General features: G+C 48.3%; 1 protein-coding gene across 1 annotated transcript; it reads right to left on the minus strand.

Moving 5' to 3' along the window:
* Window positions 1-5,752: 5,752 nt before the first annotated feature.
* On the minus strand, window positions 5,753-43,400 carry FBXO41 (F-box protein 41). The gene is made up of 12 exons (XM_056855623.1): window positions 42,587-43,400; window positions 33,832-34,042; window positions 31,754-31,833; window positions 30,122-30,477; window positions 26,457-26,698; window positions 22,224-22,339; window positions 20,843-20,995; window positions 12,041-12,136; window positions 11,046-11,164; window positions 9,894-10,052; window positions 6,359-6,474; window positions 5,753-5,824 (listed from the first exon to the last, which is right to left on the minus strand). Exons 1-12 carry the CDS (start codon window positions 43,321-43,323, stop codon window positions 5,762-5,764), a joined length of 2,448 nt encoding a protein of 815 aa, XP_056711601.1. The 5' UTR covers window positions 43,324-43,400; the 3' UTR covers window positions 5,753-5,761.
* Between the last annotated feature and the right edge of the window lie 28,350 nt (window positions 43,401-71,750).

The raw sequence follows: 71,750 nt of genomic DNA on the forward strand, positions 1-71,750 counted from the left end.
GAGGGACCGATAGCCCCTCTGACATTTGCAGAAACGCAACGGTGCCAGTGGCAAGCAGCCTCCGAATCCGGCCTCTTCTGCCTTGGATGGATGAACAAAGAAACCCCGACTCCTGGTTAAAACAATCCCTTACTAGGGGCAGATAGACACATGCTGAGTAAATAGCTTTGCTTTACAAAAACCCCTCTTCTCCGGTTTTTCGTTTTCTTTTTTAACCCTTTATAGAAATAAATACTGACTTTCTTGCATTGACGGTAAGTTTGTTCAAGTGTCTGTGCTGCGTCGGAAACGACAGTTCGGCTCAGGTTCGTCGCCGCCGCCTGAAAAAAGAAGAAGCGTAGTCAAAAGTACCAAAACGGGGCATTTCGGAGGCTCTGTTCACTCCGCCCGCTTTTCTTTGTAGCATTTCCATTTTCCCTTCCTCCTGTTTTTCAACTTGTGGCTGGTGTGGAGGCATCCTTCGAGTCTTTCTCGTCCACGAACTCTTCGCCAATCTCTTCCGCGCGCTTCTCCGCTGCCGTTTTTAACGCAGAAGGTTGACCAAATGGCCATTTTCGCTGTCAACAGGAGGGTGGGACGTTTCTGGGAGGCCGAGTTTCCCAGCATACAAAATTTCAGAAAGACCATTGCCTTCTGGGGGTCTCCTATTTTCGGAACTCCTTCCGTACAGGTGAGAAGGTGTGGTCCTTTGTGCTCCCAGGGAGGGGGGGGAATACATCGCTGCGCATTGTGCAAATCTTGCAGAAGAGTTTACAAAAATATTTTAAACTAAAAGTTAACTGTGAGTTGGCTGTGAAAGGAGGCAACAGTTTGTATAGGCAGAAATGGGTTTTAGTCTCCCAAATAAAAACCTTGATCTGGATTCCATTCATGTCCTTGGTTCTGATTTTTTTTTTTGTTGGTTTCAAACCACACTGTTACAAGACTACACCCTGCTTGAGCTGGGGAGTTTTCTTGAGGTTGGGTTCATTTCACATATTACACGAGAGTAAGTTTAGGTTTACCAACAACTACACGCTCAACAGGAAACTGCAATTTCACTCTATCTTAGGGTTGCCAGATCCCTCTTTGCCACTGGCAGGAGATTTGGGGGGCGGAGCCTGAGGAGGGTGGGGTTTGGGGAGGGGAGGGCCTTCAATGCCATAGAGTCCAATTGCCAAAGTGGCCATTTTCTCCAGGTGAACTGATCTCTATCGGGTGGAGATCAGTTGTAATAGCAGGCGATCTCCAGCTAGTACCTGGAGGCTGGCAACCCTAGTTGCCACAGAGGGGTAGCATCGAGGACATGATGATATCTCTTCCAGGGAAAACCTGGAAGAGATGGCGGGTAGCTCTAGGAATCACCAGAAACTCTATGGTTTTACCATAGAACTGGCAGTTCCTAGACCTACCTGTCATCACTTCCAAGTTTTCCCTGGAAGTGACATCATGACATCCGTGACACCCCCCCATGTCCCTGCCCCCCCATAGGTTACTAGATTTGTCCTGGCAATCAGAGATGGATTCTACCTCCATGCCTCATTTAAGGCTCCAATCCACTCATCCAGTCTTTCCAAGAGAATGCCCCGCTCTCTGATCTGAATTAAGCTCTGTAGACAAAACACTAATTTGTACAGTATCTGACACAATATCAAAGCCAACCTTCTGTTGCAAACGAGACCACCACTCGAATGCTTAAACGTTTCTAGCAAATCCCTGCCTTACATTTTCTTGAAACTCCCGAAGGAGGAGATTCCAATACAAATAAATAAATTCCATTACTAAACTGTTCTGCAGTAAGTATTTCTCAGTTGTTGAACTCTGCTGAATTCGCATAAACAGCAGATGACATGGTGACCTACGTCAGGATCGCACCACCGCATGTAGGTTGCAGTTGGCTATTCACATGGCTGATTACTCCCCTACAATAAATGTATATAGAAAAACAGCCTATCAGGGAGATAGATTTTTAGCTATGGTTGCCAACTCCAGGTTGGGAAATTCCTGGAGATTTGGAGGTAGAATCTGGGGAGGGGAGGGACCTCAGCATGGTATAATGCCATAGAACCCACCCTCCAAAGCAGCCATTTTCTCCAGAGGAGCTGATCTTTGTAGTTTGGAGACCAGTTGTAACAGTGAGAGATCTCCAGGCCCTGCCTGGAGGTTGGCAATCCTAGCCGTAGCCTAGATTTCCCCTGGTGTGCTTGTTCTCCATGTACAGGAAATTAGTTTGATCCGGAGGAGCATTTGCTCATATGAGCCCTACCCGCTGTGAAGCGGTACAGTCCAGGCAGAGGTTTACCACCTCAGCTGCGGTGTGTGAGAATTAGGCCACTGTTTATAAGCACAGTTTCTCATCCTCATTCTAAAACTCTTCTTAAATATGTGAAGACCTACCCATCAGTCTTTTTTAATCTTACAAAGAATACAGCTATACTGCAAACTTATAGTTAATGCAACTGTCATGTTTCACCCCCCTGAAAGATTCCTGGGAATTTTAATTTGGCCAGGGTGCCAAGGATTTTGCTAGAACCCTTGCTTCCCTTTAAAGAATGGCAGTTTCCAGGATCCCCTGGGGAAAGGGAATGACTATTTTTTAAATTAAATTTTAATATTAATAATGCTTACCTAATAACACAGGAGCCCCGTGGCGCAGAGTGTTAAGCTGCAGTACTGCAGTCAAAAGCTCTGCTCACAACCTTAGTTCGATCCCGATGGAAGTGGGTTTCAGGTAGCCGGCTCAAGGTGGACTCAGCCTTCCATCCTTCCGAGGTTGGTGAAATGAGGACCCAGCTTGCTGGGGGTAAAGGGAAGATGACTGGGGAAGGCACTGGCAAACCACCCCGCAAACAAAGTCTGCCTTGGAAACGTCGGGATGTGACATCACCCCATGGGTCAGGAATGACCCGGTGCTTGCACACAGGGGACCTTTACCTTTACCTTAAAAACACATTGCAACCGTCTTTCTATTATAGAAATCCATGTATCAAAACAACTAGAAAACAAATAGAAAAGCATCTTTATAATGACTATTAAACCGCTTTAGGTCTATGGTTGTAGATATGCCTGAATTTAGCCACTGTTGATTTTTGATCAGCGGCGCCTGTGCATATACAACCAAATAATAACTGATAAATCTCATTTGCACAGTTCTGGCCCAGGAATGTTTGGAGTTCCTTGGGTGCAGAATTTTGATTTTTCCCTTTTGGCACAGAGTACACAAACCCTGATATACCTGTTTTTCTTTGGGAGAAAAAAACGTAACAAAATTCTAATGGCCATTTTTGGCACCATCTGCTTGCCCTTACCATCTCTTTCTGGTTGGTGTATTGGAAACTCGACATCTGCTGGATAAGAGGAAATGTTGATACGATGGTAGCCTCCTAGGGTTGCCAGCTCCAGGTTGGGAAATACCTGGAGATTTCTGGGGCAGAGCCTGAGGAGGGCGTGGTTTGGGTAGGGGAGGAACTTCAATGCCATAGAGTCCAATTGCCAAAGCAGCCATTTTCTCCAGGGGAACTGATCTCAATCGGCTGGAGATCAGTTGTAATAGCAGGAGATCTCCAGCTAGTACCTGGAGGTTGGCATCCCTATAGCCTCATTTCCTGGTAGGGCGATTGAATGCCAGGCAACAATTCAACAAATGAAGGCCTCCTCCTTGGATGTCCTACCAGTCATGTGGCTCAGGGCTCTCCAAAGTGGCGCCTGTGGACACCATAGTGTTCTCCAACACCTTTCACCGAGTTTTTCCCAGCTTGCCAAGTGGCTTTAGGAAATGTGTGGGGCCAGGTGGGGATTCTGCTCAGCAGGAGAACCGATGGTTGGCCATTGGAGAACTGCTTGGCTGAGAAGATTTTCAAAAACGTTGCTTCAATTATAGCTCCCACCGCAGGGCTGGTTTTTTTTTTTTAACTTTCACCCTCCTCTGGGTGTGCACGTGTGTGGCTGTGTCTCCCGCAGCAGCCAGTTTGTGGTTGGCTCCACCTCCCATGGCCGCCATTTTTGGCTGTTCCCACCATCCTGTGTCAGAATTAAAAAAGGGTGGGGATCTCTGACGTCGCTATTAGAAGTCCAGGACCCCTGCCAGAAAAGGGGTAGAAACCCAATCCTCTTTCAGAAATTAACCTACGATTTTCTGAGGGGGCTCAATGTAAAGGTTATTTTAAAAAGTCACTCAGGTTTGGTGGGTTGCCTGCTCTGGACGGAGAAGTTCCCGGAGATTTGGGGGTGGAGCCTGAGGAGGGTGGGGTTTGGGGAGGGGAGGGTCTTCAGTGCCATAGAGTCCAATTGCCAAAGCGTCCATTTTCTCCAGGGGAACTGATCTCTATCGGCTGGAGATCAGTTGTCATAGCAGGAGATCTCCAGCTAGTACCTGGAGGTTGGCAGCACTAGCTACTAACTTCCGATTGACCAAGCGGCTCCTTGAATTTCAGGCCTCTGCTCGCAAGTAATCAAAACAAGCCTCTTTTCCTGGCATTGCATTGGGAATGCCGACATGGCTGGTTTCTTGTTCCCGCTCACAACGTAACTCCGAAATGGCTGCAGAGTACGGGAACCGGTTCAAGGTGGCGGGCAGGGATTGGCCCGGACGGCACTTGTGGAACTGCAAACCCTTGGAGAAAACAACCTGCCGGATTTCCCTTTCCTACTTGCCTGCAAGCCAGGTAGATAGGAACAGCTGATGGAAGATGGTCAAGTGCTCATCCAAAATGCCTCCTGCGTCCTCTCCAAGTCTGTGCTAGTGCTGAGAAAGGGGGCATTGGGTGGAACCCATTCTGAAGAAAGGGGCCTTTTCGGTTCCCCGGGAAGGGTAGCAACTGATTAAGAAATGTCCTACAACACCACTGGATTGCTGGCAAAATGTTGCATTTCCTGGGAGGCAAACAGAACATGGCTTCCTTGTGGATCCAGGAGAGAAACCAGCCGTGCCCTTTATCTCCGGAGATGGGACCACAGGCTCTTTCGGTGGTCTCCAAATTAGTGAGAAGATTCAGTTCCTCAATCGAAGGCTCTTGATTTTTTCTCCACGATGGCATTGGGTCATAAGGGAAGTTCCCTTGCTCTTATTCCGTTCCGCCTGCTCTTCAAAATAATAACCAGAAAGTGTAATAAATAAGAATGCTAGAGTTCTGCTGTCGCCCAGCCAGAATTTTACCGCTTTATATATATAAATTAAATACCCAAGAGAAAAGTCAGTTGGAAAAGAGATGAAATGGCACTGTGGGAAGGAGCTTGGGAGGGCTGAACGCCTCTCGTAAAAGGAAGGAACCGACAATCGTTTTAATGAAGGAGGGAGGAGAAGCCAGAGAGTAGAGAGTCTAACTTATTTATCACCCTTGGTATTGAACCTCCCCACCTCTGGAGAAAAAACAGAGTTCTAAAGAAAAGATTGCTTTGCCACCAGAGATCCATCCGTCCCGACAGCGAGGGTTCGAGTCCACCTGTTGCCTCCGTAAGACGAGATGGGCAGGGAGAAAGGGAGAGGGCGGACGGCGCCCCCTCTGGCAGTCTTAAGGAAACCCCGCTTGTTGTTGGGGTAGCACCATCATCTCCACCACACAATCCTGCCCTCCAGTATGGAAAAGGAGAGCGTCGCTTCCGGATCCAAAGGCCCGCTTCAAAATTTGTGCGCTTTCCAAGCTGTGTTCTGGGACGCCGGTCCAGAACGGAGGTTTGCGGGAAGCTGGTGTTAGCTCCAGAATGTTTTCTAGCAACAAACCAAGAGAAGAGGCAAGTCGATGTCGCGCTTGGGTTTTGGTTTTTTTTTGTTCCTTTATAAAGGTTAACAACCTGCTTCCACCTTAATGTGTAGAATCTTTGAAAAGCCCGGCCTCTTCTTCAGGGCCTGAAAGAGAGCACAGGAAGAGAAAGGAGTCAGTGCAGGGACATCTGATCTAGGGTTGCCAACTCCACGTTGGGAAATTCCTGGAGACTTCAGGATGGAGCCTGGGGAGGACCAGATTTAGGGAGGGGAGGGACCTCATTGGGGTGTAATGCCATGGAGTCCACCTAGGGTTGCCAGGTCCTTCTTCGACACCGGCAGGAGATTTTGGTGTAGAGCCTGAGGAGGGCGGGGTTTGGGAGGGGAGGGACTTCAATGCCATAGTGTCTAATTGCCAAAGCAGCCATTTTCTCCTAGGGAACTCATCTCTATCGCCTGGAGATCAGTTGTAATATCAGGCGATCGCCAGCTCGTACCTGGGGGTTGGCAACCCTAATTTCACCCTCCGAAGCAGCCATTTTCTGCTCTGATCTCTGTGGCCCGGGCGGCCTGGTTGATTGGTGGGCAATTGCCAGGCAGTTGGCAACCCTAGCCAGCACACAAGCAGGAGGAATTGCCAGGAGGCCTTGCATTGCCAAGACACTGCAGGTCCTTTACCTGGAGTTTGTTAACCATTTCTTCAAACATCTTCCTGGCTTCGGAACTGTTTGGTTCCTTAAAGTAATCGGCTATCCCGACCTGCACCACAATGGACTTCAGGTTCCGGCAAACACCTTTAGGGACAGAGAAACACCTTTGGTTTGAAGCACAGAGAGAAACCCACTCAGTCCCTGCAAATAGACAAGGTGGCCAACTGACCAGAATGAAACTCATCTGGGCTGCCCTTGTGTTATTTAACCATGAGACGAGACGCAGACATTAGGGGATAACATTTGTCTCCATGCTGTGAAAAGCTTCCAACTATCAATCTCTACGTCAAACCAAATTAGAAGGGACTGCAACAGAAAGCAGGGAAGAAATTGGCAACTTACACCTTTTCTGCAAGGCTGTTTCCCTTGCCGTCAACCCCCTCCCATGACTTCGGGTCTTTGTTTTGATTATGTGTGCCATTTCTGACCGTCAGAGGTGGTCTCGTTCTCCTCCTGCACTTCCACGTATTTTGCCCGGGTTTTCAGGGATCTGTTTTATCACAAATTTGAAAACATGGGCAAAATGTGTGGAAATGCAAGGGGAGAGCGAGGCCACCTCTGACGGTTAGATACGGCGTGCATAACCCAAATGAAGACCTGAAGTTGTTGGAGAGGTGATAGAGAGGGAAACAGCCATGCGTAAAAGGCCTTAGTTAAAGGGAGCGGAGTGGGACAGAATGATTTGCTTTTTATTTCCTGCAACGTAGATATGGGCACTGGAACCCTATAGTAATATGGTTGTGCCTTGCAGAACAAACTCAAGTAACCCAGCTATTTCATGCTGTAGCTATAGTTGTGAATTTGAAGCAGCATGTTTCCAGTCCTCATAATTATGGGGGGGGGGGGGAACCTACAGGCGTTTACTGCACAACTAATGATTCATCAACTTGAGAAGGTGTAGAAAAGAGCAACCAAAATGATTAGGGGACTAGAGCAATTGTCCTATGGGGAGTGGTTAAGACGCTTAGGGCTGTTTAGCTTGGAAAGAAGGCGGCTAAAGGGAGACATGATAGAGGTCTATAAAATTATACATGGTTTGGAGAGAGTGGACAGGGAGACGTTTTTCTCCCTCTCCCATAATACTAGAACATGAGGTCATCTGTTGAAGCTGGAGGGTGACAGATTCAAAACAGATAAAAGGAAGTATTTTTTCACACAACGCATAGTTAAATCGTGGAACTCCCTACCCTAGGATGTGGTGATGGCTGCCAACTTGGAGGGCTTTAAGAGGGGAATGGTCATGTTCATGGAGGAAAGGGGTATTCATGGCTATTAGTTAGAATGGATACTGGTCATGCTGCATACCTATTCTCTCTAGTATCAGAGGAGCATGCCTATTATTTTGGGTGCGGTGGAACACAGGCAGGATGGTGCTGCTGCAGTCGTCTTGTTTGGGGGCTTCCTAGAAGCACCTGGTTGGCCACTGTCTGAACAGACTGCTGGACTTGATGGGCCTTGGTCTGATCCAGTAGGGCCTTTCTTATGTTCTTATGCTAACTTTATAACCTCTCTCTTTATCTCCCAAATCTGGAGAAAAAGTCTTTAAATCTATTTAGAAATGGATTGTTAGCTGGTCGGTTTGTAGATCTGATTTGATGCAGTTTTGCTAAATGGAATACTTATAGTTATCTGTGAAATGGACGAGTAATCTCTCTTTTGCAATTGGCTCGGAGAAAGACAGCGGCCTTCTGTTTTGCTGAGATGAAGTTTGCGCAAGTGGCTGAATATTTTAAGATGCTTCCTGTCCATTTCTATTTAAATAACAGGGCAGCAAACTTTAATTAGCAGCTCAACAAAGGGAGATCAATTAATAGATTAATGCATTTAAATTTTAGTTATTAATCAGCAGAGGCTAGTTTTAATCTGCAGGGATGGGAGATAAAGGACACATTTGTTTAATTGTGAGGCTCTTTTTGTTCTGGTGAATTATGGCGCTAGAGAATGAGAACAAAAACGGAAATGACAAACTTTCCCTTTAACAATGATTATACGTTCTCCTTCCTTCATTTTATAAGTGTAAATTGATGCACATCAAGGCAAAATGTCTTAACTTTGCAAAATTCTCACAGGGTCTGAACCGGCAATGAACGGCCAAGATTGAGATCTTGTGGCTGCAGAAGAGAGCAGCAATCTAACAGAATGCAGAAGCGAAGGCAAATTTGATGCAAATGATTATTTGGAAAGGGCTTGATGGCAAATGGCTGGCATTACAATGGCCCTGGCCCAGATCTGTGGAGGGACCCCATATGAACAATGGGCACCATTTTAGTTATGCCATATAAAAATTACACTTTTTTTTAAACTGGAAAGATGCAAAAAAGGGCAACCAAAATGGTCATGGGGCTGGAGCTGATTCCCTGCAGGGAAAGGCTAAGGAGTTTGGGGCTACTTATGTCTTTTATGCATGGCTGTTTTCCTCACCATCACCCCTCCGATGACTTTGGGTCTTTGTGTTGATTATGCATGCCGTTTCCAACCATCAGAGGTCGCCTCGCTCCCCCCCTGCATTTCCCCACGTTTTGTCCACGTTGTCAAATTGGAGATAAAACAGGTCTCTCAAAACATGGGCAAAACGTGGGGAAATGCAGGGGGAGAGCGAGGCAACCTCTGACAGTTGGAAACGACATGCACAATCAATACAAAGACCTGACGTTGTTGGAGGGGTGATGGAGAGTGAAATAGTCACGCATAAAAGACCTTAGATGGGTTTCAAAGGGTGTGATTCTGCTTAGGATTATGCTGTAACTGGGGATGTGATAGAAGTTTATAAATTTATGTACAGTGTGGAGAAAGTGGAAAGAGAGAACCTTATGCATGGGAATCAAATTGTCAGCATAGACAAATCTTGCAGTTCAAATCTGATCTATAAGACCCAGGTTAGGGCTCCAGGAGGATTCAAGAAAAATATAAGATATTGTTAAGCCCTAAGTAAGGGATGGTTTGAATCTCTCTACAGCTGTAACCATTACATCACAATGACTCTAAAATAAAAATAAAATTTCTGAATCTCTGTGATCAGAATGCACAAATACATTACTAGAACAAATTGCGGGGGGAGGGAAGAAGGCATAATCCAGACACCTTCTCCCCCAGAGAAGAAGAAGAAGAGTTGGTTTTTATATGCCGATTTTTTCTACTACTTAAGAAAGAATCAAACCAGCTAACAATCACCTCCCTTCCCCTCCCCACAACAGACACCCTGTGAAGTAGGCAGGGCTGAGAGAGCTCTAAGAGAGCTGTGACTAGTCCAAGGATACCCAGCTGGCTTCGTGTGTAGGAGCAGGTAAACAAATCCAGTTCACCAGATTAGACTCCACCACTCTTAACCACTGTATCACGCTGGCTCTCTTTCCTCATCTTCAAGCAAGCAGACAAATCCTCGCTCCCTTCTGTTCCCTCCTCCTGTTTCTCCTCCTCTCAGCCCCAGCGACCCTACTCAACCTGGGAACTCTCCCTGCTGCTTGCCCATTGAAACCTCTGGCCGCCGTCTGGTTCCCACTCACTGTTGAAATGCAGCAAGGCTTTGGGGGTGACCGGGGTGGATGTCAAGACCAGCATCTCCAGCCCTTTCAAGCCTTCCCGGCACACCTCTGCAGCCACCTCTTGGTTCACCTCTGCCACGTGGTCAAGCTCCAGCACCTGGAGGCGCATGCAGTTCCGGGCTGGGGAGAAAGAGAAACATTCAGGAGTGAGCCGGCCCATGAGCTCCTTCAAGGTATGTGGTCTCTTCAAGCCAGGCAAGCTCATCCATGAACATGTGAACTCATGAAGCTGCCTTATAGTGAATAAGTCCCTTGGTCCATCAGAGTCAGTATTGTCTACTCAGACTGGCAGTGGCTCTCCAGGGTCTCAGGCTGAGGTCTTTCACATCACCTACTACTTGGTCCCTTTAACTGGAGATGCCGGGGATTGAACCTGGGACCTTCTGCATGCCAAGCAGATGCTCTACCACTGAGCCACAGCCCCTCCACCTATGACCTGATCCTTAACTGGAGATACCAGGGATTAAACCTGGGACCTTCTGCATGCCAAGCAAATTGAGCCACAGCCCCTCCCTTCTTTGGCCCATACCTCCAGCAGCTGACTCTGACACAACCCCCCGTGCCAATGCCCAGGAGTTGATGCCAGTCTTAGCTTATCATAGAATCATAGAGTTGGAAGGGACGACCAGGGTCATCTAGTTTAACCCCCTGCATAATCAGGAAATTAACAACTACCCCCCAACACCCCCAGTGACCCCTACTCCATGCCCAAAAGATGGCCAAGGTGCCCTCCCTCTCATGAACTGCCCAAGGTCATAGAATCAGCATTGCTGACAGATGGCCATCTAGCCTCTGCTTAAAAACCTCCAGGGAAGGAGAGCTTACCAACTCCCAAGGAAGCCTGTTCCACTGAGGAACCGCTCCAACTGCTAGAAATTTTTTCCTAATGTCTATACAGAAACTCTTAATTTAATTACAACCCGTTGTTTCTGGACCGGCCTTCTGGGGCAACAGAAAACAACTCGGAACCATCCTTCAAGTACTTGAAGGGCTTTATCCACAGCGTGCCACCTCTTCCCATTACCCACATGCAGATATTAGCAGAGCACACCCTCTCTTTTTTTTAGTCCCATAGCAACGCATTTCACAGACAGGGGGCAAAACTGGACTTACCCAACGAAGCTAACCCCTGCACACCACAGCCTGCGCCACCGACGCCCAGCGCTCTCAAATGCGGCCAACACCGTCCAATCATCTGCAGGCAGCGGTTGCTAAATCGTGTTGGTTGCTGGCTGGAAAAGATTTTTTTTAAAAGTATACAAGAGCTGATCAGAGCATCCCAATTTACATATCATTAACAGAGGCAAATTAGGAAGGGATCATGTCATCTCCTTTGGCTTGTGGGAGTTATGTGTAGCTTGATTAGGACCGGGAAAACAGATATAATTTAACTTCTGATATGTTTTTTGTGCAACAAACTGCAGCAAAGGGCTTAAGTAGTTTAAGGAAACAGATTCATCTTTTAAACCCCCCTCCGTTGTTAATAGCAAAGGCGAAAGCCTGGTTTTGATCAGCAAAATCAAGAGGATGTTTGAAAGGTTAAACTCCATCTCCCTTCCCTGCATGGCCTCAAGTCAAATTGAGGCTGAAGGAGCCCACAGTAGGCATTTTATAGGTGGATGGAAATGCTTCATCTTCCTCACGTCAAAGATAAGTCCAACAGTTCTAGCAGTCATTTCCAATCATATAGGCAGAGCCTTTCTTTCATCCTCTTTATCCTCTGTTTCAATAATTAACCCATTTAGATTTTCTTCCAATTTCTTCAGTTCCTCATTAATAATATCAATCCTGACCAGAATTGGGTCCCTACAGTTCTGTTCAAAGGAATTTCTGGTGGGAACTCGCGGCTACGAAAAGGCAACACATCCCCTGGTCAGACATGGGAATATCGTCTCATCTAGTCTGTCCCTGAGAGTGGACTGAAGTCACCCAGCAAGCTGCTATGACAGAGTGGGGGATTTGAACCTAGTACTCTCAGTCCGACACTCTAACCACTACACCACACTGGCTCTCGTGTCCACCTCAATCATTCATCTTGTTATTGCTTTTTGCAATATGCATTTTAAAAAAAAAATCCCACAGTAGGAATGCTCTGGCACAAATCTTACCAAGGGTGCAGGGGTGCCACTTGTAAGGAGATTATGTCTCGGCAGCCTGCCCCCAACGCCCAGATGACCTCGTGGCCCACGGGATCGGTGGAACTCCTATAACAAGAAAGCAGAGGAGGGAGGAGACAGCGAGTGCCCGCTTGTTTGGGGGGAGACGCTTATCTACAGTAAGGAAGAGTTCCCCTTTTCCACTTTGTGGATTAGAAGAAGAGTTGGCCAACTTTCTCTACCACTTAAGGAAGAATCAAACCGGCTTACAATCACCTTCTCTTCCCCTCCCCACAGCAGACACCCTGTGAGGTAGATGGGGCTGAGAGAACTGTAACTAGCCCACGGTCTCCCAGCTGGCTTCGTGTGGAGGAGTGGGGAATCAAGCCCGGTTCTCTAGATCAGAGTCCACCACTCCAGACCACCGCTCTTAACCACTACACAACCCTGGTAGATAACAGGTAGATTTGTTTAGTAATATACATGTACATTTCTTCTAGCATCAGTCTTTTTTCTGCTCTTTTTTGATACTGTAAGCTGTTTTGGCCCTGACCTAGATGGCCCAGACTAGCCCAATCTTGTCAGATCTTGGAAATGAAGCAGGGTCGGCCCTGTTTAGTACTTGGATGGGAGACCACCCAAGAGGCAAGGGAAAACCACCTCTGAACGTCTTTTGCCTTGAAAAACCTCCGAGGTCACCATAAGTCAGCTGCGACTTGACGGCATTTTCCATTACCACCCAGCCAGACTGCTCTGGGTGGAGAAAAGTGGGTTAAAAGCATCTAAATACAAACAAACGATAAATAGTTCCCCCCTTTATGCAAGCGGATGACTGGCAAACGGCATCTTCTCCCTCTGTGGCCTCAACTAGAACCCCAGCTGAAAAGGAAAACCCTCACTGGCTATCCCTCCCATCTTTTCCAGACTTTTAACATGAAGGTCATTCCAGTTGTGAACCTAAATGGTCCATCTGTTGGGTTGCCAACCTCCAGGTGATGACTGGCGATCTCCTGCTATTTCAACTGACCTCCAGGTGACAGAGATCAGTTCCCCTGGAGAAAATGGCAGCTTTGGAAAGTGGATTCTATGGCATTATACCCCATTGAAGTATCTCTCCTCCCCAAACCCCACCTTCCTTCAGGCTCCACCCCCAAAATCTCCAGGTTTTTCTCAGCCTGGAGCTGGCAACCCTCATTCTAATTCTGGGAGATCTCCAGGCCCCACCTGCAGGTTGGCAACCCCAGAGGGTGTGTGGGTTTTTGGGGAGAAGGGAGGCTAAAAACAACCAAAATAAGAGTTACCAGGAGCCGCAGAAGCAAGTTCCCACTTCCCTCCCTCCCGATTTGGAATGACCCAATTCCGCGCTTCAGAGGAGCCTAAAATAATCCAGAATCGTATTATCTGGAACGCTCATCCATCTCGGGGAAAGCCGCCTGCCAAGACTCCCAGACCGGTTTGGCTCGGCCTTAATTAAAGCGCATGAGTCACGGTGACAGGTTAAGGAGCTGCGAAAGCACTCAGGTGAAGCGGAGTATTCCATGCGGATGGAGGGATGGGCGAAGACGGCTTATGCTGACTCGGCCCGTCGCCTCCTCGAAAGGGAGGCGGCTCTCCGGGGGCCTCCGGCCAAGCCGTGCAAGAGATACCTGGAAGCGAACCGTCCTTCCCATAAAGTCACCCGTTCTGCTGCCCAGCCCCTCCCAAGATCTATGCCACATCACCCAGCAAGGGACTTCTGCCCCTCCAATCAACCTTGGCACTGTATCACCACCGCCAGCTTGGTGTAGTGGTGAAGAGGGGTGGACTCTAATCTGAACAACCAGGTTTGATTCCCCACATGAGCGGCAGACTCGAATCTGGCGAACCGGGTTGGTTCCCCCACTCCTCCCCATGAAGCCAGCTGGGTGACCTTGGGCTACTCACAGTTCTCAACTACTCACAAGGTGTCTGTTGTGGGGAGTGGAAAGGAAGGTGATTGTAAGCCAGTTTGATTCTCCTTAAAAAGGGTAGAGAATATCAGCATAGAAGAAGAAGAGTTGGTTTTTATAGGCTGACTTTTTCTACCACTTAAGGAAGAACCAAACCGGCTTACAATCACATTCACTTCCCCTCCCCACAACAGACACCCTGTGAGGTAGGTGGGGATGAGAGAGCTCTATGGGAGCTGTGACTAGCCCAAGGTCACCCAGCAGCCTTCATGTGTAGGAGTGGGGAAACCAACCTGGTTCACCAGATTAGCATCTACTGCTCATGGGGAGGAGTGGGGGAATCAAACCCGGTTCTCCAGATTATAGTCCACCACTCCAAACCACCACTCTTAACCACTACACCACGCTGACTCTCAAACCAAATCTTGACGTTCTTCTTCTTCAATGGGACCCCCTTTCATGAGCCAGATGCCCCCTTATGAGCCTCCAGTTTGCATGCAGAAGGTCCCAGGTTCAATCCCCGGCATCTCCAGTTAAAACGACCAGGCATTAGGTCATGTGAAAGGCTTCCGTCTGAGACCCTGAAGAGCCGCTGTTAGTCCGAACAGACAAGACTGATCTTGATGGACTGAGGGTCTGATTCAGTACAAGGAAGCTCCATCTGTACCTTGCTTGGGGTGGCCAAATACCTTTTCGGGACCCCAACGATCAGTTCTCAGGAGCCGCTAGTTGCTCGCAAACGGACCTGGATCAGTTTACAGTTCTGCACGCTGAGAAGGCATAGAAGGGATGCAGATGCCAACACAGGGACTGCGCATCCAGCCTGTCCCACCCCCTTTTGTGCTCAAGGTGCTATGGAGAATTGTTCACAGCTGTCTGCATTCCTCAATCTGTCTCTATTTGCCCTGCATTTCTACCCACCTACACAAAATACTTGCGCCTCACTAAGGATTAAGAGAAGTCTGTTAATGACAAGCCCTGGCTAGGATTTCCTCCATCCTTCTTCATTATCTGAGCCTGCCATTTTTATTTATTATTTTTATTTATTTATTTTTATTTAAGTGAATTTGAGCAGCTACACCCATGATTCACAAGGGACACTTGGCTATTTTCCCCCCCATTGACTTCTTTTAGCAAAAGCTAAACTTGGCTGCGTCAACAATCCCACCTCGGAGCCTTCCCCCCCCCACCCCCAGATTTTCCATACTGCCTGAAATGAATCAGAAGGCAATTTAAAATGTCCCCAAGCTTTGCAAGGAGATAAAGAACCACTTACACGAGAAAGGTGCACAACCCAAGAGCTGAATGGGTGTCATAAGAACATAAGAAAGGCCCTGCTGGATCAGACCCAGGCCCATCAAGTCCAGCAGTCTGTTCATGCAGTGGCCAACCAGGGGCCTCTAGGAAGCCCACAAACAAGACGACTGCAGCAGCACCAACCTGCTTGTGTTCCAATGTACCTAATATAATAGGCATGCTCATCTGATCCTGGAGAAAATAGGCATGCATCATGACCAGTATCCATTTTAACTAATAGCCATGAATACCCCTCTCCTCCATGAACATGTCTGCTCCCCTCTTAAAGCCTTCTAAGGTGGCTAGCTACCATCACTACATCTTGGGGCAGTGATTTCCACAATTTAACTATGTGTTGTCAAGTGCACAGAGGAACATAAGATTAGCATCAAACCAAAGGTCCACTCATGCCAGCATCCTGTTTCAGACACTGGCCAGCTAGGTATCTCTGGAAGGCCTATGAGCAGGGCATGGTACTGGCAGAAAGTGCTCTTGAGTCGCAGCCGACCTATGGTGACCCTGCAGGGTTTTCAAGGCAAGAGACAGAGGTGGTCTGCAATTGCCTGCCTCTGCATAGCAACAACTTTCCTTGGCGGTCTTCCATCCAAGTGCTAACCGGCTGAGCTTCCAAGCTCTGTTGAGCTTGCGCTTGCCTGGGCCATCCAGGTCAGGGCATGGAGACCCTTGTTATGAACTGCCAGCAACTGGGATTCACAGGGCTATAAGCAAGTTCTTGAGAACATCTGACCAAAGTGACTGGGATGTCCTCTTTTTCACTCCCACACTTGGGGCTCCCGGCTTCTAGTCTGACAATCCAACCTCTTCACCATGTGGAACTGGATTATGGAAGACTAAGGCTCCAAGGTGATTTTGTACCATGAATCAGTAGTACTTCTTCCAGGTATATATGTCTTGGCCTTTTCAAAACTTTGGTTCAGGCTTTTGGCCCTAGTAAATAAGGTCCCTCTCTGGTAGGGTTGCCAGGTTGGGAAATACCTGGAGATTTTGAGGGTGGAGTGTGAGAAAGGTGAGGTTTGGGGAGGGGAGGGACTTCAATGCCACAGAGTCCAATTGCCAAAGCGGCCATTTTATCCAGGGGAACTGATCTCTGTCACCTGGAGATCAGTTGTAATAGCGGGAGATTTCTCCAGCCACTACCTGGAGGTTGGCCCTACTCTTTGGGAACTAATGTCATGATGACTTGCAGTTCAGAGAGAGAGAGAAGAGTTAAGATGGATACACGTGCAAATGAGATACACCTAGGGTTGCCAAGTGCCAGGTGGTTGGCACCTGTCACACGTTGAAGATTTAAAGCCCTGAGTGGCCTGTTGAAATATTGTAGCCCCTAGTGGCTGAACTCTTAGGTATTATATTTTTGCCTGGTGAGGCATATATGCTTTAAACGTCTTAAGCCCTGCGAGGCATATTGGTGTGATTTAACACATATTTCTCTCTTTAAGAGTTTCCTTAGTTTGTTCTTTAGTTTGTTTGATGAATGAAATATTTCTTTAAATTGGCTAAGGCTCATTTGTATTTTGAAGTTATTTTGAGCCTCGTGCTGCCCTCATCTCCAAGTGCCAGGTGGTGGCAGGTAAACTACCGCCAATCCACCGGGCTGCCTGCCAACCAGCTGAGGGCCGGTGGGCACCCCGTGCACACGTGCACGTGTGACGTGCCTACGTCAATTCAGGGTTTACCCTGAAGCGACGTGGATGCTCTAGCAAATTCAGTCGAAACTCTACGGTTTCCATAGAATTTTGGCTGAGTTTGAGAGAGCGTCCCCATCACTTCCGAGTAAACCGGAAGTGATGTAGGCGCGTTGGCACGCGGGCGCATCAAGTTAGGCACGCGCCCGCACCATGCGCCCCAGAAAACCTCCCGCCAATCGACCGACGGGACCTGGTAAGCCTAGATACACCTGCATGCCCCCCCACCTGCCCATGCATCCTTCTCCCTCTTGCAAGTCCTCCCACCATCTATGCTCAGTTCCCTGCACCACCTGCATGCCCTTTCTCCAACAGCACTGGCCAGCGTGTGCAGCTGGGGGTACCACTGTCATTGCCACTGGAGTGCCACCACTGTGCACCACTAGGGTTGCCAACCTCCGGGTACTAGCTGGCGATCTCCTGCTATTACAACTGATCTCCAACCGACAGAGATCAGCTTGCCTGGAGAAAATGGTCGCTTTGGCAATTGGACTCTATGGCACTGAAGTCCTTCCCCTCCCTGAACCCCGCCCTTCTCAGGCTCCGCCCCCAAAACCTCCCGCTGGTAGCAAAGAGGGGACTGGCAACCCTACGCACCACCCACAGGCCCTTCCTCAATGACACTGGGCAGTCGGGAGCATGGGTACAGACAGGTGGCAGGGGAGGTGCGCGGTTGGGGTCAGCGGCAGTGGGGCCCACCAGAAGTCCTGGATCCTGATGGCTGCCCCAGATTGGGGTATGCTGATGCTGGCCCTACCACAAGTAATTAACTAGTGCGGAGGGGAACAGGGCGCATTAGAATCTCTCTTCTTGATGGGCCAATATTTTTATTTGCGGAGACATTTTTATTCCTTATGAAATGCCTAGTAGTCTTATAGAGTCCAATGAAGACAACTAGGAGGAGGTTAAAGGAACAGTTCTTTATTTAGCTAAACAGAGACCCTGGGGTGAAATAACCCACAAATACGATGCAGAGTTACTCACCCCCGAGACAAAGGAAAGTCAGTATCATTTATGCATTCGCATGGGGCAAGCCCATGGCTGCTGACAAGCAGATTGATACACAAAAGCACCAGTGCACATTAAGTGTCCACCCCACTCCAACCAGCACAACCTATAGATATTGGTTGAAAGCGTAATTTAGTAAGTGCCTGATCTTGTGAGCTTGGTAAGCAGAAACCACATTCCTGAAGATGAACATAACCCAGAGCTCTCTACTGGTGCGAGGCGGTACCAGACACAGAGAGCATGATTGGTTGGTTCATGGCTCCCGGATGCCAACTTCCCAAAGCTTCCATGTGTGTGCGTATGAATACATAGTGTTCTCAACCAGCCCTTATATCTGGGCATTACACTTAAAAGCAGCACCTTTACTTGCGTCCTTCCCTGGCACAGTCCGGTAACCAGAGCCAAGCCAGAGCGCTAGACCCTTTCCCTCCCACCCCCCGCTGGCAGCCTGTTCTGAAAAGAGCCGCCCCCCCCCATGGCTTCTCACGGGTCCCAGATGTCTCTTCCCCCAAGCCAACCCCCTTATCGAAAACAGTCTCTCCCACTGACTGAGGCTGGGCTAATTACCGGGTTTCTCACGACAGCCCTGACATGCGGACAATGGTGCGCCGCCCCAGCCGGCGGCTAAACCTCTTTGCCGCAGCAACCCTGCCAAGAATAAAGCCCCAGCCGGGAACGGCGGTGGGGTGCGGAGGCGTGTCAAAAACTTCCTTCCCTCCCCCGCCCGTCTCTTCCCCAGACTAGAGGAAGACAGCGGTCATTCGCTTACACCTCCGCTGCCATGGGGCTGTCCCTGGGGAATGAGTCCTCTTCAGAGGAGGAACTCTACCAGGGGGATTCAGCCCCGCTGGACTTGCCTCCGGCCTCGCAGCCTGAAGTGGGATCAGACCCGGCACAGCCTTGAGAGGAGCTTGGCAGCCCTCAAGCTGTTGGCTCCCCAGAGCCTGCACAGGACTTCCAGCCTGAAGTCGTGGCAGAACCACCTCCGCCCCGCTTGGAGCCTGCACCCAGTGGCCAGGATTGTTCCTGGTGATTTGGATGAATCTGGGCACAGAATCAGGGCAACAGTGGTGCAGGAGGAGGTGTTGGGTGGCCCTGCAGACACAGTTGCCATCACTGGCTGGATCTGAGCTGAGCAGCCCCTGCTCCACTGGGCTTAGTTTGCTCCTGGCTACTGATACTCCTCCAGGGTAGCAGCCTCCGTATGGTTACCAGGTCCCTAGGCTTACCAGGTCCTGTCGGTCCATGGGCGGGAGGTTTTCTGGAGCAAGCGGTGTGTGCACACGCCCTGTGCGACGCACCTACATCACTTCTGGGTTTACTTGGAAGCAATGTGGACACTCTATCAATCTCGGACGAAACTCGGGCACTACATGCATGCGTGCACGTGCGAGGTGCCTATGTCACTTCAGCGTTTACCTGGAAGCGATGCGGACGGTCTAGCAACTTCGGCCGAAACTCTAGAGTCCGCAGCGCTTCCGGGTAAACCCTGAAGTGACATAGGCACGTCACACGTGCACGCATGCATGTAGTGCCCGCCGGATTGGCGAGATTTTACCCGCCACCACCGGGCACTTGGCAACCCTACAGGTACCCCTTGACAACTAGTGGAGGTATTGTCGAAGGCTTTCACGGTCAGAGTTCATTGGTTCTTGTAGGTTATCCGGGCTGTGTAACCGTGGTCTTGGAATTTTCTTTCCTGACGTTTCGCCAGCAACTGTGGCAGGCATCTTCAGAGTAGTAACACTGTCCTTCAGTGTTACTACTCTGAAGATGCCTGCCACAGTTGCTGGCGAAACGTCAGGAAAGAAAATTCCAAGACCACGGTTACACAGCCCGGATAACCTACAAGAACCAACTAGTGGAGGGTTGGGGGGAACTCATCAGCAGTAAACTTATGCCAAGGACTCCAGTGGCCGAATGTGGTGACATCATTTCCGGCATGCACAGGAAGTGACCTCATCACGGCGCCGATGACCACAGGGATGCTCTTGGTCCTTGGGCAAAATTCTATGGTAGAAGACGTTTTTACAAGTTTTGCCCAGAGGCCAGAGCATCCTCGTGATGATGTCACTTACGTTGCACGCTGGAAATGAGGTTGCTGCATCCTGACGCCAGAGGCCTTGGCCTAAGTGTACTGCTGGTGAGTTCCCCCATTGGTTGGCTGAACGGCATCAGGGGGTGGGGCACCAAAGCAAGGGATCCCCTGCGGCCAGCGGGGTCTGGCAACCTTACTCCTCCAGGATAGCAGCCCACCATGAAATTGCCTCCTTCTTAAACATCCCCAAATCTTTTACATGATTCTCCCAGCCTTCCTCCAAGAAGCTCAGGGTAATATATACAATTTTCCTCTTCTCCATTTTATCCTCACAACAACACTGCGAGGTAAGATAGGCAGAGAGAGGAGGACTCATCCAAGGTCACCCAGCGAGCCTTGCGTAGGCTTGCCAATTTCCAGATAGTAGCTGGAGATCTCCTGCTATTACAACTGATCTCCAGCCGATAGAGATCAGTTCACCTGGAGAAATGGCTGCTTTGGCCATTGGACTCTATGGCATAGAAGTCCCTCCCTTCCCCAAACCCTGCCCTCCTCAGGCTTCACCCAAAAAACCTCCCGCTGGTGGTGAAGAGGGACCTGGCAACCCTAGCCTTGTGGCTGAGAGGGGATGTAAATCTGGGTCTCCCCAGTCCACGTCTCCCCAGTCCACGCAAAAACAGCAACAGATTGTTGTCTGAAATCCTTGCCTGAACGCCTCCCGCTGGAACCATTTTTGCCAGTCTGGGCTGCCTCGGCCCAGGTTTGCCAACACGACTCTGTGGGTTTTGTTCTGAATGTCACACTTCTACCTTGGCCGAAGTCCCATCTGCCTACTTACCGGTAGGTGACGGCTTGAAGCGCCCGGCAGTAGCAGCTGGCGAGCCAGAGGGAGCGATCCGTCAAGATGTTGGGGCAGTGAGAAATGCGGAGGATCAAGAGGTTACTCCCGGTGGCTTTTAACAAGGACTCTAGGCCCGCTTCCAGGCAACCCCTAGGGAGAAGAAGCAAACGGCAGATGGAATTCAGATCTCAATGCACATCTGGATGGCCAACTCACAACCAATTTAGACTGCTTGGGTGACTTCACAGCAGCAATTGCTATGCAGTTAGTTTCTCGGCTCTTTCTCTGCCCCAGACATCTGTGCATGCATTTGCATTTATATATTTACATTCTGCTTTTCTCCCCAGTTGGGACTCACACACATGAACACACAAGAAGGTGCCCTATACTGAATCAGACCATCGGTCCATCAAAGTCAGTATTGTCTACTCTGACTGGCAGCGGCTCTCCGGAGTCTCAGGTGGGAGGTCTTTCACATCGCCTACTGCTTGGGCATTTTAACTAGAGATGCCGGGGATTGAACCTGGGAACTTCTGTATGCCAAGCAGATGTTCTACCACTGAGCCATGGCCCCTCTGCAAATGCCTTACTGAATCAGACCCTTGGTTCATCGAGTTCAGTATTGTCTACTCAGACTGTTGGCCGCTCTACACGTGTCTCAGGCAGAGGTCTTTCATGTCACCTTTTAACTGGAGATGCCAGGGACTGAACCTGGGACCTTCTGCACGCCAAGCAGAGGCTCTACCACTGAAGCAATGCACCCCCAAAACACCATAGAACATTGTTCTCCCCTCCTCCATTTTCTCACAACAGCAACCCTGAGAGGTAGGTCAGGCGGAGAGTCTGCGACAACCCCAAGGTCACCCAGTGAGCTTGCATGGTGGAAGTGAGGATTTGAACCGGGTTTCCTGGGATCCTAGTCTGACACTGTCCATTAACCCAAGCTGGCTCTCTGCAGCAACCATTGACCAGGAACTAAAACACTGCTGTTGTGTTGGATTGCTACATCAGTTAGGGCCCCTCATGCCGAAAAAGTGCTTTGGCAGCATGGTAAGGGAGGGCAATGTCTCCTAGCAAGGACCAGGCCAAATGTCTGCCTGTGGACTAGGGTCGCCAACCTCCAGGTACTAGCTGGAGATCTCCTGCTATTATAACTGACCTCCAGGCGATAGAGATCAGTTCCCTTGGAGAAAATGGCTGTTTTAGCAATTAGACTCTATGGCATTGAAGCTCCTCCCCTCCCCAAACCCTGACCTCCTCAGGCTCCACTCCAAAAACTTCCCGCCAGTTGCAAAGAGGGACCTGGCAACCCTACTGTGGACTCAGAAGCCACCATCTTCCAGTTCTGGCCTGGAGAGTTTCCCTCTCTCTCACTCACCGTGTGCTTTTCATGTAGTCCTCCCGCGTCTCCTTCTTCCCCCTCTGGCGGGGCTTGAGGTTCTGGAGGGTGAGGGAGTGCGTTTGGGTGCACCACTGCGACAGCATTACCAGGAACTGTGGGAAGAGTAAAGAGAGAGCAGCCCTGAGTGATGGAGAGGGCCCTGCCTGTGGGAACGAGAGCCTCTGGACATGGATTCCTTTTCTCTTTGTGCTAACACGTGTCCACATGAAGCTGCCTTATACTGAACCAGCTACTTGGTCCATCAGGGTCATTAATGTCTACTCAGCTCTCCAGGGTCTCAGGCAGGGGTCTTTCACATCACCTACTTGCCTAGTCCCTTTAACTGGAGATGCCGGGAACTGAACCTGGGACCTTCTGCATGCCAAACAGATGCTCTACCACTGAGCCACGGCCCTTCTCCGAGAAACAAAGGAATGCTGGAACAAAGCAAGGAAGAAAAAGAAAGAAAGAGACCCCCCCCCCAAGCTGGTACTAGCAGACATCGGATGAAATGTTGTCAGTGGGTGAAGAAAGGCCTTGCTCGAACAGAACCTACTGTACTTATGGAACTCACTGCCACATGATGTGGCAAGGGACTTCAGCTCCAGTGGCTTTAAAATCGCTTTAGACAAGTTCGACGGAGGCAGGGATAGGAATGGCCACCAGCCACAATATGTGAAGAGCCTCGGTGTACAGGGGTCGCGTCCCTCTGAGTATCAGATGCCGAGACGGCCTCAGCCTTTCATGCCCCGCTTATAGAACTATCTGGAGACATCTGAATGGCCACTATTGCTTGACTAAAGGAAGAGAAGGGGAGAAGCTGGAGTCATGGATAACGAAATTTTATTTCACTTGAAGATCCCTACATGTTTCGCACGCAGCGTAATTTTCCAACACGTTAAACAAAGTTGCCTGTGAAATGTGATCTTCAAATGATGGGATCTTCTAGAGAACTTGCAGAGCCTTTGGCCATCATCTTCAAGACCTCTTGGAGGACGGGAGATGTGCCACAAGGCTGGAGGAGAGTGAACGTTATCCCAGTTTTCAAAAAGGGAAGGAGGGATGACCCAGGAAACTACATGCCAGTCAGTCTGACCTCTGTCCCAGGGAAGATTTTAAAGGGGTCAATCTGCGAGCATCTGAAGGACAACTTGGGTGATCCAGGGACGTCAGCACAGATTTGTTCCTAACAGGTCCTGACAGACCAATCTCATTTCCTTTTTTGCTCGAGTGACAAGCTTATCAGATCGTGGGAACGCCATCAATGTTGTTAACCTGGATTTCAGTAAAGCTTTTGACTGAGTCCCCCATGATGTTCTGATAGGTAAGCTGGGGCACTGCAGAACAGACTCTGGAAGAGTTGGGTGGATAGGGAACTGTTTGGAGAACAGCACCCAAAGAGCAGTTGTCAGTGGCATTTCATCTGACTGGAGGGAGGTGTCCATTGGGGGTCCCACAGGGCTCAGTTCTGGGCCTGGTACTTTTCAATATTTTTATAAATGATTTGGTTGAGGGGGTGGAGGGACTACTCATTAAATTAGCAGATGACATCAAACTGGGAGGAGTAGTGAACACCCCGGAAAATAGAGAAGGATCCAACGAGATCTGAAAACGCTGGGAAGGGGGGTGGAAGTGAACAAGATGCAATTCAAAAAGGATAAATACATAGTTCTACATCCTGGTAACAAAACTGAGAAGTACGCATACTGGTTGGGGGATATACTTCAGGGTAACACTGTGTGCGGACAAGATCTTGGGGTATGGGTGGACTGTAAGCTAAACATGAGCAACCAGTGTGATGCAGCAGCAAAAAAGGCTAATGTGGTCTTTGGGTGTATCAATAGAGACATAACATCCAAATCTCAAGATGTTATAGTCCCGCTTTACACTGCATTGTGTGCAGTTCTGGAGGCCTCACTTCAAAAAGGATGTGGACAGAATCGAGCGGGTGCAGAGGAGAGCGAGAAGGATGGTCAGGGGCCTGGAGACCAAGCCCTACGAGGAAAGGCCGAGGGACGTGGGAATGTTTAGCCTGGAGAAGAGGAGGTTGAGGGTGGACAGGATTGCTCTCTGTGTCACTTAGAGGAGAGCAGGGAGCTGTTCCAGTTGGCAGCAGAGGATAGGAATTGCAATAATGGGTTTAAAGGTACTGGCCAAATATAACATAACCTACAAACAGTGTTTAAACCCACCAAGAAAATACAACAAATGCTACGATCAGCAAAAGACAAAAGAGACCCCCTCACCTCTGCAGGAGTATATCGTATACCTTGCAGCTGTGGAGAAGTTTACATCGGGACCACAAAACGCAGCATACAAACAAGGATAAAAGAACATGAAAGATACTGCAGACTTGGCCAACCTGAGAAATCAGCAGTGGCTGAACATGGACTGACACAAACAGGACACAGGGTCTTATTCCAAGACACTGAAAGACTGGACAATTCTGCCAACTATTTTGTCAGATTGCACAGAGAAGCCATTGAAATTCATAAACATCAGCACAACTTTAACAGAAAAGAGGAGAGTTTAAGAATGAATAAGGCTTGGCTTCCTGCCCTGAAAAACCTCCAGACAAAGACAACATTCAACAATAGCCATACAGATTAGCTTTGGATTACACACATTAACAGATCACTTCAGGATACAATGGTTCCATATTAACATACCATACCCTCATTAGCACATTATCTTGATACTTACAGGACAATACTTTTGCAGGACAATACTCAGCTCAAACCCAACCCCTTTCTGACTATATATTACTCTTCCTACACCCTTGACACTGAGAGACACTGTCCTTCAGTGTTACTACTCTGAAGATGCCTGCCACAGTTGCTGGCGAAACGTCAGGAAAGAAAATTCCAAGACCACGGTTACACAGCCCGGATAACCTACAAGAACCAATGAACTCTGACCGTGAAAGCCTTCGACAATAAATATAAGTTTGTTTTTTACACTGAGAGTAGTTCAGGGATGTGGTGAGCTCCCCCTCACTGGCAGTCTTCAAGCAGCAGCTGGACGAACACTTGTCAGGGATGCTCTAGGCTGATCTTGCATTGAGCAGGGGGTTGGACTAGAGGGCCTGTATGCCCCCTTCCATGGCACCAACTTTACTCCCTTCTCTTCTTTGATTCTGCATTGGTGGGGCGGTCTTTTCTGCATTCCACTATTACTGCATTCCACTATTTTCTGCATTCCACTATTAGCACAGGAAGGCAGGTATATATAGATATATAGATAGATAGATAGATAGATAGATAGATTGATAGATAGATAGATAGATATAGATATGTATATCGGTATGTAATTTTAGCTATGGCTTTTCACTGGCCCAGGCCTGTCTACGCCAACTGACAACCACTCTCCACAACAGCTCCATTTCCTCAGTCCTTCTGTCCTTTCAAGTGGAGGAATCAGAGATGGAGAAGGGGACCTCCTGCATGCAAAACCTACTGAACTGTGACCTTTGGGTAGCCACCAGCCCAACTAGGGCTACTGAGCCCCCGGTGGGAAAAAGGGATCCCCCAAGTCCCATCACCTGCCACAGCCCAGAGTGGCAGCAGGAGAAAAATTAAGGGGAAAAGCAGCCTTGGTCGTTTATGCATGAGAGTTTTACCTAAGGTTCTTTGCTTGCTGGACCCACACTTTCCTGTTGGGAATCTCTGCACCAGCAGTCTCCAAGCTCAAATCAAGAAGCACTGGAGTCCCCACCCCTTGAAATGCTGCTTTGTAATTGACTTACTTTGTAGAGCTTACTGTGAGAGAGAAAAAAACCCAAACCCAATTGCTGCATAAAAAAGCATTTTAAGAACAAAAAACAAAAAATGGAGCAATTTGAAAGGGGGGGGGGAATCCAAGCCTCGGTTTTAAAAAGTCTTTCTTCTGCTCAGAAAGAGCTCCGAGGAAGCATTTGAATCCCCGCCTCTTTACACGCTGCTTTGTAATTGGCTATGAGAGAAACTATGAGAGGGACTTCAATGCCATAGAGTCCAATTGCCAAAGCGGCCATTTTCTCCAGGGGAACTGATTTATATTGGCTGGAGTCAGTTGTAATAGCAGGAGATCTCCAGCTAGTACCTGGAGATTGGTAACCCTACCTGCCACAATGAAGCTCCTGCTGGTGGTGAGGGAGGACCTGGCAACCCCACCCATCCCTGCTATGAGTTTTGCTAGGCTTTACACTAATGGAGACGCTGGCGCTCCTTGGCACTTTCCCGCTTGAGATACCTTTGAGGACACCCTGGCGTTCTCCAGCAGCACCCGGGTCCAGACGGCAGGGTGCCGGGCTACGAACTTCCAGTCTTTGCAAACCTCGGCAGCCCTGAGCAACGTCTTGGTGTCGAGGTACGTGAAGATGCAAAAGAGGGCGGCTCGCATCTTGAGGATCTCGGGGCGGATGACCTCATTGGAGCGAGCTGGGCTGCCTCTCTCCGGCCGGATGGCCTTCCCGCCTCCCCCGTCAGACCGGGCTGTGGAGAGGAAGGAGGAAGCAAGGAGATGGCCAGTCACAAGGGTCCACTATTTCCCAGGTTAAAAACAGACATCTTTGGAAGCCCGAGGAGCCCCCTGAACCCCCCCCTCCAACTCAAACTAACATAAACACACATAGGCTTGGGCTGCCGGACACTTTGGCATAGATTTGTTAGAATAATTTTAAAAAGAAAAAAAACCCATACCAACATAAGACAGGCCCTGCTGGGTCAGACCAAGGCCCATCATGTGCAGCAATCTGTTCGCACAGTGGCCAACCGGGTGCCTCTAGGAAGCCCACAAGCAAGACGGCTGCAGCAGCAGCATTACCCTGCCTGTGTCCCACAGCACCTAAGAGAATAGGCATGCTCCTTGGATACTGGAGAGAATAGGGATGCATCATGACTAGTATCCATTTTGACTAGCAGCCGTGAATGCCCCTCTCCTCCATGAACATGCCCACTCCCTTCTTAAAGCCTTCCAAGTTGGCAGCCATCACCACATCCTGGGGCAGGGAGTTCCACAATTTGGGTGAAGAAAAAATGAACAATGTTAATTTGGGTTTGGATTAAGAACAAACACCGAAGTATAATGTAAGAAAGGACTTGCTCATTATGGAAGCACCAATAAGTATATCTTTTATCGACCATTTACATTTTTATTCCTGTGAGGGGTGCAGGTAGGCTGCTTTGCCCGGGGGCCTATGATGCTGTTAAGACGGCCCTGCTAACATAGGCAGATATTTTAGTAAATAGAAGTAGGAGGTTGGTAGAGCTGGGATAGGGTTACCGTGGGGACCTGGTAGCCTGTAGTGGGATTTAATGGTGGCAAGGGGGGCTCACTGGCGACATAACAATGTCACTGGCAATGCAATGATGTCACTTCCTATGCACCTAGAAGTGATGTCAGTGCAGCACCAGGTGACACCTGGGATGAGCTGACATTTGGGTAAAACTCTATGGTCAAACCAGAGTTTTGCCCAAACACTAGAGCATCCTTGCACTGATGTCACATCTGGGTACACAGGGAGTGACATCGGCATGCTCTTGGCGTTCTCCTCCCCCTCCCGTTTACTGCCAACAGATGTCCTGGCAAGCCTGAGCTGGGATCGTGGAGGGTAGGGTTGCCCCGTGCCTGGTGGTGGTGGTGGGCAAAATCCTGCCAATCCACCGGGCTGCCCGTCGACCAGCTGAGGGTCGGCGGGCAATGTGTGCACGCGCGCCTGCTTGCCGCGCCCACATCACTTCCGGGTTTACCCGGAAGCAACGTGGACGCTGCAATCTCTGCTGAAGCTCTATGAAAACCATAGGGTTTTGGCGGAGATTGCTACAGCGTCTGCATCGCTTCCGAGTAAACCCAGAAGTGACGTAGGCGTGGCGTGCAGGGGGCGTGCACGCATTGTGCCAGGTGCGTGCACGCATCGCGCACCCCAGCCAAGCCCTGAAAAGCTCCTGCATTTGCAGAAACCACTTATCTGCCTTTGCTATTCTGTTCACTTCCTCTGCAATATCCTGTCCCGTCTGAAGGAGGCTGTGTCAGAGCTGACCCTCACAGCTTCCCCTCGAAAGGAATCGGACAATGGCTCTGCTTGTACAGATCATTGAATTGCTGTGGCTCTGAGACAGTGGGCAATGCTTACAACTGGATAGGAGGTTATGCTAGGAAGGAGGAGACATGGAAGAGAAGCAGAACATGAGCACCGTGCATTCATGCGTGTGAACTCACAGGCCTGCATGTTCGAGTTCAGGGGCCTCCGCCAGACGCACTCGTGAAATTTCCCTGGTCAAGAGGGCAAAACCCTGAAATTTATGTGCATGCTGGTAATGGGGTTCAAAAGGCATTCCCAACACCTTCCCAAAAGGTTAAAATGGGCCGTGATTTCCTAGAAACGCTTGAACAAGCCCTGGTGGTTATGGAGAATTGGATAGTAGGTGAATGGCTATTCTTCAGTGGGTGTGTTAAAATGCAGATTGTCCTGCCACATTGACCAAACAAGTCAAGGGCAGGCTCCTCATATTTAATCCAATTCCTTTTAGGGCTTAAAGAGGGTGCCAAGGCTTATGTGCCTCTACGCTAGTGTTGCCAACTCCACTTTGGGAAATTCCTGGAGACTTAGGGGTAGGGTTGCCAGCTTCCTGCTAGTAGTGGGAAACCTAACCCCACCCCCAGCTCCTGTTGCTCCCTGCTTCTCAGCTCAGCAGTGAGAGGAATTTCCTGGTGAAATGGGGTGGCTTGAGCAATGATGTCACTACGAGCACAACCCAGATGTGATGTCATCACACCAGGTGACACTCTAGTATTCCTCCAAACTTGGTGGTTAAACCATACTTTTGGCCGAATGCTAGAGCATTACCCCTCAAACACACACGCAATGACATCACTTCCCGGTGGCACTGGCATCATTATGTCAGGGAAACTGCTCGAGCCTGCCACAAAGTGAGTCCCTGCCTCCCCTATCTCCTGCTGGTTGCCATAGGGATGCCAGGTCCCTCTTTGCCACCCGTGGGAGGCTTTTGGGGCGGAGCCTGAGGAGGGTGGGGTTTGGGGAGGGACTTCAATGCCATAGAGTCCAATTGCCAAAGTGGCCATTTTCTCCAGGCAAACTGATCTCTATCTTCTGGAGATCAGTTGTAATAGCAGGAGATCTCCTGCTAGTACCTGGAGGTTGGCAACCCTAGGTTGCCAGGATGTGCCTGGCAACCCTATCAAGTCGTCACTGTAGCCATTTTGATAAGCCTTATTATTAGCCTTATTATTATGATTATGATTATCATTATTCCTAGAAGCCATTTTTTGGTCTCTTTAAACATCATTGTGGTCGCCAAGCTGAGGAAGGATTGGATTCCGAAACGCGTACTTGTGATAGACCCACCTTGGACCTTTCTTCGTCTCTTCGTGATTTTTCATGGACTATAATTCTTGAGTATACATGAGCCCTTGCTAAGGCCATAGAAATAATTCTTGAATTTATGTTGTTCATGTTGTTTAAAGCAATCTGTATTATACATTTTTTGTTATTTTAGACCCTGTGAGGTTTCTGTGTGGCTTTCAACACAGTGTTTATGAATATATTTCTATTTTTCAAAAAATAGAATTATTATATTCTATAATATTGTTTTCTTTTCCAGTTGGTATATTTCATATTATTATCTTTAAAGCCACGTGCTCCCACCTGGAGGTTGGCAACCCTACACTAGGCCCAGTCCCACGCTCCAGCCAGGAAACTCCTGGTTCAAGCCCCGTCCCATCCTGTGCTGAAATCGGACTGATGGCGATTTGGTACGTCCAGCAACCGCCCTGTCCTTTCTTGTCCTGTGCACTCAAGAATATCGTTCGGAGCCAAGGACGTTTCCCTCCTTCTGCCCAAAGCGATTTCCCTCAAGCATCTCCCTGCCTGTCCCATCCTCGGGGAAGAGACTCACTTGGTAACTTGGAGCTGTTGCCAGGCTGGGCCAAGTTCACCGGCTGAACCTCGGGCGGGACCCTGGCCTCCGTCTCCCACACCTCCGCCTCCGACTCGGTGGTCCTGGACCCCACGTCAGAGATGTCTCCTTCCTCCCCTTCCGTGCTGTTGCGGTACGGCCTGCGGTGCCAGTTCTGGATCGCCTGCCTGCGCAGGCCCGGGTTGCGGATTCCCGCTGCCTTATCGAACCCGCCGTCCGAGCCTCGGTTCTGGTAATGGTTGCCGTCCGCGTTCTCGTCCCCCTGGTAGAGTTCAGGGCTGTCGCTGTCGTAGCAGCCGGAGCTTTGGGAAACGGCTTTGGCGCGGCTGGAGGCCCTGGGAGCAAAAGAGCAAAGAGTCGGAAGGAGGGCATCTGTGCCGACCCCACCAGGCTGGAGAAGACACACATTCCAGTCTCCCTCTCTTAAGCAAGTTTATTGGTTTATTATTTACAACATCTGCATCCCGACTTTCTGCCCTTACAAGGGCCACCAAGGCGGCTAACAATTCAAAACATCCAGGACAAAACCACATTTTGAAAACATTAAAATCAACCCCCCAACTACGGTTGCCAGCTCTGGGCTGGGAAATACCTGGAGATTTGGGGAGTGGTGGAACGGGCTAAGGTTGAAATAGCAAATAGAATATGAAGTTTGCCTATTAGAAACTCATATAGAGCTCAAATGTAAAGAATGAAAGGGTTGCAGGAGCCTGCCTCCCTGAACTAAAATGCTGATGTGATGCTTGTTCCTAGGAGAACGTGTCTTCCTCTGCGATAAGCACGGTGTGTAGCTCTGTATAACAAGGTCTGTCTTGTCTGGGAGCATTGCCACTCTCAAAGTCATATAAGTGAAGTGTGGAGTTGTCCCACTTCCCTGTGAAGTGAGAAGCTGGAAGTCCAACTACCCTGTGAAAGTGCTGACGGAAAACTATGATGTAATGAGGTTGCAGGAGTATCTCTCCTTAACTAAACTGTATTCTTGCCTGGAACTTTGTGAATGGCTGTGAGCCCCTCCAGCTGCAAAGGACTAGGAAACATGCATGATTTAAAGTGAAGGCTCAGATTCCCAAGACTGCACTTCTTGCCTGCAACTGCAGGGTACAGACAACCTGGGACATAACAATCCCTTTTCTTAACTGTTGGGATTGGCAACAGGCCTGTCGCTTTTCCCACTTAATTTCTTAACCAATGCTAGTTTCAGAGGGTAGCCGTGTTGGTCTGCAGCAGAACAACTAGATTCAAATCTAGCAGCAGCTTGGACACCAACAAGATTCCTTGGGTATAAGCCGTAAAGACTCAAAACTCTCTTCGAAAGAGTTGATAAAGGGAGCTTTGACTCTCGAAAGCTCATACCCTGAAAATCCTGTTGGTCTCTAAGGTAGAACCTAGACTCAAATCTAGGTCAATCAGTAGTAGAAAATGAACACACCTAGATTTGCATATATGTAAAATAAAATTATGTGCTCCAATGCGCCGCTACTGCTTTGTTTTCCCCTCTAGGATTGCACCAGGGCCCTAAACTCCAGCTGTGCTCCTGGAATTTAACAAGGAAGAAGTGAAAAGGGTGTGAGGGTAGAAAACTCAAGGCCCGTTCACAAGGAAATCTCTTACCCAGTGCTGGAAGATGATCTCTGGTTGGAAACCGCATAGGAACTGTGAGCAGTGGCCCCTGGGACGGAATGCCTGTCCCGCTGTTGAGACAGGGAGAGCAGAGACAGATAATCTTTACCATACAGTTCCACCAAAAGGTTTCTTCCCACTAGCCATGCCACATAAACCTGATGCTAAGGCAGACCTTCTGAAAGATTTGGACACTGTATGCTCGTTTATGCCTGGGAGTTTTGCCCGAGGTTCGTTGCTCGCTGGACCCACGCTTTCCAGATGGGAATCTATGCACCAGCAGTCTCCAAGCTCATATGAAGTTACCCGCCCCTTTAAATGCTGCTTTGTTATTGGCTTATTTGTAGTGCTTACTGTGAGAGAAAATCCCCCCCAACCCAACTGCTGCATAAAAAAGCATTTTAACAAGAAAAAACAAAAAACTGAGCAAACTGAAAGGGGAGGGGGGAGAAATCCAAGCCTCGATTTTGAAAAGCTTTTCTTCTGCACAGAAGGAGCTCCCAGGAAGCAAAAAGTATTTGAATCCCCGCCTCTGGACATGCTGCTTTGTAACTGGCTGAGAGAGAAACCAAGCTTGTGTGTCCCACACTTTGCCTTATGCATGGGTATTTCACCCGGGCTGAGCTCAGGGGAGAGTCGGGTTAACAGAGGAACGGGAAGACCCGGACATCGTGAGGGCTGGGCACAAGGTCATCTCTAATGGATGGAAAACTCATGCATAACTCCAAGGAACAACTGATTCAGACCGGGAGTGAACATGAGCGAAAGTACCCATGCATAAACGACCGTAGTCAGATCCTGTGAACCTGTTCAAAAAAACTACAGCGCTTTTACTCCACAGTGGGGAGATTTCCACTGGTTTTTGCATCAGAAGGAGGAAAGCACTGCAGTTAGTGGAACGAATACATGTGTTCCAGACCAGCAGGAAAGAAAAAAGGTTTTCAGTTATCTGTTTGGGAAAAGGAAATAAAAGATTTTGTAGAACTCTTGAAGAATTTACTCGTCTTGCTATACTAACCTTACTCTCTGTTTCAATTCAGGACAAGACTTAATATATACAACTGGTTTGACTTTACTAAGCATATTCCGCCCCCTCCCCTTTATGGCCCTAGGGGACCAGTGGGAAAGCCGATATTTACAGGTGGACTCACTTAAATTTATAAAGCTGCCTCACCTCGAGTGAGATTATCAATTTATCCTGCCCAGTAGTGTTTATGACAAATTAGACAAGACTTGTGGGGAACTGTGACGGGATCGCCGATGAGGTTTAGGGATGCCACATATTTCTCAGCAAGCCTATTCAGCAGTCAGAGGTACCCTGATCAGACTGTGTGAGCCAGGTCAGCAAAGCCCCCGGTCGGAGTGGGGGATCTCCCACCCCTTTTTGTCTGCCCCCATCCTGATTAGAGGCAAGCAAAACCGCCGTGGCTGTGGCATCATGTCTGGTAAAAAAAAGGAAGTAATATAGGGTAGCTCTAGGAATCGCCAGACACTTTATGGGAAAACCATAGAATTTCTGGCGATTCCCCCAGGAGGCCTTTGTTTGTAACAGGATGCTGGAGTAGATGGACCCTTGGCCTATTCCAGAGGGCTCTAAGTCACATAAGAACATAAGAAAAGACCTGCTGGATCAGACCCAGGCCCATCAAGTCCAGCAGTCTGTTCACACAGTGGCCAACCAGGTGCTTCCAGGAAGCCCCCAAACAAGACGGCTGCAGCAGCACTATCCTGCCTGTGCTCCACAGCACCTAATATAATAGGCATGCTCCTCTGATACTAGAGAGAATAGGTATGCATCATGACTAGTATCCATTTTGACTAGTAGCCATGGATAGCCCTCGCCTCCATGAACATGCCCACTCCCCGCTTAAAGCCTTCCATGTTGGCAGCCATCACCACATCTTGGGGCAGGGAGTTCCACAATTTAACTATGTGTTGTTTGAAGAAATATTGAGGGAGGGGGACAGGTGGGGGCTTGGAGCCACTGGCTACCTTCCCTGTCTGTCTCCAGGCAGACCCGCCTCTCACTTTGAGAATCGCCCACTGAGGAGAATTGCATCACTAAGTACCGGTCTTCCGGCGCTCTTGGATCCAGGCATGCTACACCTCCCCAAACTGCAATTGGGGGTGGTCCCACAGCTACTGCTGATAATCTGGAGCTGCTTTTCGGCCCGGTCGGCCCGGTCGAGAAGTTCTTCGATGAACTGCTGGAGACGCACTTTGGCGTTGGCTTCACGGGCCGCCGTCTCCTTCAAGAACTGGTCGATCTGGATCACCTCCCTGGGTGAGGAGACAGGTGCAAGACAAACCATCACCTTTCTGAGGAAAAGTTAAACGACAGCCCAGGACGCAGCCACATGCTGAGTCAGACAACTGGGCCATCTATAGCTGCATGACCTGCTCTGACTGGCAGCACCAGAAAAGGGTCTTTCACATCACCTGCTATCGGAGATCCTTTACGTGGATGTGTCAGGGATTGGGACTGTTTGCATGCAAACCCACTGATACCTTTCATGGCACCTGCCAAGTGTTTCACAAAATGGGTGGGGCTTTTGCCTGGCAGGGCTTCTGATTGGCCACTGGAGATCTGATTGGCTATGCATATTTTACAAAATTGTTTGCTCTGGCAGCAGCTGCCACCAGGATCTTCCCTATGTGACTGAAGGTCTATGCGAGACAATATTTTTACATACTATGTTCATTTTAAAAGGCACCTGTTTAGCAGAACATCTGCTTGAAACATCAAAGAGTTACTATGAAGACTAGACATAAGCTCACTCCTTGACATTTTGTGGCTGGCTCCGCCTTTTGTGGCAGCCATTTTATGGTTGAGCCCACCAACCTGTGTCAGAATTCCAAAGGTACCCACAGAAAGGTTGGGGACCCCGGTTGGGGACCCCGGTGGAGGAGGACCCCTCAGGATAGTTTCACTGGGGGGCAGTAGTGTTGAAAGTTGAGCTGGGCACCTTGCAAAACCATCCCCCAACACACGCTGAGTTCTGCAAGGATTAATTCAACAAACTCACATCCTCGATTCCTTTCCGTGGTGCAAAACCTCCTCCCATTCACACTTCCTCCCGATTTCCTTCCCTCGTTCCCCACCCGTCCCCTCGAAACACATTCACACCCAACAGCACTTGCCAAGCCTTCGGGGGACTCGGAAAAGGTCACGGTATCTATGGCACAGAATGTAGGTCAGATGCATTGTGGGACTGAGGACGGGTCAACAAGAAAGCAGGGCTTAGGGAAATGTCATGCTGCTCCGAGAGGCATCTGCAGTTAAAGGTGGTTTTGTGCGGCATAACTGGACCCTGTTCTGCTGAACAAGGACCAAAGCTCTCGGCTAGGGTTGCCAGCTCTGGGTTGGGAAATACCTGGAGATTTTGGGAGCAGAGCCTGAGGAGGGCAGGGTTTGGGGAGGGAAGGGACTTCAATGCCATAGAGTCACCTGGAGGTCAGCTCCGGGTAGGGAAATACCTGGACATCTTATGGGCAGACCCTGAGGAGGGCAGGGTTTAAGGAGGGAAGGGACTTCAATGGGGTATCATGCCATAGAGCTCACCTTCCAAAGCGGCCATTTTCTCCAGGTGATCTGATTTCTGTCGCCTGGAGATCAACTGTAATAGTGAGAGATCTCCATTCACCACCTGGAGGTTGGCAACCCTAATCAGTTGTAATCAACCCCCCCCCCAATGAGTGGTAAAGTGGCCCATCGTGATGTGGTGCTTCTGGGTGTAAACCGGAAGTGACATAATCGACTTGCACACTGCTACGCATGTGCGATCTCCACTCTTGAGCTGGCTGATGGATTGGGGGGCAATTGCCCACCAATCCTAGCGACCTGGCAACCCTAAGTATGTTTGAAGCCTACTTTACTATTCAGGTACTCGACTGGGGTCACATTTCTGTAGAAGCAGCCATTGTTGATAGCTGTGTGGCTTCAAAAAAAAAAATCAAATACCCCAAACTGTAGAGTAATATCAGAACCAATCCAAACAACCACAAACTCGAGGGCTTCCCAGAAGTCTTTGTCAAGCTGGATGTTAAATTTTAAAAAGTCTGAGTGGGGATGTCAAAGAAAACACATTTCAGAGTGTGCTGACAAGTCTGCTGTCTGTGTTTTTCCTAACGAGAAAGTCAGGGGGCATCGCAGACTTCAGTTCCTAAGTGCTGGAAATCAGATTTCCAGAAGCCCCCAGAGGTCCCTCGGGTGCAGAAGCAAAAGTCCCCGTTTCCCTTTGGTGTCAGAGCTGCACCCAGCAGCTACACGCAGTTGAGAAACCGCAGCTCCCTCTGCGCTGCAGGCCTGATTCAGATAATTTCAGGGCCAGATTACATCCGGCGTTCCAGTCCATCATCGTGTGCCACGCAGTCCTTTGGCCCTAAATAAAGAGTAGCCGGTGGCCACCTCCAGAAAACCCACCTGCTGCATCTCTGTGTGAGAGCCTGCAAGTCACCAGTTCCAGTTCAGGTGGAAACCATGGAGACCGATCCCTCGTCACTTATTTTCCAGGACTGCTGATAGAAAATGAATCGTCCTCTGCTGGGTTTCCTAATAGCTGGCTGTCCATCAGCTTAATTGGTTGTTGAACACACGGGGAGTGGGGTGATAGATATCCTTGAACTCGCCAGAGAGAGGGGATGGTGTGGTGCAGCAGAATTCAGGCGCCCTGTCCTGCAGTCAGGTCTGAATGCCAGAAACGGTTTGATCCCCATTCCTGGTAATTGTGTGTGTGAGAACAGGGGCAGAAATATCCACACCTCCCTCCTAATGTTCCTCGTCTTCACTCTGAATTAATTTTCTCACACTGTTATTTAGCCAAACCGATTGGCTGCGTCGTGTTATATCATTACATTTTTCATGTGATTCCTGAGGGTGGTGTGGAGTTGTTTTCTGTTGCCCCAGAAGGCCGGACCAGAACCAACGGGTTGAAATTGAATCAAAAGAGTTTCTGGCTAAACATTAGGAAGAATCTGCTGACAGTTACAGCGGTTCCTCAGTGGAACGGGCTCTCCTTCCCTGGAGGCTTTTAAGCAGAGGCTAGATGGCCATCTGCCAGTAATGCTGATTCTGTGAACTTAGGCAGTTCATGAGAGGGAGGGCAGGAAGGGTTTTGGCTTTCATGGCCCTTTCTTACAGGCCCAGGGTAATGCTGACTGCCACTTGGGGGTCAGGAAGCAATTTTCCTCCAGCCCAGATTGGTCAGAGATCCTGGAGGATTTTTTGGGCATTTCCTGAGCATGGAGTAGGAGTTTCTGGGGGTGCAGGGGGGAGGTAGGTGTGAATTTCCTGCACTGTGCAAGGGGTTGGACTAGATGACCCTGGTGGTCCCTTCCAACTCTATGATTCTATGACTCTATTCTATGATTGCCCGGGATCACTGAGAGCCAAACTACACATTACATTTGCCACTTGGTCACCATGGGAAGTATCAGCAGGAAGCCAGCTGCAGGTTCCCCACGGGCACTCTACTTAGAAGCACCATGGGGTCCTGATTCTGGTCAGGATAGTGGCGTGAGGTAGGAGGGGCACCTGCATTCCCTGGGCCATTTCCCTGACCTGAAACACCACCAGGTTTTTTTTTTTACCCATTTCTGGATGGGAAAATGGTGAGGGGAGGGGAACAGAAGTTTCTCCACCCCCCATTCCATGGTCACAACCAGAAGTGTGTCCCTGCGGCACTTCTAAATAAAGTTTCCCTGGGGAACTCACAGCTTGCTCTGTGGCGAACACGTATGGTTGCCAACCTCCAGGTACTAGCTGGAGATCTCCTGCTATTACAACTGATTTCCAGCCGATAGAGATCAATTCACCTGGAGAAAATGGCCGCTTTGCCATTGGACTCTATGTCATTGAAGTCTCTCCCCTCCCCAGACCCCACCCTCCTCAGTCTCCACCCCAAAAACCTCCTGCTGGTGGCAAAGAGGGACCTGGCAACCCTATGAACACGTGGCAAACTTAACGTGTAATTTGGCCCTTAGGTAGGGTTGCCAGCTCCCGGTTGGGAAATACCTTAAGATTTTGGGGGTGGAGCCTGAGAAGGGTGGGGTTTGGAGAAGAGGGGCTTCAATGCCATAAAGTTCAATTGCCAAAGCAGCCATTTTCTCCAGGTTGACTGATCTCTATCGGCTAGAGATCAGTTGTAATCCCAGGAGATCTCCAGCTACCACCTGGAGGTTGCCAAGCCTAGTAATGCGGTATAATGCCATAGAATCCACCTTCCAAAGGAGCCATTTTCTGCAGGTGAACTGATCTCTTATCGGCTGGAGATCAGTTGTAATCCCAGGAGATCTCCAGCTGCTACCTGGAGGTTGACAACTCTACCCTTAGGGCAAGAGACAGCTGGGAAGGAATGGCACCAAAGCAGCAGCAACAGAGAGGGGAAAGAAATGTGGAAAAAGCCAAAAAATATGGAAGACTTTCCCCATGCACCACTTAGACCAGGGGTGGGGAACCTTTTTTCCGCCAAGGGCCATTTGGATATTTGTAACATTATTCACTGGCCATTCACCACTTCCGCCCCCAGCCCTCTTGTAGTACAGAGGGAATACGTTTCTCCATGGCCCAGGTGGGAAAAGGTTAACACAGTTTCTTGGGTGGTCCTAGCAGTTCCATAGCTAACAACTCTTCTGCAAGGGGGGAAAAGGTTCCTTTTCTTGCCAAAACAAACTCACATCTGCCTTGAATAGAGGCTATTCCTGTCTGCGGGAGGGGGTGGATCGCCAGTCTTAAATCCTTCTGAGCTAGAGATCTGCCAGGACCCATGAAGGGCCAGACCAAATGACTTCGCGGGCCTTATACGGCCCCCGGACCTGACGTTCCCCACCCCTGACTTAGACCTTCCCACATCCACCCTGAAAAATCTCACTGGGAATATTCCCGGCAGTCCTGACCACATATTCTTCAGATGCCTACACGGCAAGCTGTACTGATCCTGCAGTATGCATTTAATTGAAACCGAGGTGCTGATTCCATCTCCATGCAAATGCCCTGTTTAAATAAAGATCAGGGAGGTGGGAATTACCAGAGGGAGCCATTTCTGGAAAGGAATATGTTTCTCGAGCAGCTACCTCGCTCTTTAATATTCAGCTTGCTTTCCCTCAAGGTTTGCTCTTCCCTGGACTGCTGAAACCGCTGTATGCACACTGTTCCTTTGCAACATTTGCATTGCAGAGGTTGGGGGGCACGAGGCGGGGGGGGAGTAACAGCTGTCTCTTGTGGGGAGAGAGACGACAGATATCTGTGATTTTTCTGATGTGGAAGTCACATGTTTGCCGGTGTGGATAAGTGACCCAAGAAAGCAGGCAGTAGAGTCGAAAATGTTTTCGTTGGAGGACCAGTGAAAACAGTCAGGGGTTTAATTGCAGGAGGAGAGAGCACCATTCAGCCAGTTGTGCGTTCCCCGCGCAACACATCGTTCCAATCGGCACGATCTTGTTCGAAAATTTGACTCTGAATGGGGAAAGGGCGTGCAATTAAGTCAATTGCGCACACGATGCACCGCTATGATTTGGAAATTGCAAAGACACCCATGGGGGGGGGGGGAGAATGAGAAATTTGCATTTCGAGAAAAAGGGATGAATACTTGCAATGCCGATGCTTGAAACAGCAGAAAAATCCACACAAATGAACAGAAAGCTGCGTAAATCTCTTCTTGTAGGTTGGGGAAAAATTCAGGCCTTTGAATACACTGGAGGGGAGCTAGAGCAAGCTCAGTGGAGTTCTGGGAAGAGAATCCCACACGGGTTGGTAAGAGGGAGTCCAGAAGGTGTCGACTAGGGTTGCCAACCTTCAGGTACTAGCTAGAGATCTCCCACTATTACAACTGATCTCCAGCCGATAGAGATCAGTTCACCTGGGGGAAATGGCCACTTTGGAAGGTGGACTCTATGCCATTGAAGTCCCTCCCCTTCCCAAACCCCACTCTCCACAGACCCCGCCCCCCAAATCTCCAGTAATTTCCCAACCCAGAGCAGGCAATCCTAGTGTCGACTCCAACTCGACCTAGTCAATACCTACAACATATATTTCCTCAATGTGTGAAACCAAATTTATATCCAGCTGCTAAGTTTGCATCTTTGGATAGTTGGATGTTTTCTGCTTTTGATGTGTCTTTGTGTTAGGGTTGCCAACCTCCAGGTAGTTGCTGGAGATCTGCTATTACAACTGATCTTCAGCCGATAGAGATCAGTTCACCTGGAGACAATGGCCGCTTTGGCAATTGGGCTCTATGTAGGGTTGTCAGGTCCCCCCTCCCAATCAGTGGGAGGTTTTAGGGGGTGGGGCTGGGGGTGGCCATGTGTGAGTGTGGGTGCACACTCCGGTTTTACTTCCGAAAGTGCCGTATCGCACAGCTGATTTAACACTCAAACACCCACATTTAACACTCAAACCCCAATACTACCCACCTAGCAACCCTAACTCTATGGCATTGAAGTCCCCCCTCCCCAAACCCTGCCCTCCTGCTCCGCCCCAAAAATCTCCAGGTATTTCCCAGCCTGGAGCTGACAACCCTACAAGGGATACACTGAGGTAGTTTGTGTTGAGATTTGGAATGTATTTACTTCGTTTCTACCCCACATTTCTCCCCAAGGAGGACCAATAGTGCCTTACATCATTCTTCTCTCCTCTGTTTTAGCCTCACAACAACCCTGCGAGGTAGGTTAGGATGAGAGTGAGCAACTAGCCCAAGGTCACCTGGTGAGCGTCCACGGGCAGAGTGCGGATTCGAACCTAGTTCTCCCAGATCCTAGTCCGACACTCTAACCACCAAGAGCACGCTGGCTCTATATAATTTTACAGCTCTATTTACATCTCTATTTGCTTTTGTTTGTCCTGGATTTTGAGATCATGCCCACTCACTTTCAAGGATGCTGTCCCTAAATTCTTTCACTATGCAAAATTCTTCGGCTTCCTTGACAGTTGCAAACCAACTCTTGCAATTCTCTGCTTTGCATTTGGGAAAACCTTGGTATTTTCCTTCACATTGCAAACCATACAACGGTTTGTCCCACTCCTTACGGTGAACCCTGAATATACTTAAAGGGTGGTGGACTGCCCAGAAATAGACCACAACGGGTAGCTGTGTTAGTCTGTCTGTAGCAGTAGCAAAGACCAAGAGTTGAGTAGCACCTTAAAGACTAACAAAATTCCTGGCAGGGTATGCACTTTTGTGAGTCGCAGCTCAATAGCTGTGACTCACGAAAGCCCATACCCTGCCAGAAATTTTGTTAGTCTTTAAGGTGCTACTCAACTCTTGGTCTTTGCTACTGAAATAGACCCTAAGAGAACAGAAACATGAAGAGAAAGAAATTAGCATCTAGGGTGGGGATGGGGTAGAGTGGAAAGGCAGTCCATGTAATCTGTTCTGATTTCAGCAAAACGACACATGAAATCTAACTTGAAAACGTAATTTCCGCCTCTGGGGATGGGCCCGCTATTTCTCAAGTGAGAAACTTGCCGACGGACCACACACAACAGCCAGGATGCCGTAAACAGGAGATGCCGGTAGAAGTCACGTCTCACCTTATTTTCATCTCTGTTTGCAAACAATGTGGAAAAGTGTGCAGATGTCAAATTGGTTAAATCTGCAGATGCCCCTGATTTGAGAAATTGGGTATTGAATTCAGCATCCTGAGAATTTCAGCTTTCATTTAATAATCCTCCCCCGCCAATTTCCAGTGCTTAAGAGACCAATGGGGCAATGCCAGGTGAAATAGAATCTCAGATGCCGGAGCAAAGACTGAGCGAAATTTCGAGGGGCCAAAGGGTGTGCTTCCCCAACAAATAGAAAAAAAACAACCATCTAAAATATGTATTTATATGTTTTTATTGAATTATTTTATATATTATTTTAAAAACTGTTTTAATGTTCAAAGGTTTTTACATTTGCCACCTTGGAACCCCTATTTATGTGGAAAGGAAGCACAAAAAGGTTTTAAATAAAATTAAAAATGTATCTGTGCAAAATTTTGACTTTTTTAATGCCAATATTTGAATTATGCCCTGACCTGGATAGCCCAGGCTAGCTTGATCTCATCAGATCTCAGAAGCTAAGCAGGGTTGACCCTGGTTAGTATTGGGATTGGAGACCACCAAGGAATACCAAGGTAGTGATGCAGAGGCAGGCAATGGCAAACCACCTTGAAAGTAGGGTTGCCAGGTCCCTCTTTGCCACCGGCAGGAGGTTTTTGGGGCACAGCCTGAGGAGGGTGGGGTTTGAGGAGGGATTTCAATGCCACAGAGTCCAGTTGCCAAAGCAGCCATTTTCTCCAGGTGAACTGATCTCTATCGGCTGGAGATCAGTTGAAATAGCAGGAGATCTCCAGCTAGTCCCTGGAGGTTGGCAACCCTACTTAAAAGTCTTACACACTAGCGGTAAGTCAGCTGTGACTTGACAGCAAAAAAAAAATGCTTTGTAGTGTGGACATTATGGCATCACACCCAGCTGATGTTCCTCTCCTCCCCAAACCCCACCCTCCCCAGGCTCCACCCCCAAATCTCCAGAAATTCCTCAAATGCAGTTGGCAACCCTAAAAGAAACATCCCCACCACTATTACCCTACTCTAGGGTTGCCAGCTCTGGGTTGGAAAATACCTGGAGATTTTTGGGGCAGAGACTGAGGAGGGTGGGGTTTGGATAGGGGAGGGACTTCAATGCCATAGAGTCCAATTGCCAAAGCGGCCATTTTCTCCAGGTGATCTGATCTCTATTGGCTGGAGATCAGTTGCAATAGTAGGAGATCTCCAGCTAGTACCTGGAGGTGGACAACCCTAAGTCCACCCCCGTCACGAACCCTGAGGCCACAGAGATTCACACTCACTGTTGTTTCCGTGCCAGCTCCTGCTCCTTCTGTACAAGATCTTGCTTGAGGGACGCCAACATCTCCACACTGACGTCCACCTGCCGGGAGAGCTCCACGGCCCGGTCTTCCAGTTCCTGCTTCTCTCGGCTCAGCCGGAGACTCTCTTGCTTGGCTTTCTCCAACTCCGAGCTCTTCCGGTCCAGTTCCACCTGAAGCCGGCCCACCTGCGAGGCAATCTTCTGCTCCACTTCTTCGGTCAGCTTCTCCAGCCGCTTGTCCACTTCCAGCTTCTCAAAAGCACGGATCTTGAGGCGGGTCAACCCTTCCTCGTAAGCCGCATCCACTGCTGCCACGGCGGCTGCGGCGGTGGCGGGCGGCGTGGTGGCCGAAGTCATGGCCTTCCGGGTGAAGATCTCGGTCAGCGGGATCTCGATCTCGTGGATGTAGCGGGACGCCGCCGGTGAGGAAGATGGCTCCAGCTCGTCGGCGGGGATGAGGTCGCAGGTGAAGCGCTGCTCCTTGCCCTGGAAGGAAGTGCTCTCGAAGATGTCTCGGCGGGTGGCTGGGGTCAGCAGGGTGGCGTCTGGCGCTAGGGGGAAGACGGTGGCATCGCAGATGCTGTTGGTCTTGGAGAGGACATAGAGGGTCTCGTAGGTGTGGTTGTACTCCAGGTGGGCCCGCAGCGACGACAAGCTCCGGAAACGCTTGTGTTCCCCGCAACGCGGACAGCGGTAGGGCAGGTCCAGCGAGGCCATCCCTCAGCCAGAGCCGCGCCCCCTGCCGTGTAGCCCTCCTCCACAGGAATCCGGCCACCGGGCCCCTCTCATGGTGCAGGCACGTGGGCAGTGTCAGGAACAGGACAGGCGGTGAAGGGAGGAAGGGGGCGCAGCGGGACAGAAGGCCGGCGCCACAAGGTCATTGCTGGGGAGGGGCTGGCAGGCAAAAGTGAGGAGGGTGCCGATCCCAGCGTCTGACCCGGAGAGGTCTGGTCAGCATCAGGTCCAGCTGGCAGTCCTGGAAGAGAAATGCAGGTCATCATTTCTGCATCACTGGTACTCTCTTTGCTCACTTTTGCAGGTCTCTCATGGAGGAGGAGGAGGAGGAGGAGGAGAGTTGGTTTTTATATGCTGACTTTCTTCACCACTTAAGGAAGAATCAAACCGGCTTACAATCTCCTTCCCTTCCCCTCCCCACAACAGACACCCTGTGAGGTAGGTGGGGCTGAGAGAGCTCTAAGAGAACTGTGACTAGCCCTAGGTTACCCAGCTGGCTTCATGTGGAGGAGTGGGGAAACCAACCCAGTTCTTCACATTAGAGTCCACCACTCCAAACCGCCACTCTTAACAACTACACCACGCTGGCTCCCTACTTAGCCATTTCTGTAGTTTTTAAACCCTGTTTTCCCCTCCAAAGAGTTCAGGGAGGAAAAGGCACTTCCCTTTCAAACTATAAACACAATCCAGTGGGAAGTTATCTTACATAATTCCAACTGAAATAAACAGACCTCTGAAAAAGTAACCGGCCACAGCAGGTGGCAGTGCTAAAGAGCGGTTTTGTATAGCAAAGCCAGTTACTGGCAGCTGGTTGGATTCAGGACCTGGGAGAGCTCCCCAAGAAAGCAGGAGTTGTTCCAATCAATTCCAGGTCAACCAGAATGTGATGATGGCAGTCAGTTTATTGTTCTTGTGTCTTCCCCTGTTCAAGCATAAAGTGCATTAGACTACTTTCATCCACATGCCCTTTATTATGTCAAACTCAGCACCCTCCTCTTTGCTTTATATGTAAACGAGGCACGCAAATGATTAAGCAAACACGAATGCACTCATCACACTGCATCTATTAGAGATCTCACATGGTATAGTGTCAGAGGATAGCTATGTTGGTCTGCAGCAGAACAGCAAGATTTGAGACCAGTAACACCTTCGAGGCCAACAAGAATTTCGGGATGATCAGCTTTCGAGAGTCAAAGCTCCTTTTGTTAGATATAAGTCTGAACTTGTATCTTCTGACTTGATCTGACTAAGGGAGCTATGACTCTCAAAAGCTTATACCCCCAAAATCTTGTTGGGCCCTACTAGAATGTGGGGTCATCTGCTGAAGTTGTAGGGTAAGAAATTCAAAACAGATAAAAGGAAGTATTTCTCCACACAATACATAGTTAAATTGTGGAACTCCCTGCCCCAGGATGTGGTGATGGCTGCCGACTAGAAAGGCATTAAGAGGGGAGTGGACATGTTCATGGAGGAGAGGGGTATTCATGGCTACTAGTCAAAATGGATACTAGTCATGATGCATACCTATTCTCTCCAGGATCAGGGGAGTATGCCTATTATATTAGGTTCTGTGGAACACAGGCAGGACAATGCTGCTGCAGTCGTCTTGCTTGTGGGCTTCCTGGAGGCACCTGGTTGGCCACTGTGTGAACAGACTGCTGGACTTTATGGGCCTTGGTCTGATCCAGCATGGTCTTTTCTTATGTTCTTATGACAATACTGGTTTTTATGGACCAAGGGTTCAGTATAAGTCAGCTTCAGATGTGTTCATGTATTCATTTCAATGGTGAGGGCTAGGAAGAATCATAGAGTTGGAAGGGACCACCAGGTCATCTAGTCCAACCCCCTGCACAATGCAGGAAATTCATAACTACCTCCCCCACACACCCCCAGTGACCCCCAGGTACAGGCTTTCATTGAAATCAATGGATTTTGGTTCTAGCAGAATGTACACTTTGCGTCTAACAGGTCTTGGATCGAATCCTCGGCATGTCCAGGGAGTAGATGCTACCAAAGAACTTTCTCCACTAGAGACCTTGGAGATCTGCAGGCAGACATAGGAGGCAACGCGGGGCTCCACAGACCATTGGGTCTGACTCAGCATAAGGCAGTTTTGCGCATGAATTCAACATTGCCCGGATGGTCCCCCTGCTCCCTCTTTAGAATTTGATAGCTGATTTTCGACATCAGTCAGTATGTTTGACGCTAAGACTTTACATTTTTGATTTATGATTCTGAGTGATGACAATTAATTCTTTGCATGACGGGGAACAAAGTCACTTTCAAGAGCGCCACATTGCAATTCCTCTTAGGTCAGCTTCGGCTGAGGGATGGGTCTGGCAGCGGATGGGAAAACATTTCTTCTGACTGTCAACGAAGTAAATTCACCCAGCCCTGCAAAGCTTATTGCAAATTTGTGAATGGAATAAACAGACTCAAAGACGGAGAAGGAAAGAGGGCTACGTCTCGCATGCCATCCGCAGAATTTACTTCATATTACCCCTGGTCGTAAGGTGCTGTCCAGCCAAGATGTCTCTGGCAGATACCATCGCTAACCACTTTCTCCCCCAAGAATATGTAGTTTGCTAAGCAAAAATAAATGCTGCTTATTAGAACCATCTATTTCTCCAGCAGAGTTCTACATTATAGTCAAATGTACAAAACTAGGACAGGCTCTCACCCAAGGCATCCTGCGATCGCAAGCGAAATTTCATTCCCCTAAACCTTAAAAGGAGCACAGACGACGTGACGATGGAGAGGCTGAAACAAGACACCTTCTGATTCAATATGCTAAATACTGGGAGGTGTGAGAGTGCCAGGGACTATATATAGCTTTCCAGAAACGTAATGACAAAGAGTTGGGAAAGCAGGCACCGAAGTCCTGTATCACCTTCTGCGGCTAGATCAGAACTCAGAGTGGCAAACGACAGATGTGAGTCTCCACGCAGAGGGTGGAAAGGGCGAGACTGCAAAATGGCTTGTGTCATATCAGACCCTAATTCAAATCCTGGTTCAGCCACAGATTTAATATGTAGGCCAGTTTGGCCAGGGATTGTGGAGGGTTTTTTTTTTTTTTTTGGCCATCTTCTGGGCATGGAGCAGGGGTTCCTGGGTGTGTGTGTGTGGGGAGTTAGTTGTGAATTTCCTGCATTGTGCTGGGGGTTGGACTAGATGACCCTGGAGGTCCCTTCCGACTCTATGATTCTATGTAGTAGTGGGCAATTCGCTCTCTCCCAGTTTTGGCTTCCAATCTGTAAAATGGGAACAAGAACAGCCAATCTTATAAAATTTAACAAAATATAATAATTGTGTTACAAATCAGACCTTGGCCACTCTGAGAACAGACTGCTGAACTGGATGGACCTTGATCTGATCCAGCATGGCTTTACATAGGTGCTCATGTTCTTATGTTGTGCAACAGATGTTTTAAAATAAATATGTTATTAGATATGAAGCTATATTGAAAATATAGAATAATGTAATTCAGAGAAGTGAACTATTAAAACATAATTTTAAAAAGTAAGCTCCATCTCAATTGTAATAATATGATTATGTTTAAATGTTTATATGTTTGTGTATAGAAAAAATACTTTAAAATTTTTTTAAAAAAGAAAAAAAAGAATGCTGTGCCCAGCGTGGGAGAGAACAGGAAGTAATCACTTAAGCTGGATGGAGAAGGAAAAGAGGGGAAATGTAAAAAAGGTTGGTAGCCCCAAGAAAATTCAGTTGTGCTTGAATTGTCCACACTGGACAGCCTGGTGCTGCAATTGCATTTGAAGTTTAATAAAACACCCCAAATCAGCTCTGAATAAAAAGGAATGGACAGCCAACACAGAAAACACCGGAATGCAACAGATTGCCAGCAGTGTAACCTGAATTTTCTAATAAAATCGAAAGAACAAGTGATGGTCATTTCCAACCAAAACAGCGAATGTGGAAGCAATCCTGGCCACATAGCTCCCAGACCAAGTGGCCACCCTGAGAAATCCTCCAGGCTTACACGAATGAGCACTGTCGGTTGTTCACAGTCTTACAGTACCCAGACGCGCATTCCCATGAGAAGTCATTTCTGTTTGCACCAAGCAATGTCCTTTGCTGTTCATGAAACAGACACACGCAAGAATGATACCACCTTCCATATTGAATCCTTTACAGCCAAAGGATATTCACACCCTTGACTGAAAACTAGGGGTTGCCAAATCTTGAGTTTCGGCTCCGGGGCTCACATTTTGGGACCTTTTCTCAGGGCAGCAGTTACACACTTCTACTACCATTAATACAATATTCAAGGTGATGTCACATTGCCTCCATGATCCACCAGGCCTAGGGTTGCCAACCTCCAAATACTAGCTGGAGATCTCCTGCTATTACAACTGATCTCCAGCCGATAGAGATTAGTTCACCTGGAGAAAATGGCCACTTTGGCCATTGGACTCTGTGGCATTGAAGTCCCTCCCCTCCCCAAACCCCACTCTCCTCAGGCTCTGCCCCAAAAACCTCCTGCCCGTGGCAAAGAGGGACCTGGCAACCCTAACCAGGCTACACCACATGAATCTCAGGGTTTGGGGGAGCTGCTCAAGAATAATGAATTGCTGGAACAGGCGTCAAAGTACAAAGCTTATGATGCAGCGAAATGCAATTGAAGCAAGCCTGGGTGAAGATTAAAGAACAAGGGTTGGATCCAGCCAGCTGTTTCCTGCAATGTCACCCAATTCCCTTCCTTACTACAGTTCCTGTCCCATATGGTTTTTGTATATTTAAGTCCCCCAGCACCCAGAATAATTCTTTTTTGGTAGCCAAAATAGGGATCTCTTTTACCTTTTTCACCAGCAATAGACCTGGTTGGATCCAACCCCAGACTTTTAAATGCCCCCCTTGATGAAACTTCATACTAGCGAGACAAAAACACAGCAACAGGCTCAAGTTTATGACGGAAGAAACACGGTCCAAAGGAACCCTGCTCAAATCTGTGCAGGACACGCCCAAAATTCAGCTCACTGGGAACAGAGTTCTACTTTGTGTAAAAGACATCGCAGAGTACACAATTCCAATAGAGCCACGTGTTGTACCACTTAACAGTTTTTCTTCATTAGATATACCTGAATTGGATAGAGAGCAAATAACCATCCTGTACTCACATGCCAAGATAGAAGTACAACGGAAGACTCGGGTTCTTTCCAGTTTGGCACCGATTTGCCCACGGTATGGGAAGATCTCAACCCCATTTCAGGACAACGTGGGTCTTTCCTCTGAGAAATGATTTGCCTTCCAAGGCCCTTTCAGAAGTAGGAGTTGGTATCTCCCAAAATAGAAACTAAACATCCCTTTCTCTGGTGGTTAGGAACACTGAATGTTGTAGACGGTTGGCTGACTTGTTTTTCTGCACGATTCCTTCCACCTCCTCTGTTTATTTGTTCTCTCCATGCTAGGCTAGCATGAGGGGGTTGATCAGACATCTGCTGAAGTCAAAAGCCTGAAAGACCCCCCCCATAACTGGAAATGCATAGGGTTGCCAACTTCCAGTTGGGACCTGGAGATATCCCGGAATCACAGCTGATATCCAGCTCACAGAGATCAGTTCCCTTGGAGAAAAAGGATGTTTTGGAAGGCGGACTCCATAAGAACATAAGACAAGCCATGTTGGATCAGACCGAGGCCCATCAAGTCCAGCAGTCTGTTCACATAGTGGCCAACCAGGTGCCTCCAGGAAGCCCACAAGCAAGACGACTGCAGCAGCATTGTCCTGCCTGCGTTCCACATCACTTCATAGAATAGGCATTATACATAATAGTATAGGCATTATCCATGGCATTATACCCCGATGAAGTCTCCTCACCCTCCTGAGGCTCCGCCCCCAAATCTCCAGGAATTTCCCAGTCCAGAGTTGGCAACCCTACTAATTGCTCTGCTCTGCCAAGTTCAAGGAGCCGTTGAAGGAAGTGGTTCTTTGGCTGCTGGCAAAAGAGCCGCTTCTGTCACAGGAAGGCGTCCAAATTGTCTGAGTGGGATGGCAAAGTACAGGCTGCTGGCTCAATCCCTCATTTTCTAAGCAGAAAAACATCTGGAGGTGGCAGGGGAAGCAGAGGGCAAGAGAAGCAGACTCTGTGGCAGAACCTGTGTGGTTAGTGTTGCCAACCTCCAGGTGGTGGCTGGAGATCTCCCGCTATTACAACAAAACTCCAGGGGATAGAAATCAGTCCCCCTTAGGGTTGCCAGGCCCCTCTTCGCCACCGGCAGGAGGTTTTGGGGGTGGAGCCTGAAGAGAGCAGGGTTTGGGGAGGGGAGGGACTTCAGTGCCAATTGCCAAAGCAGCCATTTTCTCCAGGTGAACTGATCTTTATCATCTGGAGATCAGTTGTAACAGCAGGAGATCTCCAGCTAGTACCTGGAGGTTGGTAACCCTAGTTTCACTGGAGAAAATGGTCACTTTGGCAATTGGACTCTATGGCATTGAAGTCCCTCCCCTATCCAAACTCTGCCTTCCTCAAGCGCCACCCCCAAAATCTCCAGGTATTTCCCAACCCAGAGCTGGCAACCCTATGTGTGGTGTAGTAGTTAGGGTCTTGGACTAGGATCTGGGACACCCAGGTTGGAATCCCTGCTCTGTCATGGAAGCTGGCTGGGTGATCTTACACCAGATGCATATTCTCAGCCTGACCTACCTCACAGGGCTGTCATGAGGATAAATTGGAGGAGAATGATGTAAGCAGCTTTGGGGCCTCATGGGGGAGAAAGGTGGGGTATAAGAGAAGTAAAATAAATATATTAATCTGTTGCCTCTCCCAGATGCCCCTCATGACCACCAAGACCTCCCTGCAAAATGTGTTCTTGCTCCTTTTCAGCCTGCTGGCACCAGTGAGCCCATGTGGAATACGAGGAAGCCACACTTTCTTCCCCCCAGCAGAATTCAAAGGGAGGGGGAAGGGGAAAGGCACCCATGATGGAGGGACCCACAGGAACCCCTCGCCCACCAACCTATCCAAACCTGCGGCCCACACAAGTATCCGTTTCCATCTCTTGCAGTTTCTGAAACTTTGTTCAATGCTATTTTACATCTGACAAACTGCTAATTAAAAATGTAAGATTTTTTTTTGCAAATAAACAATGAAGAAAGAACCATGTGCAAGATAGCCTGTGTGGACTCTGTGGAGGCAGGGACTTTGGAGCAGTGGACTCTGATCTGGAGAACCGGGTTTGATTCCCCACTCCTCCACATGAGCGGCGGAGGCTAATCTGGGGGACCGGGTTGGTTTCCCCACTCCTCCACACGAAGCCAGCTGCGTGACCTTGGGCCAGTCACAGTTCTCTTAGATCTCTCTCAGCCCCACCTACCTCACAGGGTGTCTGTTGTAGGAAGGGGAAGGGAAGGAGATTGTAAGCTGGTTTGAGTCTCCCTTAAGTGGAAGAGAAAGTCGGCATATAAAAACCAACTCTTCTTCTTCTCTTCTTCTACAGTGTTGAAGTAAGATCTGGGTTCAGATTCATGTTCTGCCAAGAATCCAGTAGCACCTTGGGTGTGTGCTTTAAGTGCCTTCAAGTCGCTTCCAACTCATGGTGACCCTATGAATCAAAGCACCTTAAATACCAATAAGATATCCAGGGTGTAAGATTTAAAGAGTCAAAACTCCCTTCGTCAGATAGCTGCGACTCTCAAAAGATTATACCCTGGAAATCTTGCAGGCCTTTAAGGCACTACTGGACTCAAATCTTGCTGTTCTACTGCAAACCAACACAGCTATTCTTCCAAGTAACTTGCTGGGCCAGCCATTCTCTCTCAGGCTAACCCACCTCACAGGGTTGTTGTGAGGCTAAGATGGAGGAGGGGAGAAACCCTATAAGCTGCCCTCAGCTCCCTGAAGGAAGGGCAAGAAAAAAAAATGCATGAGAGGGATTTTACTTACAGGACCGACCGGATGATGCCGGCAGCAGTGTGTAACAAGGAACATATTACAATGGAGCAACTAGAACCAGCAGGGCTCCCTAGTTGTTTCCGGAGAGCAGTTCAGTGCAGATTTGGATCTCTAACCCCTCAACCAGTGTGGGCCCAGGATCGCGAAGGGTGGCCTGCTCTCACGTGAACCTGCCCATTCACTGAGATTTGTCTCTGAAGGCATTCCCTGCCCTGTGCCATGGGGCAAGTGGTGACCAGGGACAGGGCCTTTTGGGTTGTGTCACCACCCTAGAAATTCTATTTCCTGTGAGATGTACCTGGTGGCGGTGAAAAATGCCATCAAGTCACAGCCGACTTACGGTGACTCCGTAGGGTTTTCAAGGCAAGAGATGAACAGAGGTGGTTTGTCATTGCCTGCCTCTGCATAGCAACCCTTCCTTGGTGGTCTCCCATCCAACTACTCATCAGAGCTGACTCTGCTTAGCTTCTGAGATCTGATAAGATCAGACTAAGCTGGGCTATCCAAGTCAGGGCACCTCCCTGGTACCTCCACTTAAGTTCCTGGCCAAACCCTGTTGATTCTAACATGTCTAGTGCTGAAGACCAAGCGCTATGAGGAAAGGTTGAGGGAGCTGGGAATATTTACTCTGGAGAAGAGGCGATTGAGGGGGGACACAATTGCTTTCTTTAAGTATTTGAAGGACTGTCACTTAGAGGAAGGCAGGGAGCTGTTCCTGTTGGCAGCAGAGGGTAGGACTCGCAATAATGGGTTTAAATTGTGGGAGGAAAGGTACCAGCTGGATATTAGAAAAAAAATGTTTACAGTAAGAGTTGTTCGGCAGTGGAATTGGCTTCCTAGGGAGGAGGGTGAGCTCCCCTTCACTGTCAGTCTTTAAGCAGAGGCTGGACAAGCACTTGTCAGGGATGCTCTTGGCTGATCTTGCATTAAGCAGGGGGTTGGGCTTGATGGCCTTTATGGCCCCTTTCCTACTCTATGATTTTATGATTCTATGATATAGATGGATAGACAGGCAGGCAGACAAATAATAAAATAAAGAATAAAGCATATTCTCCCTTCCAACTCTATGATTCTATAAACTGCTATACTCCTGGGTTTTGAACCCGTTAATTAGGATTTATTTCAACCCAGGTGGCTTCGATAACTTTTGAGAACTGTGCTCTAGGTGCCATTTTTTCATTTTATTGTCTAATGGTATCACTACGCTTTTTCATTTTTGACCCAAGCAAATGAACTTTTGGGGAAGCGAGCGCCGGCAGCTAATTTTAAGAAAGAAATGAAGCAAGCAAGCAGAAACACACCACTGACATTTGAACGGGCAACCGGGTTTTGCGCAGACACCCACCACTCCAGAACTGAAACGGACCCCCGGAATGGAATTCCTTCCATGGGGTCTATCCTTGCTTACAAGCCTCTCTGTAGGTGCGCCTTTCATAATGTTCAGCACCTCATACTATCCAAACACGAGACTGGGTAAGTACCGATGTCCAGCAAAATCGTTTAAAAAGTGTTAAAGATATTTTGCATATAGCACACGTTTCTGACTGGTCCTCTCTCTTCTGTGGCAGCGATCTCTTTTTAACAAAATATCACCTTCAAAAAAGAGGGGAAATCTATTTGGAATATACACTGTCCAATGTGCCCTGACCTGGATGGCCCAGGCTAGCCAGATCTCAAAAGCTAAGCAGGGTCAGCCCTGGTTATTACTTGGATGGGAGACCACCAAGGAATACCAGGGTTGCTGTGCAGAGGAAGGCACTGGCAAACCACTCCTGAATGTCTCTTGCCTTAAAAACCCTACAGGGTTGCTGTAAGTCACTTGTGACTTGACAGCACACAATAATTATGCTCTGACCTGGATGGCCCAGGTTAGCCTGATCTCATTAGATCTCAGAACCTAAGCAGGGTCAGCCCTGGTTAGTACTTGGATGGGAGACACCCTGCCCCGCCCCCAAGGAAGTCCAGGGTCGCTAAGCAGAGGCAGGCAATGGCCAACCACCTCTGTACGTCCTTTGCCCTGACCTGGATGGCTCAGGCTAGCCTGATCTCAGAATCTAAACGGAGTTGGTACTTGGATGGGAGACCGTCAAGGAAGTCTGGGGTTGCTTCGCAGAGACAGGCAATGGCCCACCACCTCTGCTCCTCTCTTTCCTGGGAAACGCTACCGTTTTGCCATATGACCGCAACTTGACGGCACTTTCCACCATCGCCACTGCCCAACTTGGCTGCTGACCATGGGCCCTTTTTGCAGTCTTCCTTGGCCCGTCAGCTCATTCAGCGTGAGTACCAACCCCTCCAGTTTGCGATCAGAGCAGACAGCTGCTGGCGATTCCAGTACACACGCTTGCTGGCTGGCCTGAAGCCTTTATGAGCATTTTACTACCTCTCACTCAGTCAAAAATAAGAGGTTTTTTTTTTTTAGTGAGTTTGTGTCGAATAATTGAGCCAGGAAATCCAGACCGCTTCCCACTCCCCCAACTTAATCGATGCCTTCTCGTGGATTTCTGCTCCCGTAGCAAATCCTTGGCACGGCCGCCTTTACCTAGGAAACGGGGAGAAAATGGGGAAGGGGTGTCTGGCTGCCGGGTGGCGGAGGAGGCGAGGGCCTGGTCCTTACCGCCCAAGGTAGCCCCTGCCTTCCTAACACACACAGCCCTGCGGATGGCCCGCCACGCTTACTACCAGATCCTTCCTGCCAGAGCCAATTCGCCCATGCCCTGCCTAGGAGAGAAAGGCGGATTCTCCATGCCAGGCTGGGAGGGAAGCAAAGCCCACCCCCCTCCCCAAAGGGTCTTGCAAGCAGGGTCCTCTGGCTCCAGCGATTCTCTTGGCTGCTTGAAAAACCCATGGCTTTGAAAAATCTGATTTATCTCGGAGGGGGGAAGGGAGGTTTTCTCCAAGGAAGGGGGGGCTCTTCCTCCTCACCTCCCGCAGCCCCTGGGAATTTGCACCCCGATCGGCAGGGCGTGCATGTTTAACCCCTTGTGCACCCACCCACCCATCCCCGGACCGGGGGATCGGAGGGGGGGGAGGCACCCCCACCCCCCAGGACGGCGGGCGGTCGATCCCATGGCGCATCCCTGAGCATGGGGAGCACGAGGCCGGGCAGACGGCTGGCTGCCCGGGCCGGAGGAAGCCTTACCTTCCCGGGCGGGCAGCGGAGGGTCCGCGCCGGGGATCCCCGCGTTGGGGATCCGGGGCCCCGGGGCTCAGTGCATGCCTGCAGGCTGCCTCTTGCAAGGCGCGTCTCCCCTTCCCGGGGGGGGGGGGGAGAAGGACCGGCGCTCGCCTCCGCCTCGCCTCCTTTGTTGGCGGCTGCCGGGGGGAGCCGGAGCCGGAGCCGGGCTGGCTCAGCGCCCTGCCGCCGCCTGCAATGGGCGAGCCTCCATCGCCAAGTGAGCAATGGAGGAGGGAGGAAGAGGAGGAGGAGGAGAGGCGCAGAAGGCGAACTGGGGGGGGGAGAGGAAGGCAGGAAGGCGTCTGCAGCTGCTCCAGAGGCTGGGGAGGGGGGCGGCCGAGGAGGGCCCCCCTCCTTCCTACCCCCCGCCCCCCAGCTGGCTTCGCCTGGCGCCAGGGGAGGCGCACCAAGGCCCCCCCCCTCGGGCTGGGTCTGGGTGCAGGGGGGGAGGCAGCCTGGGGGGCCGCGGAGGTACGCCCACCCAAGAGCGGGGGTACGCCCACCGGATCCCTTTCTCCATCCCCGGAGCGAAAACGGGGTGTGTTCCAGCCCCCCCGCAAGGTCACTGGCCCGGAGGGTGGGGATGGTGGGGTGGGGTGGGGGACTGGAAGCAGCAATGCAGAGGTGGGGGAATCAACTTGCACCCCCCCTTTGCAGGGAAGGATTGCAAAGAAGGGTGGGGGTGGGGGTGGGGGGAGCCTTGCTTTCATCCCGCGCAGAGGGGCGCGTGCCGCAGGCGCCTGGAGACCGGCAGGGGCTCCACGCTTGCAAAGGGGGCTTTCAGCGCCCTGATCCTGAGCATATAGTTGGTGTGCACATGAAGCTGCTTTCTGCCGAACCAGACCCTCGGTCCATCAAAGTCAGTATTGTCCGCTCAGACCGGCAGCAGCTCTCCAGGGTCTCAGGCAGAGGTCTTTCTCATCACCTACTTACCTGGTTCCTTTAACTGGAGATGCCGGGAACTGAACCTGGGACCTTCTGCACGCCAAGCCGACGCTCTACCACTGAGCCATGGCAGAAACAGACTGCAGGAGGAGGACACCAGTCCCAGTCAGAAACCTGAGGGCGTGTGCCGAAACCCATGCTTGTCTCCAAGGGGAGCAAGTTCATAAAGAAACGTGCCCATTTGCAGAGTCGCCCTGAGCAGAGATGCTTGACCTGGATGGCCCAGGTGAGCCCGATGTGATGTCCTGAGATCTCAGAAGTTAAGCAGGGTTGGCCCTGGCTGGGTGGGAGACCACCATGGAATTCGAGGGTGGCTGGAGAGGCAGGCAACGGCCAGTCACCACTGAATGTCTTGCCCTGATCTGGATGGGCCAGGCTGGCTTGAACTCATCAGATCTTGGAAGCTGAGAAGGGTCAGCCATGGTGAGTACTTGGATGGGGGGAGACCACCAAGGAAGTCCAGGGCTGCTACACAGAGGCAGGCAATGGCAAAACCACCTCTGTTCATCTCTTGCCTTGGGAACCCGACAGGGTTGCGCTTATGTTGGTTGCACCTTGACGGCACACAATTGACTATGCCCTGACCTGGATGGGCCAGGCTAGCTGGATCTTGTCAAATCTCAGTAGCTAAGCAGGGGTTGGCCCTGGTTAGACTTTGGAGGGGAAACCTCCAAGGAATACCAGGGTTGTGACACAGTGGCAGGCAATGGCAAACCACCTCTGTTAGTCCCTTGCCATGAAAACCCCACAAGGGGTCACTGTAAGTCAGTTGTGACTTGATGGTGCTTAATTATTGCCCTGACCTGGATGGCCCAGGCTAGCCGGGTTGCCAGATTTTGGCTGCTAAGCAGGGTCGGCCCTGGTTAGAACTTGGATGGGAGACCTTCGAGGAAGTCAAGGTCTGCTGTGCTGACGCAGTCAATGGCAAACCACCTCTGTTCACCTCTTGCCTTGAAAACCCTACAGGGCGGCCATAAGTTACTGTGACTTGAGGGCATGCAATTATTACACCCTAACCTGGATGGCCCAGGCTAGCCCGACCTCAGGTCTGTAGAAAAGAACAAGAGTCCAGCAGCGCCCTAAAGACTAACAAATTTCTGGCAGGGTCTGACTGAGCTTTCGTGAGTCACAGCTCACTCCTTCAGATACAGCTAGGATGTTGAGTCCATCTATCCTTAAGCACAGAAGAGAGAATTCAGACACCCAATGGCAATAGCATGTCAATGTCAGTAGCAGGTAAACGATATCCTGATTTATCTCCTCCATGAGAAAAACATGTTAAGGGAGGTATGGCAACAGTGATTATTTTAGCTTCAAATGCATTTGCGCTTCAGCGAACAGAGTAGAGCTGGTTGCAGCAGGGTCAGAGACATTTGTATTTATTTAAGAACATAAGAAAGGTCCTGCTGGATCAGACTGAGGCCCATCAAGTCTAGCCGTCTGTTCACACAGGGGCCAACCAGGTACCTCTAGGAAGCCACAAACAAGACGACTGCAGCATTATCCTGCCTGTGTTCCACTGCATCCAATATAAAAGGCATGCTCTGCTGATCCTGGAGAGAATAGAGATGCATCATGACTAGTATCCATTTTGACTAGGAGCCATGGATAGCCCTCTCCCCCATGAACATGTCCACTCCCCTCTTAAAGCCTTCCAAGCTGGCAGCCATCACCACATCCTGGGGCAGGGAGTTCCACAATTGAACTATGTGTTGTGTGAAGAAACACTTCCTTTTCTCTGTTTATGAATCTCTCGCCCTCCAGCTTCAGCAGATGACCTCGCATTCTGGTATTATGAGAGAGAGAGAAAAGCTTCTCCCTGTCCCCTCTCTCCAAACCATGCATAATCTTATAGACCTCTATCATGTCTCCCCTTAACCGCCTTCTTTCCAAGCTAAACATTTACAAAAGGTACATCCCGCCTTTTAGCCCTTCCAAGATGCCAGGTGTTAGTCACCAGCTTTACCCAGCGGCGAGAAGGAAGTGCACAGGATGAATGTTGGTGGCATGAGTTTTATGCCCTGCAAGGGAAACCTGGGCTCAACTCTCCACTTGGTCATGAAGTTCCCTGGATGATCTCAGGCCAGACATGATCACGCAGCTTGATCTACTTTTGAGACTTACCAGCCTCCAGGTGGGGCTTGGCCATCTCCCAGAATTACAACTGACCTCCAGAATACTGAGATCAGTTCCCCTGAAGGAAATGGCTGGTTTGGACGGTGGAGTCTATGGCACTGTACCCTGCTGAGGTCCCTCCCCTCCCCAAACTCTGCTCTCCCAAATCCCACCCCCAAAATCTCCAGGAATTTTCCAACCTGGAATTGGCAGCCCTGTTACCTTGCAGGGTTGTTGGAAGGGTAAAAGAGGCTGAGGCGAGAGAAGGGCGGAGAGCCGCGAAGGGGAGGAATAATAATCACATGGTTTTGTGTTAACATGCGCTCCTCTGTAGGGCTGAAACACAACACACACATTTCACATCTTCACAAAACATGTCAAAATTCACTTCTTGGGAATTCAAATGTTGCCATTTATCGGCTGTTTTGCTTTCTAATGTGGGCTGAAACTTGTGTTCTTGTCAACAGAAGCTGAACAGAAACCGAAGCCAGCTCCAGAAACAAACACCCTTTGTGAAATCTGAATTTGCTGTTCTGAGTTCAAAATACTGGTCAGGACCTTTCCAGCCCAGAATGACCTCGGATAAGGGTCTTTTGAAAGCACGCCTCTCCCTAGCCAGCGTGATGTAGTGGTTAAGAGCGGTGGTTTGGAGCAATTGACTCTGATCTGGTGAACCGGGTTCGATTCCCCACTCCTCCACATGAACTCTAATCTGGTGAACCGGGTTCAATTCCCCACTCCACCACATGAACGGCGGACTCTAATCTGGTGAACCGGGTTCGATTCCCCACTCCGCCACATGAACGGCGGACTCTAATCTGGTGAACCGGGTTCGATTCCCCACTCCTCCACATGACCAGCAGACTCTAATCTGGAGAACTGGGTTCGATTCCCCACTCTTCCACATTTCTCTTTAAAAGGAATTTTGTTGCACCACGGAGAAACCAAGCCAGAATCTGCATCTTGAAATATACCGCCTTTAGACAAGGTCTAACATCCCAGAACTTGATTTGTTTCCCCACTCCTCCACATGAAGCTGGGTGACCTTGGGCTAGTCACACTCTCTCAGTCCCACCTACCTCATAGGGTGCCTGTTGTGGGGAGGGGGAGGGAAGGTGATCGTAAGCCGGTTTGATTCTTTGTTAAGTGGGAGAGAATGTAGGCATATAAAAAACCAACTCTTCTTCTTCTTGCCCACCCACACGCCCCCACCTGCCGATGCAGCCTTCCTTGCCCTGGCCACTCACAAGCTCCCCTACCAGCTACCATCAGAGCTACCCACACTGCCAGCATGCCCTTTCTTCCATCGTTCTGGGGTGAGGTAGGGGGGGGTGCAGCCAGGAGCATCACTGCCATGGCCACCAGGAACGCGGATGCTTTGTGCACCACCCACCTGCCCTTCTCCAGCAGTGCTTGCATGCTGGTAGTGGAAGGGTGTGAGTTCAGGAGCCAGAGGAGACGCACAGGCAGGAAGTCATCCGTAGTGGGCCCTACCAGAAGCCATGGGCCCCGGCAGCTGCCCCACCTGACGCCGTATGCTGACGCCGGCCCTGAAAAGAAACATGAGTAGCTTCACAGGTTGTCTGTGCTCTGTTAAGAATTGCAGAGGAAAGCCTTTGCCACTGGGGACAGCAGAGAGCATGCAATCTGGAATCATTTGGGATGGATATTTTACTTTATCTTTTAAAAATTTTATTTATACCCTGCTTACAACATCATTCTTCCCTGCTTCACTTTACCCTTACATTAGCAACCTTGTGGCCATTTATGCTTGTTAATTAGCAGCACATTCCAGGCTGAAGTGCCCCACATATTTTTTTGAGTTCTTCAGCTGTCATTCCAGAAGTCATTGTGAAGCTGGCGCATACCTGCTTTGCATTTCTTAAGAGCTCCTTTAACACAATCTTTTTATTTGCCCCATCCCCGCCTCAAAGCATCCACTCAAGGAAGCATGAAGAATCACAGCCGCAGGTTAACTGTGCAAACGACAATTGCTAATGACTATGCAAACGAAGGAGCAGGCGAGTGGGGAGGCGTCGAATTTGTTTGACTTTCTCCTCTTGCATCGGGACCGTGAATAGGCATTTTAAAGGTTGGATTTAAAAAAGGAACTTTGAGCGGGTATCAAAATCAACCCTGCATAAATGGCCTGTGAGTTAGGTTAGGCTGAGAGAGAGAATGGCTGAAATGGATCCCCTTCTCTTCACACAGTTGTGCTTGGTGCAGGTGTGGATCTGTCTTCATTCAGTAGCAGATCTGTCTTCATTCAGTAGCGGATCTGTCTTCATTCAGTAGCCTTGATGTGTCTGTTTGTGGTTTTGCTTGTCATTAAAGGATGGTGTGATTCTCCACAATTTTGTTACCACACTTTTGGTGTCTATTTTCAGCAGCTGCTGTGTATGTGTGTAGACTGAGTTTGAACAATCTGTGCTCTCTGAATTAAAAAAACACACACACTATTTGTTCTAGTGCTTGCTCTAGAGGGATTTGACCAGATGGGAGACCGAAATTGCATCGGTGTCTGTCAAAACTGGGCTGAGGCAGCCAAGCATGTGGGGAGCTGAAAAGCTGGTCCCAGCAGGATTTGAACCAGAGTCTCAATGGGAAGACCCATAGGAGGGTTAGGACTTAAACCATCCAGTCTGTCTAAAGGGAACAGGAGGAAAGTCTTTCAGTTTAGAAAATACATGAGTAAGGAGAGATATGATTGAGGTTTATAAAATTATGTATGGGATGGAAAGAGATTACAAAGAGAACTTTTTCTCCCTCTCCCAAAGTACTAGAACTTGAGGGCATCCAGTGAAGCTGATGGGCAGGAAATTCAGGATGAGCAAAAGGATGTAATGATGGCCACAGGAACAGATGGCTTTAAAAGGGGATTAGACAGATTCATGGGAGAGAGGTCTATCAGTGGCTGCTAGCCAAGGTGACTGAAGGGAACCTCCACATTTAGAGGCAGTCAATCTCTGGATCCCAGTGCCAGGAGTCAACATCAAGGGAAGCCTTGGCCTCTATGCCCTGTTGCTGGCCCTCCAGAGGAACTGGTTGGCCGCTGTGTTAGACAAGTTGCTAAGACTAGATCAGGGATGTCAAAATCATTTGCTAAGAGGGCTGGATATGACATAAATGTCACTTGGTCAGGCGGGACCGGGCCGTGCCTCGCCAGCCCAGATCGAGTGTGGGGTGGGTGGGTGGGGGTGGTGGCTCCCTCGGCTGGCTTGCAGGCCAGATAAGAGTTCTCAAAAGGCCACATCCGGGCCCCGGGCCATATGTTTGACACCCCTAGACTAGATGGACCCTCACTGGTCTGATCCAGCAGTGCTCATGTTTTTAGAGACCTGAGAAGAATTCGCAACCAGCCTGAGCTAGGCAAATGGAAGATGGAGCCATGCTGGGGACTGGGAAAGTAAGGTAGCTCCTTCTTTGGCTACTCACCAGAAGGGGGCACCAGTACACAGCCCAGGAGGTTCCAAGTTCGAATCCTTGATAATTGTTAAAGATGGGGCAGGAGTTTAGAATCCCCATTCTCTGTACTAATTGGCAGGCAGCATAAACAGAGAATTATTGTCACACTTCTTTCAGTGACAGGAAGTTTTGGGGCAGTGCTTAGGGTTGGCAGTAGACCTGGAGAATACGACACCGTGACCCTCTAATAGGATCTTAACGTATGGAAACGGGCAGCTGAAGCTTTTCATGACATGGAGGTCAAGAACATCACCTGGTAAAAAGAAACTTCCCATTATGCTTCTATTAAAGGGATGAACATAAAAACATAAGAAAGGCCCTGCTGGATCAGACCAAGGCCCATAAAGTCCAGCAGTCTGTTCACACAGTGGGCAACCAGGTGCCTCCAGGAAGCCACAAACAAGAGGGCTGCAAGATGGAACATCTTTTCTCTAAACTGCCAGCAACCCTAGTTGGGCTTACCTCGTTTGCTTCCCTTTGGACGAGAGGCAGCGCCAGGCAGTTTCTGGAACATTTGCTTGACTTACAAATGTACAAGAAGAGGACTGACTGAGATGCTAAAGAAGTCCGAAGGGACTCCAGATCCGCTAGGCTGCAGCAGATCCCCAGAGAAAGAGAGAGAGGAGAGAGATGATGAACCAAATGATCAACCAGAAAAGGTTGATGAACAGAGAGGATCTATTACAAAAAGAGATCTAATGCTAGTAGAACAATTTGGCTATGGTGGGTTGGTTGTAGGTTTATTTCCCCTTCTTTTGGCCTCCACCACAGGGGAGTCCCCCAACCTGTATTCTCAACAGATAGATAGATGCAGAGAGAGAGAGAGAGAGAAAGAGATGCCTTGACCTGGACAGCCCTGGCTAGCCTGACTTCATCAGATCTCGGAAACTAAGCAGGGTTGGGCCCGGTTAGTACTTGGATGGGAGACCACTGAGGAAGTCCAGGGTTGCTATGCAGAGGCAGGCAATAAGAAACCACCTCTGTTTGTCTCTTGCCTTGAAAACCCATAGGTCAGCTGTGACAGATAGATGATAGATAGATAGATGATAGATAGATAGATAGATAGATCATGCAGACCAAATGCATTTCAACTAAACAGTCTCCTTCAGTGGTCTCTAAAAGGGTATTAATTCATAAAAGTACATACACATATATGGTAAAATATCAAGAGCATAAACACAATATGGGAAGTGAAATGGTATGGTATAGCCCTCTCTCATCAGATCTTGGAAGTTAAGGAGGGTCGGTACTTGGATGGGGGACCACCTAGAAAAGTTCTGCAGAGGAAGGCAGTGGCCCAACCTCCTCTGCTTCTCGCTTGCCTTGAAAGCTCCTTGCTGGAGTCGCCATAAATCAGTAGCTACTTGACATCACTTATGTACATATACCACACAATGTAGTACCCGACTAAGCCCCAACAATTCTGTCATTGAGCAACAGGCACTAGGGTGTTGGCAAAGGATTGGTATGGTGCATTTAAGAGCTGAGCTTGTGGCCGTCTCTGTTTCTATAAATCCCGAATTCCTTTGTGGGGAGAAAAAGCTATGAAAAGACCCATGAATGAGGAAAAGCCGAAGGCAGCAGGAAAAGAGGAAGACCCAACATAAGACAGATCGACCCAATCAAGGAAACCACGGCCCTCAGTTTGCTGTTAATGAGAGGACATTTAAGGGGATGTTAATTCATAGGGTCACCATAGGTCAGAAGTGACTCGATGGCGCATAATGTGCACAGAAGGGCATTGTGGGGTCTGGTCTGAGGAAGCTGTGCTAAAGGCAGGGGGGAGTTGAAAAGGAGTGCCAAAATAATCCAGATTTGAACTCAAGGGGAGGGGGAGAGACCCACCCGTTTGCAGTATGCAGTTCAAACACATTTGCCTGCTCAAATTTGCTCTGCTTTGGCTAATGGCGCAGAAAGGCAGAGAGTTCAGCAGAATGTGTGTGTGGGGGAAATCCTTGACCTCTGGAGACCTGGCTCAGCTCCTCTCCTAGCTTCTGAGAAAAGACCAAATAAGTATTTTGCAGATTAGTGGGTTTATGGCCAGACTCCCAAGCAGGCAGCCTATGAGCTTTTCCTTTCCGTCTGCCCCCAGCCCCACCAAGAGTGTTACTCAGCCTCTCCTTCCCATTAATAGCTTCGTGGTGCCCCCATCCTCTCTGTGTGGCTTAATGTTTCGGGTCCGGGAAATGAGGTTAAAATCTGCACTCTTCTATGGAAGCTTGCTCAGGGATTTCAGGCCAGCGTGGCATAGTGGTTAAGAGTGCTGGACTTTAATCTGGAGAACCAGGTTCAATTCCCCACTCCTCCACGTAAGCGGTGGACTCTAATCTGGAGAACTGGGTTCGATTCCTCACTCCTCCACATGAAACCAGCTGGGTGTCCTTGGGCTAGTCACAGTTCTCTCAGAACTCTCTCAGCCTCACCTAACTCACAAGGTGTCTGTGTGGGGAGAGGAAGGGAAGGAGATTGTAAACTGGCTTGAGACTCCTTAAAGGTAGAGAAAACTGAGGTATAAAAACCAGCTCTTCTTCTTCTTGGCCTAGCCTACCTCATATGGTTGTTGTGAGGGTAAAATGGAGACGGAAGAACCATGCACATTGCCTCGAGTTTCTGGGAGAACATAAGAAAGGCCCTGCTGGGTCAGACCCAGGCCCGTCAAGTCCAGCAGTCTGTTCACACAGTGGCCAACCAGGGGCCTCCAGGAAGCCCACAAACAAGACGACTGCAGCAGCACTGTCCTGGCTGCTTTCCAAAGCACCTGATATAATAGGCCTGCTCCTCTGATCCTGGAAGATGTAGCAGATATATATTGCTTCACAGGAGGAGGCAGCCCCAGGTTCCCCAGCCCCTTCTGAGACCATTGGACTGATGGTTCCTCAAGATGGTTGGTACCATCATGTGTCAGAATTTCAAAGGTGCCCTCTGGCTTTAAAAGGTTTGGGGCCCTACATTTCCCTCTCATCCTTCCTCCAAGTATGGTTGACATTGCCTCTCCTACTACCATTCTATTCTCACAACAACCCTGTGAGGAAGGTTAGAATCAGAGAATGCTTCTGGCCCAAGGTCACCCAGTGAACTTGATGGCTAAGTTGGGTTTGGAACCCCTCCCGGTTACCACGGCTGGGGCTGGGACAGCCAGCATGGTGTAATGCTTAAGAGGGTGTACTCTAATCTGGAGAACCGGGTTTGATTCCCCACTCCACCACATGAGCAGAGGACTCTAATCTGGAAAACTGGGTTGGATTCCCCACTCCTCCACATGAAGCCTGCTGGGTGACCTTGGGCCAGTCACAGTTCTCTCAGAACTCGGTCAGCCTCACCTACCTCGCAAGGTGTCTGTTTTGTGTGTGTGTGTGTGTGTATGTGTGTGAGGCGATTGTAAGCCGCTTTGAGACTCCATATGGTAGAGAAAAGTGGGATATAAAAACCAACTCTTCACTCTTCCCCTCTTCTTCTTTCTGGTCCATTTCCACCCACCAGCTCAATTTGCAGAGTGGTATTTCCTGGTCTTGAAGGCTGCAGCCTGGTTTGGGGGGGGGGGGGCTCCTGACCCCTGAGCGTAGCAAGGTAACCCTGGATCCTGACGCCTCCTCCCAAATGACCCTCGTGTGCCATGAGGGTAGAAGCATCACCTGGCCTGGCTGTTCTGATCCTTAGGCTTTTCTCCACTACAGGGATAAAAAGCCCATCGCTGAGAATGCGGCAGGGCCTCCCTCCACGGGGCTCTGGAAAGGTTTTCTTTTTTAGCAATCGCATCAATAATAGATGCGCTTTCTGTGGGGGTATTAATAAAACCTCATGCATCATTCATCGGAGGCTGCCGGTTGTGTTTCCTGCAAGGGCACAGCTGGATCCGGAAGGTGCTGCTCTCAACACGCGAGGCATCCCTTCCAGCTAGTCTTGCCAACTCTGGGTTTTGAAATTCCTGGAGATTTGGTGTTGGAGCCTGAGGAGTTTGGGGAGGGGAGGGACCCCAGTGGGGGATAATCCAATACAGTTCGCCCTCCAAATCTCCCATTTGAGAGCCAGCGGGGTGTAGTGGTTAGGTGCAGTAGACGATAATCTGGAGAACCGGGTTTGATTCCCCACTCCTACACATCAGCGGCGGACTCTAATCTAGAGAACCGGTTTCGATTCCCCACTCCTCCACATGAGCTGTGAACTCTAATCTGGAGAAATGGGTTGGTTTCCCCACTCCTCCATATGAAGCCTGCTGGGTGACCTTGGGCTAGTCACAGCTCTCTTAGAGCTCTCTCAACCCCACCTGCCTCACAAGGTGTGAGGGGGGAAAGGGAAGGAGATTGTCTTAAAAGACAGAGAAAGTCAGCATATAAAAACCAACTCTTCTTCTTCTTCCTCTAGGAGCACTAATTTCTGCAGTTTGGAGATCATTTGTAATTGCAGGAGATCTCCAGGCTCCACCTGGAGGTTGGCAAGCTCCCTCCCTCCCAGCCCCATTGTTTAGACTGCTGCCCTAGAGGGAGCTGCATCAATTCAAGAGATCCTTTGAAAGGCTCTTGAACTCCTGGGGAATAATGATGCAGCTGAGGGCCCTAATGGGAATGTCAATGTTGGCCAAAATGGCACAGACTGAAAATGGGATTTTTACCTCTATTTTTATTTATTTTATTACTCTTATAGCCTGCCCTCCTACGGCTGAAACAGAGCTTGTATCCAGGAGCCACTTTCTATTCCTTGGCTCCATCACCAACCAAAAGGGAGACTGCAGCCAAGAAATCAGAAAGAGATTGAGACTGGAAAGGGCAGGGACTTCCGGTGGTGCCGTTGGAGAGAGCACTCCATTTCCCCAGGTTGTCCTGGGAGAAATCCAAGTTTGCGTTATTTTTGGGGTACATAGATACCCCAATCCAACCCTTGCAAGTGGGTTGGAAAGCAGGAACTCCCTGCAGCCCGCAAACGCGGTTTGACCTCCTAGGTACTCTGAGGGGGCTTTTTTAAGCCCCTCGGAGTCCTAGACGCCGGTCCTGCGAGGGCACTAGGGAAGGACATCGCCAAAACGCAACTTTGGCAGCAAGCTCTACCCTCCACTGCCTTAATACCAACATAAGGACTACATAAAGAAAAGAACCTCACCTCTTGACACCCAAGTGAGTACAAAAGAACTCTTCGTCTACTTACTAGAAATTTGAACAGACGGGAGGCTGATAAGAATATTTCTGGGACCCCCACCCCTCCATAATCCGAACTGAAAAAGTTTGATCTGAGTTAGTCATCGGGATTAGCGACAGGAGCCTTATCGGATCGATCAGCCTAAACCATAACAAAGAGTCGGAAGGATACCTTTTAGACTGACAAGAATTATCACCAATGAGAGGTCCGAAGGAAGGGGAGGGTGATTTCTCTTCCTGATTTTCCGGCGAATTCCTGCCACGTTTGCAGTAAGGGAGTGCCTGGAACGGAAGACTCTCTATAACACCCTCTCTATCATTGGAACTAAAACAACAGGAAGTAGCCGCGGGACTGAATATCCGTCGCACTCGAGTTACTTTCAAATCATTCCTGAAGGAATAACCATCGAGAAGAGGCGATAGAAGGTCTGCAGCACTAGTAACTTCCTGTTTACTTCCTGATTAATCCGATCTAGAGCGACCGAAAAAACTCACTGGTATTTTAAAACTTTAAAATGCAATTTTAAAGCCAATTTCGACTCTTTTCAACCCGAAAAAATTACTAGGCTGATCTTTGAACTATCATCTTTTAACCAGCACCTTAAAGGCCCTGTCGGTGGACATGTATTTTACCAGCTTTTTTTGAATGTAAATGTCTCGACCCCGCTCTGGCTCACTACATAGCCCTGCCTATACTAAACTAAGGGACTCTTTACAAACCTCGACCATGGAAAAAAAGTTACAGGATATGCTAACTAAACAAACTGAGGCAACAAATAAACAGTTTGAACAGATGTCTGCACAGATGGCACAGTTGACTTCTATGATGACAAATCTTGGTCAAGCATCCCAAGCTATTAATCAGAAGTTGGATGTGGTCACTGGAGACTTGAAAGAAGTAAAAACTCAAATGATTGTTATGAAGACAGATATGCAAGCGATGGATGTATCAATTAAGAAAGTGATGGATGAGCACAAGGACACAAAGAAAAAATTAACAAGCCAAGAAAAACAGATTGAAACAATACAAACTGATCAGATGGCGGCAAAAAATCAAATGGCAATGATGGAGATGAGAGTGAAAGAGACCAACCTTCGTATACGCAATTTTCCAGATATGATGGGAGATAATAAAGAATCTGCAATACCAAATTTGGCCTACTTATTTCAGATAGATGAACAAGAATTAAAACAAGCCATTAATAGAATATACAGGATACCACTACCTGCTAGAATGAGAAGATCTAAGCCAAGAGATTTGATGATAGTGTTCTATGACACCAGAGTTAAAGACAAGATTATGAAGATTCATTATGAAAATCCAGTGTCAGCAGGAGACTCCTCTCTTATACTACTGAAGGATATTCCAAGGCATCTACTTTCACAGAGGAATAACTACAAAGACTTTGTGTCTATACTGAAAGCTAATGGCATCAAATATCGTTGGATTATGCCACAAGGTTTGGCTTTCACCTATAAGGAAGTGAAAACGACAATTCTATCCCAAGCAGATGTGGGGAAATTTTTGAGAAAATATAAAATGGACCTTAAAGAATTACCTGGAGAGAAGGAGGAAGAAGAAGAGGAAGAAGAAGAGGTACAGGGTGCAGAAGGTGGTACTAAACTATAGACTTTTTATTTTGCTAAAAAATACTACATTATGGCAAAAGCAATTTCTTGGAATGTAAATGGACTGAATGAGAAAACTAAAAGGGCCAGAATCTTCAAATATCTACAGAAATATAAATACTCCCTAATTTGCTTACAAGAAACCCATATAGCTTTAAAGCATAAAAAATACTTGGAGAAACAGATGCTTGGACAAGCATTTATTGCTTCTGCTAAAACTAAAACAAAGGGAGTGGTAATCTATGCCCACCCCAGTCTCTGTCCAGAACTAGTATATAAAGACAATGAAGGAAGAATTGTAATTATCAGAACTAAAATATTGGGACAAAGGACAATAGTGGTTGGAATCTATGCACCCAATGAAGGGAAAAAATCCTTCTATGAAAAATTACATGACCTGATAACCCAGTACGCACAAGACCAAATTTTATTGATGGGCGACTTCAATGGAATTATTCTCCCATCTCTGGACAAAAAATCAAAAGCAAAAGATATCAATGATGGATGCTTGCCTAAAACTTTCTTTGCCATGGCTTCAGAATTAGAATTACAAGACATTTGGAGAACAATGAATACAACAGCTAAAGAATACACCTTTTATTCAGCAAGACACGATTCACACTCCAGAATCGATATGATATGGGCCAGTAAATCAATTTTCACGCAACTACGTAAAATTCATATTTTACCTAGAACCTTTTCTGATCACAATCCTGTTACCTTTGATTGGAACAATAAACAAGCATTTAGATGGCGAATGAACGATAAACTTTTAAAAGACAACAAGATACAAAAGGAATTACAGGTTTTAATGAAAGATTTTTTTGAAATTAACCTTAATGGGGAAACTTCTTTAAATACAGTTTGGGACACATTCAAAGCTGTTCTGAGAGGTTTTATGATACAGAAACACTCGGCCTGGAAGAAGACTCAATTGCAATTTACAAACAACATACTTTGGAATTTACAAAATTTGGAGCAGAAATTGGTAATGGTAACACAGGAAGAGGAGAGAAGAGAAATTCAAATACAGATTTCTGCATCTAAACACCAATTAAATTTGGTAATAATGGAGGAAATGAATAAAAATCTGAAACTTGCTAAACAAAAGTATTTTGAATATGCAAATAAACCAGGAAAATTTTTAGCAACACAACTGAAGGACTCATTTCAAAAGAAGATTATAACAAAAATCCAAACTGCTAAAGGACCAGTTTATTCAACTTCAGAAATTCAGAAAGAATTTGTTTCATTTTACTCTAAGTTATATCAGAAAGAAAATACTCCAAAACAGAAAATAGATAAATTTCTAAACTCAATACAGATGAAAGCTTTGTCAATGACCCAGAGAGAATGTATTGAAGCTCCAGTAACAAGGGAAGAAATACAAGAAGCAATACTGAGACAAAAAACGGATAAAACACCTGGACCAGATGGAATTACTGCACTATTTTATAGAACTTTTAGTGACAATTTAGTTGGATTTTTTGGTTCACTTTACAATGCAATTTTGGACGAGGGAACATCCCCGGAGACTTGGTCACACGCATTTATATCACTGATACCCAAAGAAGGAAGAGATCCAGAAAAAACATCTAATTACAGACCTATATCGCTCTTAAATGTGGATTACAAAATTTTTGCTTCGGTTTTGGCATGTAGGATAAAGCAATTTATTAAGGATCTTATACATGAGGACCAAGCAGGTTTTATACCAGGAAGGCAAATAAAAGACAATGTAAGAATTTTACTAGATTCACTGGAATATTATGACCATAATATTCAACAAACTGCGGCTTTTGTATTTTTGGATGCAGAAAAAGCCTTTGATATGGTCTCTTGGAACTTTTTGAAACGGATTTTGGATAAATTGAATTTTGGAGATCGTTTTCAGAAAGGTATATCGGCTATTTATACCTCCCAACAAGCTAAAATTTTGGTTAATGAATCAATGTCAGATAACTGCCAAATCACGAAAGGGACTAGACAGGGATGTCCCTTGTCTCCACTTTTATTTTTGTTGGTGTTGGAACCGCTATGTGTGAAACTAAGAAGTATGGAGGACATCCGCGGGCTAAGAATTAAAAAACATGAATTTAAGTTGAGAGCATTCGCGGATGACCTACTGCTAATTTTGGAAAACCCAACACAGTCAATGAATATACTTCAGGAGACTTTGGATGATTTTGGAAAAGTATCAGGCTTTAAAGTGAATCAAGAAAAAACAAAGATAATATTTAAAAATTTATCGGAAATACAACAACAGGAATTTATATCATATACTGGCTGGGAGAAAGCTAACAAAGTTAAATACCTGGGAATTTGGATCACTGCAAAGAATAAAGATCTGTTAACCAACAATTACCTCAAGTTATGGGGTAAGATTAAAACTGATATGATTATATGGTCAAACAAAAAATTGTCATTAATGGGACGTATCTCAACGATCCAAATGAATGTCTTACCGAGGATGCTCTTCTTATTCCAAAATTTACCAATAATATCACAAACAAAATATTTTGAAACTTGGAGGAAAGACATTTCAAACTTCATCTGGCAAGGAAAAAAACCAAGGACTGCTTATAAATACTTGGTGGATCTAAAAACTAGAGGAGGTTTAGCACTGCCTAACTTTCAACTCTATGCTGAAGCGGTAGCTTTAGTATGGCTAAAAGACTGGATGAATTTGTCAAATGTACGTTTGCTAGACTTGGAAGGTTATAATAACTTAAGTGGATGGCATGGTTATTTGTGGTATGATAAAATTAAATTACAAGCAACATTCCGTAATCATATAATCAGGTCCTCTCTACTTCGTATTTGGATGAGATATAAACACATTTTGGAACCAGAAACACCGATGTGGATATCGCCCCAAGAAATGCTAACTTTGCGCCCACTTAGACCAGACAAATTTATTACTTATCAAGATCTAACTAATTGGGAAGGAAAGAAATGCTCACTAAAAGACTTTCAACTGCTTAAGGATGATTTACAATGGCTTCAATATTACCAAATCAAATCAGTTTTTGTACAAGATGCAAAAAAAGGTTTCTCTAAAGAAAAATCTCCTTTTCAAAGGATTCTACTAGACAATAATACAAAGCTGATTTCTAAAATGTATAATCTCCTTTTAACAATATACTGTGAGCAGGACACGATTAAACCAACTATGATCGACTGGGCTCAAAATGTGGGACATGATATTGTTTTAAATAAATGGGAAAGATTATGGTCTAAAGATTTAAAAGGAATAAAAGCACAGTCAGTGCGAGAAAACATCTATAAAATGATGTATAGATGGTATCTAACACCCAAGAAAATTGCAAAGATTTATAAAACGATGTCCCCTACTTGTTGGAAATGTAACAAAGAAATTGGTTCCTTTTATCACATGTGGTGGACCTGTGACAAAGCCAAAGACTTCTGGGACATGATTTATAACGAACTGAGATTAATACTACAAAAGAATATATCCAAAACACCAGAAATGATGTTATTGAGTATGATTCCAGACGACTTAGCAACACAAAGAACCTTTTTGATATATGCCACAACAGCTGCGAGACTGCTTTATGCAGCGAAATGGAAAGGGCTAGAAACTCCAGAGAAAAAAGACTGGATTGTTAAAATGTTTGAAGTGGCAGAAATGGCAAAACTCACAGCTATTCTAAATGAAGAAAATGACGTTCGGTTTTTGGGGGAATGGGGGGCGTGGATGCATTATTGTGAATATGAGTTAAAATTGGGAAGAATGGAAGAATATTTTCTAATCTGATCCAGAGGATTATTTTTGATTTTTTTTTATATTGAATAAGCATAATTATATTTACTAACAGATTATGGTTTTTTATATATGGTATTGATATTTTATCAAGATTAGATTACCTATGACGGGAGGAACTTTTTATTAAGAGGCAGATAGAGGTGATGGGGAAGTCAAAAAATTTTCCATTTCTTTTTTTCTTTTTTCTTTTCTCTTTTTTATTATATGATATGGAATTATAACAACTTTAGGTTAGAATTGAAATTCGATAT

The sequence above is a fragment of the Euleptes europaea genome, chromosome 9 (genome assembly GCF_029931775.1).
Source record: "Euleptes europaea isolate rEulEur1 chromosome 9, rEulEur1.hap1, whole genome shotgun sequence".
Lineage (NCBI taxonomy): Eukaryota > Metazoa > Chordata > Lepidosauria > Squamata > Sphaerodactylidae > Euleptes > Euleptes europaea.

Excerpts from the sequence above, each read along its gene's own strand:
- FBXO41 (XM_056855623.1), bottom strand. The coding sequence starts at position 43,323 with ATGGCCTCGCTGGACCTGCCCTACCGCTGTCCGCGTTGCGGGGAACAC. Across the intron at positions 20,996-22,223 it reads GACTACATGAAAAGCACACG|GGGTTGCCTGGAAGCGGGCC; the intron begins GTGAGTGAGAGA and ends TCTTCTCCCTAG. Across the intron at positions 12,137-20,842 it reads CTTCAAGCCGTCACCTACCG|GAGTTCCACCGATCCCGTGG; the intron begins GTAAGTAGGCAG and ends TTCTTGTTATAG.